The 72,089-nt window shown below is 41.8% G+C and overlaps 1 protein-coding gene across 1 annotated transcript; it reads right to left on the bottom strand.

The window, feature by feature from the left end:
* Window positions 1–40,549: 40,549 nt before the first annotated feature.
* On the bottom strand, window positions 40,550–47,291 carry LOC309492916 (paraneoplastic antigen Ma3 homolog; the record flags this gene model as incomplete). The annotated part of the gene is made up of 3 exons (XM_082161956.1): window positions 46,971–47,291; window positions 44,233–46,929; window positions 40,550–40,599 (listed from the first exon to the last, which is right to left on the bottom strand). Exons 2-3 carry the CDS (start codon window positions 45,914–45,916, stop codon window positions 40,550–40,552), a joined length of 1,734 nt encoding a protein of 577 aa, XP_082018082.1. The 5' UTR covers window positions 45,917–46,929; window positions 46,971–47,291.
* Between the last annotated feature and the right edge of the window lie 24,798 nt (window positions 47,292–72,089).

Below are 72,089 nucleotides of genomic sequence, written 5' to 3'. Positions count from 1 at the left end.
TTGTGTTCATTCTTCACATGTGTTTATTTGTCTGTTTCCCACCACCGATCAGTCACCATGGACACTAATCACATTCATCCCAGCTGTTCGTCATTTGTGTTAATCGTCTGAGTATTTAAGTTCTTGCTTTTCATCAGTTCAGTGTCCGGTATTGTTTTTGTCAAGTGCACACTGCCTCGCATGTTGGCTTGTTATCACGTTTGGAATAAATACTCTTATTATTGAATCTTCATCATCGTCTTCATTTGGCAACTTAGCGTTACACTGGGGAGGTGGGGTAATCTGAGCATGAGCAACAGACTTGAAGATTGTCAACAAATACTAAAAAAAAATCAGCATTCCTAGGCCCGGAGTGCTAATACTCAAATCAAGGTCTCAGTTTTTTTCTTTATAGATCTGGTGATAATGTATACTGACATTTGGAGGCTCAGCTCCGGGCATTAATACGCCTAGGATCATGGGCATGTGGTGTGATCCATCTGATTCTGAGACACTTCAGCACCGGGGAGAGAGGGAGAGAGGGAGATGGATGTGAGTTATATTTTTAGTGTTTCATTCATAAAATGCTGTGGGTATTTTTAGATTTTCATTCAGATTATAAATTGAGAAAGCAGCAGCCATGTCTGCCTGTGGGGAGCAAGCAGGGTGTCATCCTGGAACTAACAAGGCAAGAAAATTGAATATGCAGCATTCAATGTTTTCTAAAAAATGTTCTACTTTCCTGTTAGTTTGCAAATGAATGCACCACTATAGCAGCTCATTAGTAGAAAACTGATCAGTATCAGTTTTTTTAACGATTTTTAAAATCACAATTTTGTGACATAATTATTCACATATTCATTGCTCACATGATAATAGAAAAAAAAAGTGTTGACCTGGCACATACATACAGTAGACATGCCTTAGATGGATGCCTGCATGCATTTTTCTGGTGTCTCACAGGTGTGTGGCATGTTTTTAAGACGTCATGCCAGGTTAAACGGTTGACTCAGAAAAAAAAAAAAAAGGACCTGATCAGTTATTTCCATTTTCCATCTTTAGGATGTTTGGAAACAAATATAATAAAGCATTTTTGATTGATATTCATTCATCAAAAATGAATAGGCTTTTGTGGCAATTCATAATATTCCTTTAATAACATTGCAGGTATGATAAACTTTGCAGCTTCTTCTCAGAGACTGATTTAATATGATGTCATAATCACAGGGATCAGACTGGGCTAATGCTGTTACATTGGAATAAATGTCAGGGGAAAGATTGCATTAGAAGTTAATTTTGACTTTATAATCTCCTGATACAGATGATGTAGTGTCCGCACTCACATGTGAACTGCTCTTGCTCAGTGTCTCAAGGTGGAAGGTTTGGAATCCATCTGTTCACTCACTCAGCTGCTTGTGATTGAACTTGTTTTGGTAAACACATAGCTGGTTTCGCTCCAGGCCTCGCACAATGTAAAGCTATTAAAATTTGTGCGAAATCTGTATACCTCATTAATGTTTATTTTAAGAAGTATATGTTGCAGTGCTATAAATGTATGTAATTATTTTATTTGATTTACTTTGTGAAGACCTGATTGTTATCCTACTTAACTGATATGTGGGTGGTCTGTTCCACCTTGCCTCTCAGTTTAACTGACCGGTGAATCATCTCAGCCTTTAATCATATTTCAAGCATGGATTAAATTTTATCACTGCGATTAGGTTGGGAATTTCCTGTGATTCTAAATTTGTCTAATGGTAGCCGTGTTACACACTTCCATTAATCCGTGCATTAAACACTCAGAAAATGTGTGTGGTGAAAATCATGACTGAATGGATGGGTGAAAAGATTATCCATTACAAAACAGGACAGAAATAGGATGTTAAAACACACAGATGGGATGTCAGTACGAACACCAGCTACACCTTTGTTTACCTTAGGAAACAATGCAAGTTATGTTCGGTAAACTGAAAACTTCCAAACTGATTTGATCATAAAACATAACGCATACTGTATATGTCTGGTACGATGATATTTCCTCCACACTTGTTTTGACACCACCTCTTCCTTCTTTTCTTGCACTCATACCTACATATCACTCCAGAACACAGGCTATGTGCCAAACCGTGCCACATTTTTTTTTTTTAAATAATGAGATTTATGAAAAACTGACCCTCAGGCCATGAGTTTTGCTAAGAGCGCAGTGAGTGCGTTATATAATAAGAGAATTTTTGGAGTGGTATTCTTGCCTTCATATTCTGTGTATTGCTTCTGGAGTTCCTGAAATACTTCATACACCTTTAGGGAGGAGTGGTGATCTGAAAGAGAGCATCTTGTTTCTATCTCATTGTGTCTAATGTGAGAACACACTTTATGGTATGTCTATTTCTGTCGTTTAGGGGCTGCGCTTGACTTCAACACATCACGCCTAGCTTTAGAATCATGTCGAGGCTTGTTCTCATTATAATGATTACGATACATCTTAATTAACAAGCCCAAATCAAACCTGTTCAGTGGGTCAGAGAAGCAAATTTCCTGCGCTGTGTTTGGCTAAATGCTGACAGCAATGACATGTAAAAGTGTTGCAAGTACAAATGAAAATGTGTTGTGAAATAATGATTTTGCTTTTTTTTTCTCCTTATTCTTATATATTTGAATGGAATAATTATCACGTTTAAAAATAAATATAACATTAAGAGTGTTCAATACAAATTGGTGCCACAATGTAACAAACTGAAATAAAAAAGAATCACTTAGAATAATTTATATGAACCCAGTCTGTAGACACAATCAATAACACTATAATTAACAATCTAAACAAGTGGTTCTCAACCTTTTTGACTCCGGCCCCCCACTGTCCAGTATCCAACACAATATTTGAAGGCCCTCCTTATTAAGATATTTCTTCTGTAATTATGACAATATGTTTTGTTTTCTAATGTGGGAACAGAGAAACTGGGAGTGGTGATTTATATTAAATTAACCATGATTTATTTTTTGATTCTGGAATAAGAAATATGTCCTGTGGACCCCTTGGAAGTTTGCTGAGGCCACCTAGTGAGCCCTGGCCCACTGGTTTCACTGGTTTCATTCATCCAGACTACAAAGGCTGTTGTGTGGATCATGGATAATACACCTACACTGTCTCCAACACAGAAAGGTTGGAATAATGTCATGTCTGCTGAAGCAAAATCAAACAGGACTTTTGATCTTCAGTGCTACCTGAACACTTTGAATGTGTAAACAGAGAACTTTGTGGTGACTCAGTTGTGACACCTAGTGGTAGAAATACACAAATAGGGATGCTCCAGGGCTGGCCTTACAGTATGCTATTATTAATGGCAAATCAATGGAAACAAATGAATGTCAGTTCTGTAAAATTGACAATCCAAACTGAGGGCAGGAGGTACTGATAGACTGAATAAGACACATGCATCACTTTGTGAAGATTCACACTATTTGTGTTACCAGAGTTCCCATGTGGCAAATTTTCCCCTTTTTCTTCTATGAAAAAAACAAACAAACACACCATTAGAACCTAATGCATACCAGACAGGGGTTAAATATAATACATTTAAGGACCATAGGTTTAATAGGACTGCCAGGACATTAAGGCTTGTTTGAATTTGTGTTTTGATTCGGGTACATATAGCTTTAAGTGTCAGTGTAACATTCGTGTCACCCTCAGTTTGAGGTATGCTGGACCCAGTATTAAGGATCAGAGGAGCAATAATAAAACTCACACAGACTACTAAATGTGTTTGAACTGCCGGCTTATATTGACAAAAAGTGAGCAATCTTACATCTTAAAACTTAATTTTACACACAATAAAAAGAAAATTAATTAATTACAATCCACGATATAAAAGAACAAAAAAATTAAAAATAAAGTAATATATCAAATGAATGTTTCCCCTCTTTTTTCCTATACGCTGATTTCACGCAGCCGCCATTTTGAAATCGAAAGTGAGGCTCCGGTGGGAAGAACCCCGGAAGTAAATATAAACAACAATGCCTTGGATTACCAACCTGAAGCTGCTGCCGCGATTTACACTATTGGATGTTAATATTCAATATAGGATATGTATATAGTTCATTCCTGCTTCTTTTTTACATTCTGAATTATATATAAAAAAAATATTTTATTTCTAAATGAATCAGATCTAATAAAGTATTTAATGTTCGCTTTTAGGCCTAATCAATTGAGTTTAGTTCTTTCTTATTTATTCAGTGGTTTCTACAGTATTACTTAGACTACTTCAAAGTCACCTTTTTGTTTTAACACAAATTAATAGATAACCAAACTCGACATTCAAGGAAAAAAATAAAATAAGAAAATGCGCAAAAGGTGCAATATTCTCAAGGCTGGTTACCGTCAGTCCTCTGTAATCAACTCAGTCCAACTGTTGTCTGCAGGAAGTAAATGTAACAGTCTTTACAGTCATACCAGCATGGAGATTACCCAGGTAAAGTGGCTTTCCTTTGCAGGTGGCTGATAACAAACAGTCTCTGTTCTCCTCAATGGTTTGTTGGGTGGCCCGCCATCTTGTTGAAATCAACTTTTATAAACACACAAAGAGAGCAAAACACTATTAACAATACAACACAATTTACAAAGATTAAATATTTGCTTGAAACAATAACACTCTTCCTAGTCTCAAGCAACCATGAGATTTTCTCAAAATGGTGGCTGCACGTTTGTTAACGCAGCACATGTGGATATATATTTCCATATAATCCACATCTCATTCTGACATAAATTAAACAAAACATTTACTTCTCATTAATAACAGTTACAAATACATTTTGGAACCATACATATTTTAAACAATTTAGAGAACTCACCAAATCCGTTTTGTCTCAAATTCACAAAAAAATAAATATACTCCAAGTCAATCCCAGAGATGTAAATGGAAAATATTTCACCAATGTAGCACCTCAGACAGAGGTAATACTTATCGGTTCAAAAAACCGCCCACAAAACCTCGCACAATACAACTTTAACATCATAGGATGTCCTGTTACTTTATCCTCTACAGTAAAAGACCTGGGTGTTATACTCGATTGCAACCTGTCTTTTGAAAATCATATTTCATATGTTACAAAAACAGCCTTTTTCCACCTTAGAAACATTGCTAAGCTACGTAATATGCTATCAGTTTCTGATGCAGAAAAGTTAGTTCATGCATTCATGACCTCGAGACTGGATTACTGTAATGCTTTATTAGCTGGTTGTCCTGCATCCTCAATAAACAAGCTACAGTTAGTCCAAAATGCCGCCGCTAGAGTTCTTACGAGATCAAGAAAATATGATCATATAACACCGATTTTATCATCACTGCATTGGTTACCTATAAAGTTCCGTATTAATTACAAGGTATTGCTACTGACTTATAAAGCCCTAAACGGCTTAGCTCCAGTCTATTTAACGGATCTTCTATGGCCCTATAATCCATCGCGCTCTTTAAGATCACTAAATTCAAGGCTTTTGGTCATACCTAGGATATCCAGAACCACCAAAGGAGGGAGAGCATTTTCACATTTGGCTCCAAAACTCTGGAATAGTCTGTTCGTTGCTCAGACTCGCTCTCCCAGTTTAAAACTAGATTAACAATCCGGCCTCCCCCGACCGGTTCTCCCAAGTTTTTTTTTTCTCCATTAGGTCACCTGATGGATTTTTAGGACACCATTAGGTCACTTGATGGAGTTTTTCGGTTCCTTGCCACTGTTGCCTTTGGCTTGCTCAGTTGGGGATATTTTGGGGATATTTAATTTAATTTTATCAATCAATAAATTCCTCTTGAAAAAAACTTTGTTGTATTATTTTAATTTAATACTGTGAAGCTGCTTTGATACAATCTGTATTGTGAAAAGCGCTATACAAATAAACTTGACTTAAACACTTGAGTTATTTTTCTTTACTCAACCGATCACTCTCAGCGTCACCTCTCATCTAGCGCATTCTCTCTCTTCCCTAATCAGCACGTGCGTTATTCTTAATGGGGTCGTGTTCTTTTTTTCTCTCCTCACATTAAAACAGTGTTTTAAACATTTAAATTGGTTAGTTAAGTAACAGAAGGTAATTTTAAGATTTCCTCTTTTTTTTCTTTTGAGGTTGTGTATTTATATTTCTAACCTGGGTTACACCAGTCTATAAAAGTAATACAAATATGAACTTGTACTGTAAAGGGGAGTCTAACTGCACAGACTATGCTAAACTACTTTATATCATTTAATGTACAGTGTTATTAGCTTGTTTATGGAATTCACACTTAATTTCTATTTATTTTCATGCCTGCCACTATTTCTTCTGAACCTTGAACTAAGGGCTTATTACCAGAAGTGCAGGCTTTTTCTCTGTGTATCTGAAAAGTCTAATGTTGTCATCTTTTGTGACCCTCAGCGCTAATTACGGTCTACACCACCTCCTGATTTAAAAGGGGCAGGAGACACACTCGATTAGATAACTTCCTTGTTAAGAAATAGGTGCTGTGTTTTTTCCTCCCAGAAACAAGTTTTTATTCAGCCACTGAAATATTTTGACCTCTTAGGTCTTCATCAGTCAAAGTATATATCTTTCCATAAGTTTGTTGCATTTTGTGCTGCAACTGTACCAAACAGGGGCTTAATGTGCAAACTTTTTTTCTTTAATTTCTCCAATTACAACCTGTGTCCTTAGTTTTATCAAACAAACTTTATGATTGGCAGTTCAGAACTCATCTTCTGTACCTATGTACAGTTCAAGAGTCAAGTCTCAGCACTAAATGTGCATGGTATACCTGCTGAAACTGATTTCGAACAGACTTCTGAATATTTAATTGCTACAATAGTAATTTCTCACTAGAAATTATATCAAAAGTGGAAAACGTTGGTCAAAAACATACATTTACACACAAACTGACCACCAACCACAACTTTCAGATGGCATTTTTATTTTTATTTAGATAAATTGTCACAGAATGGAACAGGATTGTGGGATATCAAAGGCAGAGAGGGATACATGCTGCCTTCAAAAATCAATCAGATAAAGGTAGGACAGGAAGTTAAGCTAGCATTGGACTGAACGTGCCTTGATGCCTTCCTACCTTGGAATGAATCCTCCAAAGGCAGCGTTTTTAAGCTTTCGGATGCAGCCCTATACTGCATGTATCATGTGACTGAATTGTCCATATCTGAAGATTGAAGATTTAGGCTTGAATGAAAGCATCACTTCTGGTAAAACTAGAGTGGTAACCATGGGAAACAATGTGACATCAATTTCCCAAGTCATGAAGCATGCTGAGTCACATTCACAAAGGATTCTCTTTCATCATTCAACCGAAGAAATACGCTTCTGGTGTTAATCACAATGTCGAGGACAGCGCAAAAACCCAAACCAATATCACAGGCTTAAAATGGTATCTGATTACTTCCAATGAGCATGAGACCTGAACTTCTCTGAGACAATTATTAACTGGTAGTGTGCTGCTGACTGAATCTGTAGTATCATTGCAGATAAAGGTTAGAGGGATTAACTCTGTTAATAAGCAGTTCTCTCTGGGCAGCAGAGATGTAGCAGAGGACATTCTGAAAATGTCATGACAGTAGAAGCTGCTATCATGAAATATAGGTAATTCTTACATATGAATGGGAAAAATTGCAACAGTAAATATACTTTCTTCACAGTGCGATGGAATAAAGATTAGACACCTCTCAGGTACAAAAATGTTTCATTATTTTTCAGGTACAAAAACTGTTAAATGTTAACAGTTTCAAATTAAAATGTTTTTTTGCATTGAACATACAAACTTGGTGTGAACAGACCTTGGCAGTTAAAAACCAATGGCCTGTATGTTTATTCTACCAAGAGCATGCACATTAGATATATTTGAGTCCAAAAAAGCACAATTGATGATTCCACTGTTATCAGATTTTATTCTCAATGTGAAATATGTTACTGGAACATAATCTTGATGAACTGTCTTGGGTATTTTAGACTTTCCCAAGTACGTGTACTTGCATGATTTGAAATTGCTGGGGCAATTATGAATATGGCTGCCAAGTGAAAAGAACAGCATTTATTTGAAATCAAAATTTGTAACATTGAAATATCTTTAGTGTCACTTTTGATCAATTTAATGTGTCCTTGCAGAATAAAGGCCTGTTCACACCAAGTTCCTTTTTTTTTTAGAAAGAAATGATATCTGTGAGGATTTTCAGTCAGGATTTAGACCATACCATAGTACTGAGACTGCTCTCATCAGAGTTACAAATTATTTGCTCTTATCATCCGATCGTGGTTGTATCTCTCTATTAGTGTTACTCGATCTTAGTGCTGCATTTGATACTATTGACCACAACATTCTTTTAAACAGACTCGAAAATTATGTTGGCATTAGTGGAATTGCGTTAGCATGGTTTAAATCATACTTATCTGACCGTTATCAGTTTGTATCAGTAAATGAAGAGATGTCTTATCGATCACAAGTTCAGGTGGTATGGCGTACCACAAGGCTCAGTACTAGAACCCATGCTTTTCAATCTGTACATGCAACCCTTAGGAGATATCATTAGGAAGCATGGAATTAGTTTTCACTGTTATGCTGATGATACTCAGCTCTTCACGCCCTGACGAAACTTTCCAATTAACAAAATTAACGGAATGCATAGGTGATATAAAAAATGGGATGACTAGTAATTTCATACTACTTAATTCAAAAAAAACCCCTGAGATTCTAATTATTGGACAAAAAACTTCCTCACGTAATAATCTAGAATACTGTCTAACACTTGATGGCTGCTCTGTCAAGTCTTCATCGTCGGTTAGGAACCTGGGTGTGCTCTTTGACACCAATCTTTCATTTGAAAGTCACGTGTCTAGTATCTGTAAAACCGCATTTTTCCATCTTAAAAATATATATAAATTACGTCATATGCTCTCATTGACAAATGTGGAACAATTAGTCCATGCGTTCATGACATCAAGGCTAGATTATTGTAATGCTATTATGGTTGGTTACCCTGCACGCTTAATAAACAAATTACAGCTGGTCCAAAACACAGCAGCTTGAGTTCTTACTAGAACCAGGAAGTATGACCATATTAGCCCAGTTCTGTCAACACTGCATTGGCTCCCTATTAAACATTGTATACATTTTAAAATATTTCTGATTACTTACAAAGCACTAAATGGTTTAGCTCTGCAGGACTTGATCGAGCTCCTAACGCATTATAGTCCTTCACGTCTATTGTGATCTCAAAATTCCGGCCAGTTGATAATACCTAGAATATAAAAATCGACTGCTTTGGAACAGTCTTCCTAACATTGTACGGGAAGCAGACACACTCTGTCAGTTCAAAGCTAGACTAAAAACACATCTCTTTGACCTAGCATACACATAACACATTATAGACTTCTATAAATCAATTTTAGGCTGCATAGATTAGGTCAGCCGGAACCGGGAACACTTCCCATAAATCCTGATGTACTCGTTACATCATAAGAAGAATGGCATCTACGCTAATATTAGTCTCTCTGTTTATCCCGAGGTTTACCGCAGTCCGCCGGATCCAGGGCGTATCCAGATCTGATGAAGGACCTGCACCTGGACATGACGACAGACAGCGCAGTCCTGAAGTGTCAACTAGTCTCTCCCCTGTGAAGGCCTCCCTCCCCTTCCTTTACCTCTCTACAGATAAAGCGTTAACGGGATGATTCTGGTTCGCGTGGCTATGCGGAAGCGATAAAAATTCTGTATTATAAATTTTAAGACCAGACAAGTAGTTTGTTGAGGGTTGATTTGTAGGGAAGGACTACACGCCTGCGCACATATATTCAAATGCACATACCTATAGACTGAACTTGTAATACGCATGTGCATGCCATCAGCGTTCTCACTGGTTCGCGTTTTTGAAGTTTGCGCAGAAAGATCTTATGGGCCCTATCTTGCACCCAGCGCAATTGAGTTTGTACACCGACGCATGTATCATTCCTATTCTGCACCCGCGCACAGCGGACTTTTCCCTCCACAGACGCACGTCGGTAAACTGGCAAAAGGAGTCCAACCGGGAAGGGAGGGCGGGCACCCTGGAGTAGTGGTATGTCACAGCAGGTGACCAGGGTAATACAGAGAGCCAGGGAGGCGGCGGTAGCTCAGGGAGAAAGGCAGGTGCCAGCAATGCAGGGAGGCGCCAGTTGTGCAAGGAGCCAGGGAGGTGCCGGCAGTGCAAGGAGTCAGGGAGGCGCCGGTAGTGCAGGGAGCCAAGGAGGATCAGCCTCCTTGGCCTTGACAAGGGAGCTTGTCTTGGTCACTATAGAGCATACTCTGGAGCAGGCTCATGGGCTGCAGCATACTCTGGACTGTGCTCAGCGGCTAGATTGAATGTGTGTGTGGCCCAGACACACATAGCAGCAGCGATATATAAGGAAATCACCACCTCTTTGATCATGTCACAACAGACAGGAAGAGGCGGGTCTGAAACAGCCTCCTCTGGAGCGTGCTCTGGAATTTCAGTCTCTGGAACGGACTCAGGAATTTCAGTATCTTTTACTTAATTTAATTTAAGTTCATTATTTATTTATAAAGCACATTTAAGCGTGCTGTACAGATCATTATACTCAAATAAAAACAGAACAGATTATAATCTATAAAATAACAAACACAAAACTAAATAATTAATTGAAAACCTACATTAAGAAAATATGTTTTAAGCTTTGATTTAAAAATGGAGAGTGATGGCACCGATCGGATCGATACTGGTAGGCTATTCCAGAGTTTAGGGTCTGCTATCGCAAAAGCTCGGTCTCCTCGATGTTTTAGCCTAGATCTACGGACAGAGAGCAATCCAAGGTTGCCAGACCTAAGTGACCTAAATGGGTTATCAGAACGTAGTATGTCAGATAGATAGGCTGGTGCTAAGCCGTGTAATGATTTAAAAACAAAAACTAAAATTCAATTCTCGATTTGACCGGTAGCCAGTGCAGAGAATTTAAAATGGGAGTAATGGAATAGTCGACTACTAGTCAACAGCCTGGCCGCAGCATTTTGAACCATTTGTAGACGCTTGATTGATGAATGGTTAACTCAATAATAAAGTGAATTGCAGTAATCAAGGCGTGAAGTAATGAACGCATGGATAACTATCTCAAAGTTCTTTAGAGAAAGAAAGGTTTTAACTTTTGCGAGACGTTGTAGATGAAAGAAACATGATTTAAGAACAGAATTAATTTGTTTATCAAATTTAAGAGATTTTTGCACATGGAGTAACATGGGAACTTAAGTCTCCAAGGTCCAATCACCGAAGTCATAAAAATCACTTGGTCCAAACAATACTACTTCGGTTTTATTCTCATTTAAGGCCCAAAAAATTGTCTGTAAGCCATGATTTCACTTCCTGTAAACACGCTAACAGGACCTCTATAGAATTTAAATCATTGTGTTTAAATGGGCTGTACAATTGGGTGTCATCAGCATATAAGTGAAATGATACTCCATATTTAGAAAAGATGAAACCCAATGGCAGTAAGTATTAAAAAAAAAACAGGTGTTGGAGCAAGAATAGATCACTGCGGATCAACGCAGGAAAGATGTTCTGCTGAGGAAGTATGTTTTCCAATACATACAGAAAACTTCCTATTTGTTAAGAATATTGAAACCAATTCAAGACAGTGCCCTGAATGCCTACATAATTTTCCAATCGAGAGATAAGAATTTTATGATCAACCATATCAAATGCTGAGCTGAGATCTAAGAGGACCAAAGCAACGACACTTCCATTATCCGTAGCCACCATAATGTCATTGGTGACTTTCAGTAAAGCGGATTCAGTACTGTGTAGTTTTCTAAATCCTGACTGGAAAGTATCATATAAAGAATTTGTAGTATCAGTGTGTCACGTGTGTCACATCACGTGTAGAATCAGTCCAATGGTGTGACGAGACGTCATAGGCGGGTGACATCACAGACCAGGAAACTATAAAGCATACCCAGAAACAGACCCCGCTAGCATCTGATAGGCTGAACCAAGTCGTTCACAGGGCTTGACGCAGCGTCTCGTTCCCTCTTCAGGGAACTAGGGTTACATCTGTAACCTGAGACGTTCCCTTTCAAGGGAACTAGAGCTGCTGTGGGAATACTATACCCACGACCAGTGGTTAAAGTGGGATTTGGCAGGTGGCGGAAACCTCAAATTTTGTGTAGGTGCAACAGGGAAAAATGACTCACCGTGGGACAACATATTGAGTATCGTGGAATAACAATAGTTTTTGGGACAAGAGTGTCACTGTGGCACCAAGTATCACAATACTTATTTACTTCATATTTTAATGGTTTTATTTTGGTCCATCTACACTGATATGATGACGATACTATGTTAAAATTTCAATATGGAACACAACCTTGTTTTTCATATTGTAAATTCAAACATAAAAATGGGAAGTCCAAAACTACAAATTTAACACACCAAAATGGCTGAAGACAACTATAACAGAAATAAATTACAACCACAATAATGGAAATTTGACATTAGCCTACTTCACCTTCGACTTTTAACTCCACTGCAACATCCACTTGCTCTGGCTAGAACAGCAACTGTCAGGGGCGGTCTGGGACAAAAATTCACCCCTGGCACTGTAGCCATGTGTAGCCCCCCCTTATTTTCTTAGATAAGTTAATTTACTCCAGGCTACCAGGTCAGTATTGCCAATAGGAACCTTCTACAAGCTTTGGAATTTGAAAACATTTGTTTTTAAATGTTAAAAGTAATTTTAAATAATACAAATTATAGGCTATATTTAACATAGTTGGTGGAATTGGCAGACGTTCCATTAGGCATCATGCACTGTGGAAACGCGTCAAAGCATTCTCAGGTATAAATATGCAGCATTAACGCAAGTAGGTGATTTTAAACTAATATTTCATGTCGATATACAATGGTTACATAATGTTAAAACTAATCCTGCTATTAATATATTTGTAAGACTGCCGACCCTATAGAACAGTGGCAAGGGAAAACAAATGTCCGGTGAATATCGAACCTAAAACTAACTTTACCGCGTTCAACCACAGTGAGTGCATTTCACGCATTTGTAATCCCTCGCGTTCAGTGGGGAGGGGAGAAATGGAGGTTGGTTGGTTGGTCGGCCCATCTCGGGACCAGTGAGATTCGTTGAGATTAATTCATCAATTTATTTATTAATTTATCTGAGGTGCCGGAACACAGTTCCGGACCGTTCCGACCCACTTTAACCCCTGCCCACGACGCCATAATAACCAATGCCTGTCTGTGTGAAATCATTCCACACACTAAGAGACAAGCACCCTAGATCCTGGAGTGGAGCCTAGATCCAAGTTAGAAAACCTCACAAATGTGTGTGGTGAGGACTAGCCTTTTGCATCACAAATGTCATGAAGGGAGACACCCGACAATAAAGCTTTTGAGGCAGCAATACTCCTGGTAGAACAGGGCAGCTCTGTGGACATAGGCACCCAAAGCCCGAACAGTGCATAGCAGATTAAGTTTTTCCTGATCTGATGATAAGAAAGGTGGAGGGCAGAAGGACTGCGGCATAATGGGACCCGCAACATTAGTAGGGACCTTAGCGACATAACCCGGCCTAGGGTGAAGGAAGGCTTTCACATACCAGGTGCAAATTCTAGGCACGAAGGAGCAACTGACAAGGCTTGCAAGTCTCCAATTCTCTTGACAGAAGAAATAGCAAGGAGAAATAAAGTTTTTAGTGTGAGGAACTTTTCTGAAACCACCTCAATAGGCTCGAAGTGAGCCAGAGTCAGGCCTTCAAGTACAATGGCCAAATCCCAAGCCTGTGCTCTAGTGCACAGTGCAGGCCTCAGCCTCAGAGTGCCACGAAGAAAACGAGTAATGAGAGGATCTCTCCCCAATGATGCACCACCAAAAGGAGTGTGAAAAACAGATATAGCTGCCACATACACCTTTAAGGTGGAAGGAGATAATCCAGCAGAGAAGCGTTCTTGCAAATAATCATGTAACAAACAGGGCAGTTGACAGGATCCAAATGATGTTCTCTACACCAAGAAGAGAATAGTCTCCACTTCAGTGGATACAGTCTTCTCGTGGAGGGAGCTCAGGACTGTAGGATGGTATCCATGACCTCAGTCAGGAGACCCGATTCTATGAGCTGGGCCCCCTCAGGGGCCAAGCCCACAGTTTCACATCTCCGGGGCGAGGGTGATAAATTGTGCCCCCTGCTTGGGACAATAGGTCCCCCCTGATCGGAATCTCCATCGGAGGGCCGTCTAGAAGGGACACCAGGTCCGGGAACCACACTCGGGACGGCCATTATGGGGCTACCAATAACAGATGGGCCCCTTCCCGGCGAACCCTCTCTAGAACTCCCGGGAGCAAAGATATCGGAGGAAAGGCATACTTATAGCCTTGGCCATACCTGAACCACCGCATCCAGTGATTTTATGCAACAATCTCTGAAAGAAATTTTGATTTAACAGACTTTACAGCTTTCTGAAAAACAGAAAGGGACTCCCTTAAAATATCATAGGACACCTGCAGCCCGTCCTTATGTCATTTGCAGTCCGTCTACAAATCCGCCTGAGTGAACGAATAGAGTCATTAAACCGGGGAGCAGATTTTTTGATAGAACGCTTAATCTTTAAGGGAGCAATGTTGTTAACAATGTTCAAGTAGACATTACTAAAATGACTGAGATACCCATCAGCATCAGAACTTTCTGAAATTCTATTCGTGTCTGACAATTCATCAACTGCCTTGTAAGCAGTAGCAAAGTTCTCGAAGGCTGTAGGAGAAAAATAACGAACCCATCGGGCCTGAGCAGATGTTTTACTCGATCGACGAGGAAGGGCAGTTGTGAATGTCACAGACTTGTGATCAGAGAAACCAATACCAATGTCTCCCATCTCCATGTCCGTAATAGAAAACCCATGAGAAAAAAAAACAAATCCAAAACATGACCATGAATATGCATTGGACTTTGCACCCATTGAAGAAAGCTAAAAGAGTCCATGAGATTACAAAAATCCTTAGACAGCGGCTTACCAGGACAGCAAATGTGAAAGTTAAAATCACCAAGCAGTAAAATTTTATCACACATTGTTACAGCATTCCCCATAAAGTCTGCAAATTCACTACTCAGCTGTGGGGGGCGGTAAACAACTGCACATAGTGCTGGATTTGCCACGTCCATTAATGACATTTGAACCTTAAAACTCTCGTAAACATTTTTGGGGATAAATCGGCTGTGAAAACAGTTTTTAAAAACAGCGGCTAATCCTCCCCATGTCCAGAGGGTCACGGAGAGTTAAGAAATTAGCAGTTTGGAGGAAGAAGTTCGGAAAAAAGGACTTAAATCTTCCACTTTAGTCCAAGTTTCCGTCATAAACAGAAAATCCAGTTTCCGTGAGGTAAAAGGTTACCAGAGACCGCACATTGAGCAATGTCATCTTAAGCGGCGGTGGATCACTCTCTGTTTGAATATCCCTGTTAAGTAGGAGCAAAAACTGAAGATACCCCGGCAAATCCTGGAAAGCGGACACACCATAGGCAGATCGAGAGAGCCAGGGATGATGTGTCGAATCCAACTGCGGTGGTAAGGTACATCCCACGTATGCCATGCAGAGCAACAATCAGAAATACCCACTCCAGCTTTTAGTCTGAGAGCAGCACTTCGTTGTTTACCACGTCTTCTGCTGCGTTTTATGCGTGGAATAGCATTAGGCCGCTGGCACAGGTACTCCGGAACATTCATCCGGAACGATGAGGAGTATGAAAGAAAACCACTCCGTATATTGTTGTCCATGTTGGTAAGTGAAGTCTTAATATCTAGCAACAATTACCGATCATAGACGAAGGTTGTTGGCCACATCTTGATCACAGAGAAACAGAAAACAGTGAACAAAGTCCATAGTAAGAAGAGTGACAGACGGCTAGCCAAACACAGTGGCGCCATCTTGTCCCATCTTATCTAGAACGGACTCTGGTATTTCAGTCTTTGGAACAGACTCAGGAATTTGCTCAATAAATAAATCTGAACCATTTAGCCAGAGGACACAACTAATATGTTCAACCAAAGAAGAGCTGCATTTACCGGGAGATAGGAATTGATACAGTCCGTCATCAAGTAGTCCATTGCAAAAAACGGGGTTGGAGTCGATGGTCCATCAAGCAAACAACTAGAGAACCCGGGACCCAAACTGAGACCTGTACGGGTTCAGGTCTGTATTTTAAATGGTCAACTGGGACCGGGTCAGGTCCCAATCTATTACTTTGGGTCCCGAGTTTGTTTAACATTGTGTGTAATACCCGAATCGATCGTAGAACACCCGGCCGTGATCAGATTCAGTCAGCGCTGTGCGTGTGTTTTGTAACTTGCAACTTGTGAAATTGTGAGCCAGTTTTTATCAGCAACTTTTATAAAAAAAGTTTTATCAGCATTGCGATTCTTTTTGTACACAGTACATTTAGAGCCTACACTCTTTCATAGACATATTCATGTTAAAACACAATAAATTTAAACAATGTATTATTCAATGCATTACTTCTTTATAGATTTATATATTAAGATGCTCAAGCAAGTGGCAAAACATTTACTTATGTTAAAATCGCAAACATTTTAAATGAAAACTTACTAAGAGTGAGAACTAAAACAAGTGAGTGTTTGACAATCGCACAGTAGAACTGTTTTGATTTTGGAGAGATTGATTTTTTGCCCCCTTTGCTACTGCCTGAATCAGCCTGTTATGTCCCTAACTCACTGGCCCCACCCAGCCTCCCTCTCCCACTACCTCTCCAGGATGCTGTTGAGACTACTTTATTTTTTGTTGGATTTTGTACTACCCTTTAAGCTCCTCTCCTGTCCCGAGCTACTTCTTCCACACAGTCATCACTACCTCCCATCAGTCCCTCTGTGCCTCCTCTCAGTAGTGATTCAACACCTTGGGCCTGCTGGGAGCCATCTCTTCCTAGATGTGGGAAGCCCGTGGCTCTGCCCTCCGTGTGGTCCACTCCTCCTCGACCCATCACCTGGGCTCCTGCACCCCTTCCTCCCTCAATGCCGACAGTGACCATCGGGCATTCGGCCTCGCCGGACTCCCTCAGTACGTTGGCTCCACCTGGGTGACCATTGCTATCTTACACAGCGGACTTGCGGGCCGATTGTTGCTCTCCCGCCCTCCACGCCTTCAGCTTTGGTCAGCTCCTCCCTCCCTCAGGCTCCGCTGCCACCCTCGATCGCTCCAGCTCAACCTCAGCCCTCCGGATCCCTACCACCATCTCAGGGGGTTGTCACTTTGGCTATGTTGCGGCCGCCTGGAACATTCGCTGCATCGGCTCTCCGGCTGCTCTCCTCCCTCCACGTCATCGTTGCCTCTGGTCATCCCCATGGTGGTGTCAGTGACAACATCTCCACGGCTCCTCCCCACGGCGGTGTCGTAGTCTCAGCTGTGGCCTGGATCAACGGCCATCTTCCTCTGCTCAAGGCCTCTTCATGGACTTCACCACCATCAGCACCACCCTGGACTTTTTTGGATGTCCTTCCTCCCCCAGAACTTCCTAAATTTTCTGTCCTCCAGTGCAAGGTCGTACCTTCCGGGATGGGGCGTACTGTCACAGTTATGTTCAGTTGGACTAGGTTTTCTATTTGCACTTTTTTTCCCTGCCTGAGTTTGTTGCCATAGTGACCTAGTTAAGTTAATCATTCCATTCAGCTGTGCACCTTATTATCTCTTGTATTTAGTTCTCTCTATTTCACTCTGAGTTTGTCTGGCCTTGTTAATACGACAACTCTGTATGAGTAAGCTTATTCTGTGTTCCTGAATATTATATTGAGATTAAAGACTCTGGTAACACTTTACAATAAGGTTAATTAGTTTACATTAGTTATTGTATTAACTAACATGAACTAACCATACTGTATTTATTAATCTTTGTTAATGTTAGTTAATAAAAAATGAAGCTGTTCATTGTTTATTCATGTTAGTTCACAGTGCATTAACTAATGTTAACAAGATTTTAATAAATTATTAGTAAATGTTGAAATTAACAATAACAAAAATTGGTAACACTTTAGAATAATGGTCCGTTATTAATAAGTAACTATGCAGGAGGTAATGCAGGACTAATGAGTGGTTCTACATTAACACTTCAGCTACTACTATTAACTAATATGGAAACAAGCTTAACTAATCAGTAAGTAATGTTGAATTTAGGACTAAGATAGTTCCTTATTAGGTAATCAGTAATTGCTTAATGAGAGCATTCTCATGAAGAACTAATAGGTAATTATGACAAATTATAAAGAATTACTAATTAATTACTAATCACAACATTAACGTGTTTGAGACATTAGCATCTTTTTTTTTTTACTCTCAACGTGGTCATAAAATGCATCAGTACTCAAGGGTTACCAAGTCACTATGCAGGAACTACTAGTAGTGGAGCGGCTAAGTGATATAATCGTTCAGTTTATGACAGGGGTTCTTAACCTTTTTGATGTCGGGGCCCAAATTTTACAGTACAAAGTGGCCCAGGGCCCATTCAAATATTAGCACTATTGGTTTATTGATCTCACCCTTGGTTTGATTTGTATTCAATAACTAAATGAAATCCACTTGCAGTTTAACAGTTTATTATTCATGTGTATGTAAACCTGCACATACAACAAGATGCCAAACACACAACAATTCATGGAACAAATCAATCTGCATCAAGAACAAAGTTAGAGGCTCAAGTCAGGCATATTAACACAAAAATCAGTTAGATTTGTCAAATTTTACTTACAAAAAAAATTGAAAATGTATATAAATAAAAATAAATAAAATAAAAACAATAAAATGTGTTGCTAAAATAAATAAATTAAAAATAATATTTTTCAAATTAAATAAATAAGTTGTGAATGAAAATTGAAATAAAGTGCAAATGAAAAAATATAGCTTTAAAATCTGCAAAATAATTTGATAATTGTTTCAGCAGTCTACATTTTTGCATGGCAGAACCTGAAGTTGCTCTTCATATCTGTTATAAATGAACAATAACAGTCCCAACAGTCCAATTTAAACAAGCTACAACTCCCAATGCTCCGCACATATCCGCAGCGGCAGGTAAAACCAACTCCTCCACTATCGTGAATGCTTTCTTTCTTTCCGATCACACCTGACGCGTTTTTTTTTTTTTGCAGTGAGATCGAGGCGCCTATTTCCAATTGGTTTCCTATGGAGCGTTCTGCGCGCTGTTTATGTGCCTGCTGGGCCTCGCGTTTTACCGCCCGCTGCGCCTCGCGTTTTTTAAGTTGAAAAAAACAACAACTCCGAGCGGAAAAAGCGCCAGACGTCATCACGTTTTTTCCACTGTCCAATCGAATGAATGGAGAGGCGGGCCTTCCGTTTTAGTGATGAAAGCTACAGTTGCTTGAACGCGCGGAGAGTGCGATGATGGAGGACAAACTGGTGGTGCTCTCGCGGGTTACCAGGAGCTTAACGACTTCACGAACCGTAACTATCACAATGTTAACATAAAGTAAATGAAGTTAATAAAAGCCAGATTTGACGTTTACTTGACTGACAGGACAGCTGTTTCAGTGGTTGCCTAGCAACATAAAAAACGCAGCGCACGGCTCGTTCTGTGTGATGGTACACGCTGTGCACCTCGCGTTTTCGAACCTGAAAAACGCGTTAGGTGTGATCGGCCCCTAACTGAGGCATTACTGCCACTAGTGGTGGGATGGTGTATTGTAACTGTCTCATGGATAACAGTGGTCATTCTGGTGTCTTCAATTGATAACTTGTTTGGTCCCACGGCCCTCGCGGCCCACAGGTGAAAAACTTAAAGTTTTTTGCGGCCCTCCAGGTGGCGCTCGCGGCCCAAGTGTGGCTCGCGGCCCTATGGTTAAGAATAGGTGGTTTATGATACAAGCGTGAAAATTGGCATGAGCAGTCTCCATGGGTCACTTGACAAGAAAATTGTCCGAGCCACTTTAAATTTCAAGATGGCGGCCATTTTTCAAGATGGCCGACACCTTAGTGGAGCAGTTAAGTGATATAGTAGTTTATTTGGTGATACAAGCATGAAAATTGGCATGAACAGTCTCTTATGGTCACTAGACAATAAGCCACCCACAGCTACTTGAAATTTCAAGATGGCAGCCATTTTTCAAGATGGCCACCACCTTAGTGGAGCAATTAGGCTTAAGAAATAATTTAGTTGGTGATACAAGCATGAAAATTGCCATGAGCTGTCTCAAAGGGTCATTTGACAAGAAACCGCCCACAGCAACATAAAATTTCAAGATGGCGGCAATTTTTCAGGATTACTGCCGCCCGCCATGTGGATCTTTAAATGATACATTTTCTCATAGAAATGCATTGGGTTCCTCAAAAGACTCTGTCAAGAGAGGTAGTTTGACTGTGTTTTGTCTGACTCCTCACCCATGACCTGTCCAGTTTGGTAAAGCCTGTCAGGAGTTGCCTCCCACCGGCATAGCTCTCAGGGTTCATTGAGGTACACAAGCTCCCTTACCACGACAAGGTAACAGTCACAAGGGAGTTTTTTTTTTTTTTTTTACTAACAGTTCTTAAACATGTCAAATTAATACTGAGAGGTGGGGAAACAAAAATAAGATTAATAAATTAGCACAGTTGTGGTGCTGAACGGACAGTGCACCAAACAAAAAAATGAGCAATGACTAATACTGAATGTCAATAAGAACAGATCCAGAGGCAACAGCGACTCTGGCTGACACAGCCATGGAACCATTACAAACAGAAAGTATCTCAAACAATACTAAGGAACTAAACTGAAAATGTCACAGTGATAGTCTGGTGACAAAATAAAACATGATGCGCCGATGTGGCGAGGGGAAGCCGAGCCATAGGCCTACACCGGAAAACATAGAGGACTAACACTGGCAAAAGAAACATGCAAATAGGTTCTAGCAGGGGCAACTACATAGGCATGTGCAACTGAGTCCATATCTGAAGCACTTACACCTTCCAGTACATGCCTTGTTGCACCCACATTTGGTCAACTCCCAACAACTCTCTGCAATAGGTGGAAGTGGAGTCCAGAAGACTTTCCACTCTTCGTCCTTTTTAACCCATCCCCAGTCGGATGGGCTCGGCATTTGTGGATGTCGCTTCAATGCCTGTCCCCACACGTATCCAGCCTCATAAGAAGCACGTTTGGCATGCTCTTTGAGTGCTGCTTGAGTTGGTGGGATCAAGTCATATTGTCTTTGCTTTCTGGCAAAGAGATCAAGCCTGGCCTCGTTCACAGTGGTGACATCGCTGGACCTGTCATACATTAGCACAACAAATCTCTCCAAAAGCTTGCAGGTCACTATCCTCCACTGCAGAGGGACATTTGCTGAGTCTTGCAAATGTGTTTGAGACCTCATCACACACGTCCCATGTTTTCCAGGCAGACTTCTTTGATTTGCCATGGAAGGATGACACAATGTCACAACCACTGAAGGCATGGAAGAAGAGGATACCACGTGTTTTCTCTGGTCCTATGGCTGAAACCACCTCCTGTGTAGGGATCCATCTTGTCTTCTCTCCTTTGCCAAATGTCACCCACATTTAACTTTACAATTAGCTGACATTGAACCCCACTCTGAGTTTAACAGCAGTGATATATCACCAGTGTGCCCTGGTAGTGCAGATATTCACTCTTGTCTAATCTATCTATAATCAACAAATCAACACAACTGTATTTTGATGCGTTAAAAGTTGTTCTTTAGAATAATCTAAAACATATAAAATAAAATGACACCAAATCGTCCTTAATGAAAAAAACCCCAATACATTTCTAGCGGAAAATTGATCTTTTGAGGATCCAGGGGTCGGCCATCTTGAAAATAGAAATTTCAAGTGGCTGAGAGTGTTTTCTTGTCAAGCAACCCTTAGAGACTGCTCATACCAATTTGCATGCTTATGTCACTAACTAAACAATTATATCGTTTTATATCGTCATTATATCCTCGTGCGTTTATTATACCACAAGTGTTGACATCAGCAACACAATCTGAGATGAACTGTCACATTAATGTTTTCTATGATGCTCAAATTACGTTAAAGCTTTATTTCTCCCATTTTTATCACAATATTATTAATGAACCGTCTTGTTATATCTAACATTTTTGGTCAGACTTGGCTCAGAGAGCACATAGATGATCTCAAATATGTAATGGTAACATCAGTGGCCATGGCACTGAATGAGCAATCGTTATTATTGATCAAAAGGGCAAACAGTAAAAGTGATCTTATTATATGAGTTGACTTGAGATAAAAATGGCAAAACTGCAAAGTCGCATTTATCATTTGTCACCCTTCACCATGACTTGCCAACATGGTTGCCAGCAGCCATGTCACCCTGTAGCCCAAGACCGGTTGCCCACTGAAGCTAAGCAGGGCTGAGCCTGGTTAGTACCTGGATGGGAGACCTCCTGAGAAAACCAGGTTGCTGCTGGAAGAGGTGTTAGTGAGGCCAGCAGGGGGTGCTCACCCTGTGGTCTGTGTGGGTCCTAACGCCCCAGTATAGTGATGGGACACTATACTGTCAAAGAGCACCGTCCTTCGGATGAGACGTAAAACCGAGGTCCTGACTCTCTGTGGTAATTAAAAATCCCAGGATGTCTTTCGAAAGAGTAGGGGTGTAACCCCTGCATCCTGGCCAAATTTGCCCAGTGGCCTCTGTCCATCATGGCCTCCTAATCATCCCCATATACTGATTGGCTTCATCACTGTCTCCTCTCCACCAGTAAGCTGGTGTGTGGTGGGCGTTCTGGCGCAATATGGCTGCCGTCGCATCATCCAAGTGGATGCTGCACATTGGTGGTGGTTGAGGAGATTCCCCCCTTCTATGTAAAGCGCTTTGAGTGCAGAGAAAAGCGCTATATAAATGTAATGAATTATGACAGTTAGTGGACTTTTGAAGCTGGAATAATGAGTGGATTAAGCATGCTCTTTCAATCGGCAAGAGAGGAATAATATGGTTGGAACTTTCTTGGCAAAGATTGTATGCATCACAGTCAGGTACAAGAGAGAAGGCTACTAACTAGAGGTAAGACCAAAAGTTTTATTTTCGCAACTTGTTCATAGCAATTTGCTGTGGAATATGTACCGTTCGGGTCCAGTCGGGTCTCAGGCCAACAATACATATTTCACCTACTATATTGCTAAATGTACCCGATTTTTCATATCAACAGAAAAATATACCAGGATAACCTGGCTTGATAAAGGCCGTCCCCCTCGTGATGTGATTGGTTACAAGGCAGTTTGTGATGTAAGAAAAATCTCTTTTTTCTCTTTTTTTACTGCAGTTTAAGGAGAAAATACTCAGAAATGGTGTTGACATGAATTTGCACATGGTTTGTCTTAAAAACATTTTTAAAACACCACATAGACATATAAACAACATTAAAAACTTGATTTTCATCACAGGGGGTCTTTTAAGCACAAAGGGCAAACAAGGGAGCTAATGAGTTAATTAACGAGGTAACAGGTTAATGGGATGAAACAATGAAACACACAGGAAAACTTGATCAAAGGAAATCAACTTGATAAAGTGATGTTTCAGACTTTCAATATCAAAGGCCTGTAGGGCAATTTTCATTGTTGGTATGAAAAAGATAGGAGAAGTGCTATTTTTCCATGGATAGCAGTAAAGTATCCATTACTTTGAATGACCAGTTATAATTAAGTATTCCAGAAAGCAGTGTGATAAAATAAGACAAATACAAAGTTCTGGCATGACACTCTATGGGCCCTATTTAACGATCTGAAACGCAAGTGTCAAGCGCAAAGCGCAAGTAACTTTGTGGGCGGATCTCCGGCGCTGTTGCTATTTTCCAGGCGGGATAAATGCCTCTTGCGCCCGGCGCAAATCTAAAAGGGGTTGGTCTGAAGTAGCTTCATTATTCATAGGTGTGGTTTGGGCGTAACGTGAAATAAACCAATCAGAGCGTCATCTCACATTCCCTTTAAGAGCAGGCGCGCTTGTTCTAAAGCGGATTCCTATTATAACGGCGGATTTGCCAGACGCGCGCCAGCAGCGGTTCACAGCCGAGGAGACCGACGTTCTCGTCAGGGACATTGGGGATGGAGAAACCCACCCAAATTAACTTCGGTTAAACAAGCGTATGATAATTTGGGTAAATGTGTAAGTTAGATGTATGCTTTTATAATAAATTGTCTATCTATCTATCTATCTATCTATCTATCTATCTATCTATCTATCTATCTATCTATCTATCTATCTATCTATCTATCGTAATAATGTATGATTTGCAAAAATGAAAACTGCTGCTTCTGTGTAGATGAGAGAATCAAAGTGCGCGTTGTGCACACGCTACATTGATTATGGCCAAGCATGCGCCCTTAAAATAGCATATGAATAACATGCGCAACGCGCCACTGACTTTAAACTATTTTTTCCTGGTTAGTGGCGCAATTGTTTTCTAAACCTGTAAAATAGCATGAAGGAACGTTTGCACCGGAACACGCCTCCTCTTTGCGCTGAACCGCCCCCGGGAGCGCAAGTGTATTTCTTAGTTAACCGACGTGCTTCTGTGGAGGGAAAAGTCCGCTTTGCGCGGGTGCAAATACGAATGATACATGCGTCGGTGTACAAAGTCAATTGCGCTGGGTGCAAGATAGGGCCCTAGATGGTGCAGGCTAATAGGTCCTTTTACTCACCTGTTCATAATCACATCATTATCTATAGGGCACAGCTAATTGGTTCCTGCCGTATCAGTAGCCAATGAGCTCGCTGCTCAACCTTCAAATACTTGGGTAGCATTTGCCTTAGCAGTGCAGCGCGCTTCAGAAACCCTCCACCTTCCCTAGCTCCACCTGTATAGATCTGCAATTCATGTACGCTATATTGTACAGCAGCAGCATGTCTTACTTGCTCACAGCAGCGTGTCGTGTATGTATTGGCAGTAGCAAGTCCAATACCTGCATGCTCTACAGCAGCAGCAGCGTAGCAGATCTATTCCGCCAAGACCAAACATACAACATTGTCATTCCCATTACCATGCCAATCACTCTGAGAGTTGTCATGACAGAAATGTGTTTAAATTGTCATTTTAACATTGAAATGAAGTTATTGCACATTCTGTTTTATTTCAGTAACTTTTGGAAAAACATTGTTTACCACACTAGTCAGACATCAGCCTTTTAACGTTGCAAAGGGGTTTTTAGGCATATTTTTTTCAACATGTTATGATGAAAGCAGAAGTTGTGCTCTATAAATAGACAATTAGACAATTTACAATTAGTAAAAGTTTATTTCGCATCTACAAATACTAGTAAATATAAATTTTTTCTGAGATTGTTCTTGTAAAGCATAGAAAACAATGTCTAGGTAAATCATGGTTTTCACAAAGCTATACCCACCTAGCATCAAATCCTTTAAAATGTTTGTCCAGTATCTAGCCTGATAGATATGGCCAAAAGAACAAGATGATGTTCAATGGAACTCATTTGCATTGTATCGGTCAATTATATTAAGACCCTGCCCACTCACCCTCCCGCAGATGCAGACTAGTTGGCCCCTCGGGAAAGATCATCATGTAGTGTTTTTGTAATGATTGCAGTGCTGCTGTATCACAAAGCTAAGATTTGAGCGTAATTAGTTGGAGACTTACATTCATTCCACAAAACCCATTTCTTAACGCTGATGTTGAGCATTTTATAAATGAAGATGAGTCATACTCCGATTCAAAGGCTCAGGGGACCATCATAGTCCAAAGGTAAAGTTAAAATAAATTAATAATTTCTCTCTCTCTCTTTCTCTGTTTTCCCCCTCACTGTCTCATTAAAAGCAGGGTTATAACAAATAATAAAATATTCACCATACTTGATTAAATGATCATAGATAAAAGTTTCCAATTTCACTGTGTTGTTTGTATGTTTAACCAGTGGGTATGAAATGTCAGCTTTGAATGCAAATTCCAGCATCTACAGAGCTCAAGTTGTTTTTCCTCATATAAATCAATAGGAGATCCTTGATCATGCACCACTCAGCTCCGTGTGTGTGTGTGTGTGTGTGTGTTAGAGAGAGAGAGAGAGAGAGAGAGAGATGTTTGTTTGGCCAAATGGCCTTTATCACAGTGCAGCACTTGTTATATTCTTCTAGTTATTAATTTCAAATGTGAGAATGTGATATCAAACATGACATATATCATGACATATAGAATGTGATATCAAACATGACTGTATGTTGTATCACTATACCAATATCCAAATTTTACACTCTGTAACTAATCCTCATCAACGTAATATACCTGCCGCTAATACATTACAATATGCATAGGGTTTCATACTACCATGCCATAGAAACAGGCTGTAAAAATGTGTCTGTGTTTCTATCAAAACCTGTTATAATGCAGCAGCACTTCAGTGTTTTTCAAACTAATAATTGTTATCTCACTGTTGAAAGTCAGCTGACAAGTCAAACAAATCCATTCAATTAGCATTGTGGTGACTATAAGATTTGGGATCCTCTCAAGGGCCAATTTTTTGGGGCTAAATCAGATATATGTACAATAAAAAAATTTCAGAAATATTAACATCAGGATGTCCAGAAATAAATTTCAATTTATAGATTCATAGATCCGCAAAGATTGCTTGTGTAATTTAAAGGGATAGTTCACCCCAAAATGAAAATTAGCCCATGATTTATTCACCCTCAAGTCATCCAAGGTGCATATGACATTCTTCTTTCAGACGAATACAATCGGAGTTATATTAAAACATGCCCTGGCTCTTCCAAGCTTTATAATGGCAGTGAATGGCTTTATATTTTTTGAAGTTCATCAAAGTGCATCCATCCATGATAAAAGTGCTCCACATGGCTCTGGCGGGGTTAATAAAGGCTTTCTGAAGTGAAGCGATGCGTTCAAGTAAGAAAAAAAAAATCCTTATTTAAAACTTTATAGACTAAAATAACTAGCTTCTGGCAGACGGCCTATGCCAGTCGACTTACGCCAAAACAGTTGACGCGAGTTAACACTTGACGCGATGTATGACGTAGGATGTAGGAGTAGCGTAAGCTTTGACGCCTCTCGCGGTTCAAACAAACAGGGCTGGGCAACAAACTCAAGCTCCTCCGACATTTCTCTGTAAAAATTGTCGTTTCAGACTTCTAATTCATGAATGGAAGCTTACGCGTTCGTCATTACGTTGTGCGTCAAGGTTAAGGGTTACTCTTTCGCCGCAAATCGATGCGTACGGCCGTCTGCCGGAAGCTAGTTATTTTAGTCGCTAAAGTTTTAAATAGGGATATTTTTCTTACACAAACGCATTGCTTCACTTCAGTCGGCCTTTATTAACCCCGCTAGAGCAACGTGGAGCACTTTTATGATGGTTGGATGCACTTTGATGGACTTCAAAAAATATAAAGCCATTCACTGCCATTATAAAGCTTGGAAGAGCCAGAACATCTTTTAATATAACTCCGATTGTATTTGTCTGATAGAAGAATGTCATATACACCTAGGATGACTTGAGTGTGAGTAAATCAAGGGCTAATTTAAATTTTTGGGTGAACTATCCCTTTTATGGTCTTGGGGTAGAATTTTTGCCAAGCATGTCAGAGGTTCTGGGTTCTAATCCGCACTCGTATAGTTTTTTTTTCTCATCAAAACCGAATATGTTCATCAGTGGTTGTATATCAAGCAGGGACACGTTTGTGTGCAGTTTGTTTTGTGATTTCACCGGAACGAATAGAGAGTCTCCTCAACGGCATTAAGCGATAGATTGAAGCGCGCTTCCAAGTGAAGACTGTGCGCGAGCCACAAGAGAACGCTGTATCCACAAAGCTGATAGCAGCAGCAACAAGCGCTCAGCTTCATTTAAAAAACAACACATTTCAGCGCTAGATCGCCTCTTATTTAACAAACAAACTAAATGAATGCTCTGCTGCTAGTTAACTGGAGATATATTATTTTTTTGTATTAGGTACACCAATGCCGTGAGATGTTTCAAAAAGTGGTGGGGACAATATCGACCATGGCAAAAAGTGGTGGGGACATGGTGAAATCCTAGTACACACTCAAACGGGGTCACACCCATGGAGGGTTTGTGGAGAGAGTTTTGCGCATACTCTACCCAGGGTAAGGAACGATTCCAATCATACTGTGAAGTACTGTATTTGGCTACAGTAGGTTCATAGGAACCAGTCAATTTCCTGGTTGAGATGCTCTACCTGCTTGCTGGACTGTGGGTGATACCTGGAGGTGAGGCTGATGTTGATGTTGAGAAGTTGACAGAAAGCTTTCCAGGCTCAATAAATGAAGTGGGGTCCTCGATCTGAGATCTTTGGCGGTTTCCAGTGCTGAAGGTAGCTTGCGGTGGGGAATGAGGCGACAAGCTTTAGAGAAAGGGCAAATAACTACCAGTATGGTGGTGTTCTTTGAGAGGGAGGAGGTCAGTGACAAAGTCACCGCCTAGGTGAGATCACGGCCGGCAGGGTATGGACAAGAGATGAAGTAGACCAGCAGGGGGAGTTTGAGGGATTTCCCTTGAGCACATGTATTGAATGCTGAACTCACCAATGTGTGTGTGTGGAAGCTGGAGATGCAGGATGGCTCAGGCAGGCAGAAAGGAAGTGGCCATGTTCCCCACAGTAGATGCAGAGGCCCATGCGAATGTGACACTGACATCCCGTGGGAGTCAGTGTGTAGTGTGGGCAAGAGGCTGTGCCGATAGTGTTTTGGGCAGAGTGTTCGCCATGGCTGCTGAGTGAAATAAAGTGAATCCAGGAGAAGGAATCTTCAGAAGCATCTGGGAGAATGATGCAAGGATTAACCTTTTCACACGTACGTTTAAAATATTCTGGCTGACTCCCAAGCGTGAGGTTTTTCAAGGCGACCGTTATTTAGAACGTATCATTTTATTGTTTCCATGGTGACGCGTCATTGCTTGTCACGTGACACACCGCAGCCACAATAGCGCTGAATGACTGATGATCTGCTTTTATTAAAATTTTCCTTTTTTATTCAAAATATTCACAAATTTGTTAGCTATAGCATTAAATATCTGATATTCCGATTGTCAGATATGTGCAAGTGGATGTGTTTTGTTGTTTAAACACCTTTAAAACGATCGTGTTAGTTGAGCTGTATGCGCGATGGGCGCCGCCATGTTAGTTTGTTGCGCAGTTCAGAGAATCGGATCTGTTGGATTTAGAAGCACCTGAATTCAGCCACTTCTCCCAATATACTGTACATGAAAGTAAGTGGCCGGTGAACTGGGAGAAGAATAGAGTAAACTTTAAAGTTACTTACACAATGTGTATCTGATATGAATTAAACGTGTCGTCTAATTATAATGAAAAGGATTATTATTGCCGCTTCCATAGACAACGATCTAAGCGCATGATCTAAAGCGCACAGCGCAAGTGCTGTTAGGGTGTGTCCAAATCCACTTTTGCTAGTTTAACGACATTTCTTATTATTATCAATGTTTAAAACAGTTGCTTAATATTTTGGTGGAAGCAATGATACATTTCTTTCAGGAGTCTTTGATGAATAGAAAGTTCAAAAGAACAGCTTATTTGAAATATAAATATTTGTAACTGTAAAAGTCTTTACTGTCACCTTTGATCAATTTAATGTGTCCTTGCTGAATGAAGGTATTCATTTCTTCTAAAGAAAAAAAGAACATATTACTGATCCCAAACTTTTGAACAGTGGTGAATGTAAATTTTGATCTTTTTTAATAAAATACTAAATCAAATTTTCTATGTAATTTCCTACTGAATGAAAATAAAACTGAAGTGCTTCTGCTAGGTCCTGTTGCTACTAACAACTCCATTAAAAGACAGTTAGGCTCCTTAAGTAACAACCTACACAGTCATGCAATAAATCATTTCTATTTTGATCCTCTGCTCCAATTTGACAAGCATGCAAATGCAGACGTTAAGTGTAGATTTTTCCAACTTAGATCTGTGGCAAAAGTAAAACACTTCCTTTCTAGTAAGGACCTTGAAATCGGTGGGAATTTATACACTATGGATGTGTACATTTGTGCTCTATAAATAAGGTTTGACTTGACTCTTGTCTTTTGACTTTTGTCTGTCATTCACATGAATTCAGATTAACTGATTCCACTCAAGTGACCTATAAGTTATTATGAATAATACAAATCTTTGGGTTTCACTTTATTTTGATGGTCCCTGTAACATTCTGTTGACTATTAGTGTTGCACCTACTATACTAACTCTCATTAGAGTATAAGTAGAGTATTAGGGTTAGGGTTTGAATAAGTTGACATGTAGTTGCAAAGTTACTAGTCAGTAGTATGTCTTTTGGGGGACCATCACAATAAAGAGTTAGCAGATATTAAGCAGACAGTCTACTAATACTGTAATGAAAGTTAGTTGACATGTAGTTGCAAAGTTACTTAAGGTCAACAGAATGAAATATACATCACAGTTATGGAATTATGAAATAATAACATGAATAATAAAAATAATAAAAAAACTGTAACAATGTCATCTGTGGTTAAGAGCTAAATGAAAGGTTTCCCTAGAGAAATGACAGCTGTACAGCATCAAAGGGAATGAATGGAACCACATGAGGAAACCTCAATATATTTTATAATCAATCTGACAATCCTCTTTGCGAACACAGGCACATCTGTGTCAGAAGTAATCCAATAGCTATTTCCACATGCTGCAATAGGACAGAGGCAGAAAGGTGGGCCCATTGCCCTTTATGACCCATAAGCAGACTGATTACAGTGCGTGGATGAGACTGTGTGAGCCCGCTGTGATAACCTCCACCTGATGTGCCCCACTTATCCCATGTAGACACCAGACATACACTGCTGGGTAATTTTCTAAAACACACTATAAACTACTGAATCATCTCAGTATGGAAGCGCCACTGTTTAAGCTAGGCATCTCATGCAAACTGTTGTGAAAAATGCCATCAAGGACTGTGAGCGTGCCAAAATGAATTAATGCTTTTACTGTAAGTGTTACCAGACATGCTGTTAGCAAAGGCTGTGATGAGGTGAAGGCTGAGTGGATTGAGCTGTCAAAAGATATTTAGTGTCACAAGACTAAATTTGATCAGCCATGTACATTATCCATTCATTCACTCACACATCCACTGTGATTGATAATCAACTATTATAGAGGATTACAGTGAATGGAGCTTTCATTGTACTGCAGGGCTATTGATAATAAAAAAAAGTGACAGGGATTTTTATGTAAAATATTATTTAGATTTTTTTCCGTCCATGTATTGAAAGTTAGTAATGTTGGTTTTCAAGGTATCTTCAGAAGAAAGTCATACAGGTTTAGAGTGACATGAGGTTGAGTATATGATGGTGAACTATCCCTTACAGTTGTATTCCTGGCAACAAAATGTTTCCTGAACTCTATTTTTGTTTATGATTATTAAATTGTCTCTTGATGTTAAAGATGTTTTCATAGCTAGATAACTTCACCTATGTGAGTTTATATTTAAATAGACTATACTGACATCCATTACAAAGCTCCAGCGCTCAACTGAATTCTCTCTATGAGTTCTGTGCCCTGATTTGGTTCCCTTATTTGAGACATTAATTCTAATCTGAATCTTAATTACTGTGTGAATTATTAATTAACTGTGGCCTGGGTGCTGACAGCAAAACTAATTTAAGTCAAAAGTCAGTTTCTAAATGTGCTGGAATAATTTCCTGAGGAAAGTTAAACGAGGAGCTGTGTAATCCATTAAAATCCTTTCAATGTTACAATTGAAAGCTTACTGTATACGTAATACTTGGTTCCATTTCACTAACGGAGTAACAGCTGCGCAGTCATGGAAGAATGAATCATATACCCCTTAATAATGTAGATGTGTGATATACCTCTGTCACAACTAATCCAACAAAATACGGAAACACTTTGTAATAAACGTCACACACAATAGTGTAACCTCAATTTCTCTTACTTTTTCAGTTACTCTTTTACTTTTTTTCTCTTTCTTTAACACTTTCACAGTCATTATTCCATCAAATACAATTTCTTGCTCATCTTTACTATTCCAATTATTTTTCTTATTCAGTTTCTTTTGTCTGCTCTCCCTCTTTTCTCCTTCCTTCATGCTTCTCCTACTGCGGCATGCCTTGTTTGCCATGATGAGAATCCCAGCATAGATAAGTTTAGATGGTGAACAGAACTAGTGTTGGATGTTTATAGTTGATGTGCTGTAGATGTTTTTTTTTACCTTGATGCTGCTAAAATAGACATATGGCCAGGAGGCCTTTCTGTGTGGAGTTTGCATGCTCTCCCTGTGCTAAATTGTCCATAGATGTGAAAATGAGAAAAAATAAAAAATTGAGCTATACTCTTCCATCATTATTTATTCTTGCTTCAAATCTCAGTCCTTGTGCCACTCATGGCTCACATGTAGATGAATGTGCAGATGGCAAAGAATCAGAAAATGCACAGTATGGACTCATCCTGAGTCATTTCTTCACATCACAACAAACAACCCGAGACAAACTGTGCAGGAAGTAAATAAAGCATCAGTGGCAGATTTTGTTTAGCATTTTTATGTTAGGCCTCAAAGCCCTGCTGCTCAGTAAATCAAATGCAGGAAAGTGCCAAAAGCTGTAAGGAGGCTGGGTGACTGATAAGGATAAGGAGATGAGCATGGAGCTAAGGAAGGGCTTGCTACTGAAAGCAGGAGAAAGAGCGAATTGATCAAATGGTTGGTAATAGTTTTCACTCCTAAAAGTGAGATGCTAAGCCAGAAATATGGAAGTAGAATAATGTCAAATGTTTTTGAAATAAAAAGCCTGTTGAATTGCACTACTTGAAAAAAAAAATAGGCATTGCATTAACCATGCTTGCATTTTAACGCATTGTATTTTTAGGGCTTGCATTTTTATGGGCTGAAATTCAACATGGTTGAATATTTAAGCTGTGAATATTTCAATTAAACACATTTCAAACACCTTTTCATTATTAAAAATTCAATAATCCATATTCACCTTTCATATTTCACTTCCAAAATATTCAAACTGTTTAAAAATACAACCAATAATATTCAACAGGCAATTTTCGGTCCATTTTATTTCGCTTTGGAAATTCGCTTCCACAAATTCAGTGGTTCAAATTCGACAGTAAATTCAACATTGACGTCCAGGAACTGCAGGGAAAGCAGTAGATTGCCGAGCATACTCTCCATCTGCTGTTAGTAGACCTCACCATCAGATGGTGCAAAAGCGCTTGTGTAGCACACGTGTCAAATAATATTGCACTTGTTACTAATATTATCCTTAGGCCAGTAGGTTCGACTATGGAGGTGTAATAAAGACAACACTGGTTAAATAATAAAGGAAATCTTTGTATTTAAATGAACTATTAATGTAATTGTTGATTTTCAAAAGAAACAAATAAAAATAAAATAAAGATCAACAAATTGTCACAGTGATAGAGTCTCAATTCAATTCACAATAAATGAACAATTTCACTACTCTCTGTTGTTCGTTAAATCAATTGGGTGCACCCTCTAGGCCACATGTGTCAAACTCAAGGCCCGCGGGCCAAATCCGGCCCGCCACATTATTTTATGTGGCCCGCGAGAGCATATGGGTGTCTTAAAATTAGGAATGCAATAAAATTTAGGCTGCCGAAAATTTTCGGCCGAAAATAACATTTTCGTTTTTTGGCCGAAATATACTAAAAAGCCGCCGCGCCCCTCCGTGTTCGGCGATGGTTTGACTCTGGCTCAGCGTGTTTTATGACTTTGCGTGCGAGTCCGCTTCCGAAGATGCATAACTTCGTTCCGTTCCCCTCGGTTCCGCTGTGTGTGTGCGCTCACTGCGCTGTGCTCTCTGCTCCGTGTCCACAGCGCGTTCTGCTCAATGTTCCGCAAGCAACCTCCGTGTGTGTGTGTGTGTGTGTGTGTGTGTGTGAGAGTGAGTGTTGCGAGTTCTGCTCACGCTCATTGGAAAGGCAAAGTCCGCTTAAAAAACGTGCCGACATGAAATTTCTCTGGACTTGTTTCTTTTTGCAATAGTAGGCCTACTACTCTGCTGTAACATGGTGTATAGCCGTGCTGGGCAACACTGGTAAAATTACACGAATCACGATCCTCTCGTTCACTGGCCCTCTCCCTGATCTGCTCCTGCTCTGACAAAAATAGCTTTGTAGTTCTATAGGCCTACTTTATTTCGACAATTGGTAAAAAAAAAATCTGTTAAATCTGATTCTGCTGCATAGAACTGATTAAAGAATAATATATTGATATTTTATATTATTTTAAAATAGGTACCAGTATTAGCCTTTTCACCATTTGTATCACCCCGCTTGTCTGTGTTTGCACCACTTGCATCATTAAGCCAGTAGGTGGCGACAAGTGACTGTCTTTAGGAGTGAACAATTGAACTTTAAACTGATTAGTTTTAAAAAGATTGCACTGGTTTTTGATTGAAATGTAACATCTATGCAAAATAATCCTTGAAAGATTTCTCATTTAAGGCCATTCCCGTTTGGAATATGTGTATTGTCAACAATAAGCAGAAACATTCTGCAGTCCATTTTGTAGTGTGGATCATTCATTGCAACATTTATCCTCATTCTCATTTTTAAGAATCTGTTATCTTGACAAATAATTTATGCTACTGCCCACTGACATGCTTTTAAACAAGCTATTGTTATCCCAAAAAAAATTTGGCCTTTAAACGCCTTAAAATGCACATATGTAGGTCAGAGAAATCCAAATTTTAGCAGGGGAGCATGCCCCCGAACCCCCCTAACTACCTCACATTTGAATACGCATGACTGTGTGGTAATGTGTGCTGGTGTGGCTAGTACGGTGCCAGAGCTGAATTTTGAGCCAGTTTGCCCTTGCATATATACAATAATACAATATTATCTGTATCAAATCATTATTACCCAGCTCCTGATGTTTCGGGCTCATCCCCTGATGTTTTTAAAACCTAGAAACACCCCTGCAAATGCATATACAATATTTGTAACTTAAATAAGTAATAATCAAATAAAGAGACAATATATTAACATTTTAAAAGTCTTACAGTTACAACCGGCCCTTTGAGGGCAGCCATAATGCTGAAGTGGCCCTCAGTGAAAATGAGTTTGACACCCCTGCTCTAGGCTATAAGGATTCCTAGAATACTACACCTTCAATATCAATAGCAAATACAACCCCATAAACATTTACTAATGTTTACAATTGTAAAATTGGACAGTTCACTGAATCACATTCAAAAATAACATCAGAATTGAATAAAATGTGTAAACAAACAGTTTAGAAGAAGACAGTTCAATTAAATTAGTTCAAAAAGACTCGTTTGAACTGTTCAATCCAAAAGGATGAGTTCAAAAAAAGTTCAGTTCAAGCTTGTTTGGAAGATTTGATTCAAAAGATTCAGTTCAAAAGATTCAGTTCAAAATATTCAATTCAAAAGATTCGATCCAAAAGATTCAGTTCGGAGAATCCACAGTTCCTTAGAATTGTGGAAAAATGATTCTATAGTTCCAAAAAAAAAATCAGTTTGTGCAGGAAAACAAAATACTCTGAGCAGTCTTTCAAAAACAAAACTCAGTCCCGTTGAAAAAGCTAACAGGCACTCAGAACTTTCCTACCCAAATCCAGATGTTGATGTGAACTCAAATCTTGCATCAATCAATGTTCATCTCGCTGGGAAGGCTCGCCATCTTAGATCGTAACGCTGAAATGAACACAGTTCCAGCGTAGGACAAAAAACCTGACCAAATCCAAAGAAAATCGACCATATAAATGTTTCTTTTTCAATCCTTTCTGACGATCTTAACTTTTACATAAAGTTATGCTGCTGCTCGTCTCACAGTCACGCAGAGAAAAGAAAATGGTTCCCTCCATACAGCAACTAACGTGGTGGGGCGGGACTTTGACATAAACATCACGTAATTGGACAATAAAATGTCAATCATCACACTGATGCATTTCTTTTTGGTTTTATAATTTTTCTTACACTCTTTACTAATTTCTGGTTATTTTATTATTTTACCAACTCTTTAATTAATTCTTTTTTTTGTAATACATTTTTATTTTACAGGGTTACATTCTCCCCTCTTAAAGGTAAGCAAGTCTCTTTGCGTATTGTCCTTTACTTGACTCTTCAGTTAACTCTTGGGCAGTATTAAGTCAGCTTTTGGTAAATCAGCAAGACTCATTGAATAAACCACTGCTTCACTCAAGGACTGGAACAAGTTTTGGACAACTGAGGTAAGGGGATTACCCAACTCTGGGTAATGGAATTTTTTGGGAGGTTTTGGTACCCTGTTTGATCGCCTTAGGTCATGATGTGCACTTGATCTTGCATATGCATTAACTTTTTCTGTTTCTTCTTCCAGATCCTGAGCATCCGTGGGCACATCCATTTCCTCCTCATCACCAGCTGGATCGGATGATGGTAAATATTCTCCTTCAATTTCGTTTCCTGCTGACATAGGTTCTTGTACTTCAGGATCTTTGGGCTCAGAAGTTTCTGTCTCCTCTCTTAAACTTTCATCCAGCGGAAGAATGTTAGCTGGACTGTTTACAGTCTGAGGTATTTCCGTTTCACGAGGTAAGTCTGGTTCCTGAGGTAAGTCGGATCTCTGAGGTAAGTCTTTTTCTTTTCCATCACCCACTTTTGACTTTGCGGTGTCATATGCATAGGTTATCTTTGTTTCTCCAGCAGGAATTCTACGGAATATGCTAATTTCATCCTCTGAATCTGATTGTTCCTCATTTATCAGTTCTCTCTTTCTTTGGCTTCGTGTCTTAGGCTTGGAGATGTTTTCTGCATCTGGAACGCTTTCTTCCGAAGTAAGGAAACCACAAGGTAATAGTAAATCCCTGTGCAACACTCGTAGAGGAACATCCTTATCTTGTGGACGAACTTTATAAACGGGCAGATTTCCAACCCGTTCTGCTACTACATGGATAGTAGGCTCCCATTTGTCTGCGAGTTTATGTTTTCCCCTGATTCGGACATTTCTCACAAGGACTTTATCTCCCACGTCAAGAGTTGACTCTTTCACTCGTTTGTCGAATCTGTCTTTATTCCTCATTGCAGACTTTGAAGCGTTTTGAGTAGCAATTCGGTAACTCTCCTCAAGTCGGGCTTTGAGACTTTGGACATATTTGGAATGAGACTCATGGACAGGTTTTTCTACGGGTAGCCCAAAGGCTAGATCTACCGGCAGTCTGGGTCGCCTCCCAAACATGAGCTCATAAGGCGTGAATCCAGTGGTCTCATTTTTTGTGCAATTGTAGGCATGCACTAACGGTTTCACAAAGTCGTGCCAATGCGACTTATCCTGTTCCTTCAAGGTACCCAACATGTTTAGAAGCGTCCTATTGAAGCGCTCTACTGGATTACCGCAAGGATGATAAGGAGTTGTGCGTACTTTGTGAATTTTTGCCATCTCACAAAGCTCTTTGATGAGTTTAGACTCAAAGTCGGCTCCTTGATCGCTTAGTATCCTCTCCGGGAAACCATAGTGGACAATGAATCCTTCCCAGAGGCACTTAGCCACAGTCCTGGCTTTCTGGTTGTTGGTGGGTATGGCAACTGCATACTTGGTGTAATTATCCGTCATGACAAGTACATTCTGGACATTACTTCGGTCTGGCTCAATGGAAAGAAAGTCTATACAGAGCAACTCAAGGGCACGTGTAACTTGGATGTTGACCAAGGGGGCAGATTTCTCTGGCAAAGCTTTTCGCTTAATGCACCGTTCACAGGTCTTAATCTTCCTCTCAACATCAGTACTCATCTTTGGCCAATAAAAGCGAGAACGGACAAGGTCGAGGGTGCGATCTACTCCCATGTGGCCCATCTGATCATGCAGGCTCTCCAGCACCATAGCACGGAACTTGACAGGTAACACCAATTGGTAAGTTGTTTGATCATCCAACTGTCGTCGTCTGTACAGAACTCCATCCCTCAATTCCAAGCGGTTCCACTCCCTCAACAAAAAGGGAAAGTCTGGACATTCATACCCCACCGTCCGGCATGGCATCTGACCTTCTTCTAAGTGGCTGATGACTTGGTTCAGGACAACATCTTCCCTTTGTTCACGTTGCAGGTCTATACCAGTTACACCGGGTACTGCAGACTCATCTTCCGTCAGGTCTTGAGCAAAACAATCAGGAATAACCTCCTGTTCCATTGCCAAGGACTCCACTAGAGCAACAGAAGTTCCACATCCTTGCTGAATCAGATGCTTGTCCCACACAGCTTGTACAACAGCACAGTCCATGACAACACCTTTGTCTCCACCCAGATGTTTGGCGGTGAATTGCTGTATCCGTTCCAGTTCCTTTTGTGATACCATATCATTGATCAGCTCGCCATGAGGGCGTCTTGATAGCCCATCGGCATCTTGGTTTTGCTTTCCGGATCTATAGGTCAGGTCGAAAGAGAATGTGGCTAGTGCTGATAGCCAACGATAACCTATGGCATCAAGCTTCGCGGAAGTTAGAATGTAAGTAAGAGGATTACTGTCAGTTATGACAGAGAAGTGATTTCCATACAAGTAGTCAGAGAATTTCTCGGTTACTGCCCACTTTAAAGCAAGAAACTCCAACTTATGGGCGGGGTATCGAGACTCACTTCTAGAAAGACCTCTACTGGCGAAAGCTATGGCTTTTTTCTCTCCATCTTGCTCCTGATATAATGCGGCGCCAAGACCGGTGGTGCTTGCATCCGTGTGGAGGATGTAAGGCAAAGTCGGGTCTGCAAAACCTAGCACAGGAGCACTGGTTAGTTTGGAGACAATGGTGTCGAATGCTTCGTCACAAACCGTTGTCCATCGGCTCCCAAATGACTCTTTTGGGTTGTAATAACTTCCTTTCAACTCACTGTTCATGGTCTTACGATTCAGCGGGGCATAATCAGCAGTTAAGTCATTTAAGGGTTTCACTATCTTGGAATAATCGCGGATGAACCGTCGATAGTATCCCGAAAATCCCAAGAATGATCCTAGCTCTTTTAGGTTCTTTGGTTTTGGCCAGGTCTTAAGAGCACTGATCTTTTCAGGATCCGTCCAGACTCCTGTCTCAGATATTATGTGGCCTAGGTACCGAACTGAAGTTTGGAAGAACTTGCATTTTTCTGGGGATAATTTCAACCCATACTCTCTTAGTCTTCTCAATACTTTTAGAAGCCGTTCTTCATGCTGTTCAGGGGTCTGGGAAAACACTATTAAATCATCAAGGAACACCAAGACCTCGGTGAGATGTAGATCCTCCATACACTTTTCCATTAAGCGTTGGAATGTACTCGGTGCATTGGTAAGTCCTTGCGGCATCCGATTGAATTCCCAAAATCCTAAGGGACAAGAGAAGGCGGTTTTGTACTTGTCAGACTCCTCCATTTCTATCTGGTAATAACCAGACTTCAAGTCCAGGACAGAGAACCATCGAGAACCCGTTAAAGCAGAAAAAGACTCTTCGAGGTTCGGCAAAGCATAGGAATCTTTCACAGTTTGTGAATTAAGCTTTCTGTAATCCACACATAGTCTTACGTCGCCATTCTTCTTACGTACGACTACGATTGGGGATGCAAAAGGAGACTCAGATTCCCGGATGACTCCTGACTCTTTTAACTCTTGCAAATGCCGTCTGACAGCAGCCAGATCATGAGGGTGGATCGGACGGGCTCTTTGTTTAAAAGGGGTTTCGTCAAAAAGCTTTATGTGATGCTTGACTTGGGATGTTCGACCAAAATCAAGGTCATGTTGAGCAAACACATCAGACATATCACTGAGCTCCTTACTGATCCTATCCCTCCACTCTTTAGGCAACGGCGAGTCCCCAAAGTCAAAAGTAATCACTGCTTCGGAACAGCTCCGACCAGCAGGTACAGATCCCACCTCGCGTTCTTGAGGGATGATACTCTCGATGGCATGCACCTCAGCAACCACAGCATTTGGCTGCAGTACTACAGCCCGATGGGACTCATTCCGTAACTGGACAGTCAACTTTTGCGTTGAAAATGATGGCACCTGAACTACACCTCTTGAGAAAAGAACACCTCCAGGAAGGGAGGAGTTTGATGGGGGCTCCAGAAGAACACATTCTTTAGTTATTATGGATAAGCAATTCACATTTGCCTTTCCGCAGAGAGCAACTGTCTGCTGTGCTGGAATCAATACGGGCTCCTTGCTTTGTAGTCTCACCAGTCCAATGCATCCATTGGCATTCTGTTTATGCCGTAATTCCAGAGTTTTAAGCACAGCACTGTACCCGTATCGTGGAGAATGGTGTTCAAGGATATTCAAGTTAGAACATTCCTCATACAAAGAATCAAGCGTATTCATCCCGATTAAGACTTGAGATTGTTTTTCTGGTTTGAAGTCAGGAACGACTAGTGCCAGTGTGGAAATTTCAACCTCAGATCCAACCATGTCTTCTGGAAAAGTTATTGGAATTTCAACATATCCTTTGTATGGAACTGGCTGACCATTTGCTCCACTGACCTCAAGCAGAAGATTCAGGGGCTTGATAGGATGATTAATCAAGCAAGCCTGGTAAAAGGACCAAGGAACTGTGGTCACCTGATACCCTGTGTCAAGTAAGCAATGACATTCAGTCCCTGAGATTCTGACTTGTGCTGTACACTTGGATCCGACCAGATGCTGAATACGGAATTTGTGGTGTGAAGGAGATTTGTTGCGTGGGCCTGAGTTTATTCTGGGGGGACTACCTTTAGGTTCCCTAGTTCCAGTTTGTCCCGCAACTGGAACTGTTAGGCGTTTAACCCCCTGAGGTCTACGGTATCGCCGGCGATACCAGCTCGCTTTTTTTTTATTAGTGTAAAAGAAACTCATAAATACTCTGTTGACTTTGATTTTCCATAGGAGTTTCATACATCAATCGATTCTGTTAAATGTGTATTATTTTTGTGTATACTCACAATAAAAACAAAGTGTTGTGCTTTTTGCCAAATAAAGAAAAATAAACACGAAGCGAGTTCTGCCTTCTCTCTGCCAGTGAAGTCCATTCTGAAACGCGTCCGAAAATTAACAATAACTCAGCGAATACTCAGTCAAACAGACATACAGACAGACAGGCATGAAGCTTGAATTCTCTTCTTTTAAATGAAGTCATTTATATAAAAAAACAATTATTCTCATCTTGTGAAATCTGTATTAAAAGAGAGCGATTCCAGTCGAGCTCATCTCATCTCATTACGTTATAATCGGCCCCGCCCACGGAGAGCGCGCGCTATTCAAACGCAAATGGCTGAGGCAATCCTGTGAACGCCCCCATCAGCTCGAGAAAACACACACGTTTATTTAGATCATTGTTTACACCGTCTTGCAGCGCTGTGAGGAATAATACTAATCGAAAATGTCCCTCAGAAGTGCGGGTATATCGAGGAGCGAGCTGAGGAATACAAGTAAGTTTTTTCCTTCTCACGTGAATTTCTTCACGTGGGTTTCTGTTTATGAATGAATAAACGGCATGAATGCGCGCTGTTTACCACAGCTGGCAAAGACAGTTTAAATTTAAATCGCGTGTGTGAATGAATGATGATGTTTTAGCAAACTGTATTGCTATACTGAGATAAGTAAACATCGACTGAATGTTGAAATAAAATGTAGGCTATTTGTATAAGCAACGTATTAAACTGCAAATTAACAATATGCCCTAATATTTCATGAAAACAACGTTACAGTCAGACGAAATATGAAAGACAACATTTTGTTGACCAGATTTGGGTACAGTTTTTACTGTAGAATATACTGCCACATCAAATAAGCTTTTGTTTAGCCATTTCTATATATAAAATACTATTTTTGTCAAAAATAAAGTCATCAACTAAGATGTTGCTTGACCCCATCCCCTCACACCTTCTACAAGCCATCTCTCCCACACTTCTACCATCACTCACACACATCATCAACTCATCCCTCCATACTGGCACCTTCCCTACAGCATTCAAGCAGGCTCGGGTTACTCCACTGCTCAAAAAACCAACGCTAAACACATCATTTGTAGACAATTACAGACCTATCTCTCTCCTACCATTCATTGCGAAGACACTTGAAAGAGCTGTCTTCAACCAACTAACATCCTTCTTGTCTCTAAACAACCAGCTGGACGTCAACCAATCTGGCTTCAAGAAAGGACACTCAACTGAGACTGCATTACTGTCAGTCACAGAAGCCCTACGGATCGCAAAAGCTGCTTCCAAATCTTCAGTCCTCATTCTCCTGGATCTGTCTGCTGCCTTCGACACGGTGAATCATCAGATCCTTATGTCCACCCTCTCATCACTGGGCATCACAGGAACTTCACTCCACTGGTTTGAGTCCTATCTCACAGGTAGGTCCTTCAAGGTCGCATGGAGAGGTGAGGTATCCAGAGCACATCAGCTGACCACAGGGGTTCCCCAGGGTTCAGTTCTTGGTCCCCTCCTCTTCTCCATCTACACCACATCACTGGGACACATCATACAGGCACACGGTTTTTCCTACCACTGCTATGCTGATGACACGCAGCTCTTCCTCTCCTTTCAACCAGATGATCCCACAGTAGCTGCACGGGTCTCAAGCTGTCTGGCGGACATCTCCACATGGATGAAGGAACATCACCTGCAGCTCAACCTGGCAAAGACTGAGCTTCTCGTCCTCCCTGCCAATCCGTCTCTACAGCACGACTTCACCATCCAGCTAGAGTCATCATTAATCACCCCATCAAGATCGGTCAGAAATCTTGGAGTAACGTTTGATGACCAGCTGACCTTCACAGATCACATTTCAAAGACAGCTCGATCATGCAGGTTTGCACTGCACAACATCAGGAAAATCAGGCCTTTCCTAACTGAGCATGCAACACAACTCATCGTCCAGGCCCTGGTCATCTCTAGGCTTGACTACTGCAATGCTCTTCTGGCTGGACTTCCAGCATGTGCAACCAAAACCCTACAGATGATTCAGAATGCTGCAGCTCGTCTTATCTTCAACGAGCCCAAGAGGGCCCACGTCACTCCTCTGTTCATCTCTCTGCACTGGCTACCTCTCGCTGCTCGCATCAAGTTCAAGGCACTGACGCTTGCTTACAGAACTATCACAGGCTCAGCTCCCTCCTACTTTCACTCACTCCTACGAGTCTACATCCCTACCAGACACCTACGATCGGTCAACGAGCGACGTCTCGTGGTTCCATCACAGAAAGCCACAAAATCACTTTCCAGAACATTCTCATTCACAGTTCCATGCTGGTGGAACGCTCTCCCCACCCTCATCCGGAATGCAGAATCCCTGACAACATTCAAAAGACAGCTGAAAACCAATCTCTTCCGTGAGCACTTAACCTTATAGAAAAAAAAAAAAAAAAAAAAAAAATTTTTCCTTTCCCTTTGTAACATCACTTATCAGGCTTATGCTACTCTGAATAATACCTGAACTTCGTACTTTGAGCACTTCTTGCGTTGTTGTTGCTTTTGCCTCTTTATGATGACTCGCTGAATTTTGTCCTAATTTGTAAGTCGCTTTGGAGAAAGGCGTCTGCTAAATGACTAAATGTAAATGTAAATGTAAAATGTTAGCTGTTCCAATGTTGGTTATATTCAAACTAATGAATACATAGATAAAATGTAGGGCCTATAATCATTTTTTTTTACAAAGAAAGAGTACACTTGAAATATTGTTGAAATTGTAATTATTGTTGTAATTGTAACCATTTTAATAAAATAGCAAAACATATTTACAAGATAGATGTAAGCAAAATCTTAAATGGTCAATATAAGTCTTCTTCTAAATATATCTTTTGTCAGTCAGTGTCACACCTGAGTGAATGGCTCATCATTATGCAGAGTGGGTGTATTCTAAGGTGTAAACCACTCCTCGTTCACGCCCCCTCGCATATTGGCTTTCCAAGCAAAACCTGTTTTACATCAATTTAAATCAATGTATGGTTTTATGTGAACGATAAAGCAAGACTATTTTCACATAATTTTGAAGAAAAAACTATAGGCGACGACATCCATAAGTCAAAAGTCTTATTGCCACATATTTAGTATGTGTTTTGTGGTCTTATTTCAAAAATTTTAATTTTTAGTTTTTTCGATAACCACGCATAAACATTATTCTCTCAAAAATGAAAACATGTACATACATGTGGCTCACATATTATTGTAGTCCTGTTTGTGCTATATAGAGTGAATTTACACCTTTGCCATTAATATGTTTATAAGCAACTGAAAAAAGCACAAATGTCAGGGCATGTCAGAACACCCCCAGGGCCCAAAAAAACGCTCAGACTCCAGAGGGTTAAAGAAACGGCACCAACATGACTGTTCTCTCTATCCCACTCCTGTTGCTTCAACCGCAGTTCGTTTCTTTTCTTTTCAACTAGCCTGGGGTTCGGAGAATTTTCGCAGGTTACAGATATGTGGCCATCTTCACCGCATCTGAAGCAGTAACCAGGGCGTGGTCTGGATTTCATGACAGGATCACTGTTTGACTTGGACGGTTGCTTAGCAACAAACTCAGGAGTAGTGGAAGAGGGCAATGTCTTATGCTTGGGTTTGACAGTCTTTCTGGACGTTGGAAGAGTCAATGAAGTTAACTGTTCTTTTAACTCAGCAATTTGCTTCTTCAACTCAGCAGTCTCAGACAACAATTTTGACTCATGAGGGGATTTGCTTGAAATGGTAGTATCTTGGCTATAAGCATGAGCAGATCTAGGTGATGCTTGTGGTTTCTGCTTAAAAGCACTGGTGTGGCTTCTCATGCACAACCATTTCTGTGCACTCTTGTCTTCTCTAGTTCTAAGGGAACGCAGCAAGTCTTGGAACTCGATAGGGTCGTCTCTACGAGTTTCGAGACGAAGCTCAGAAATAAGGATGTCATCCCAGCAGCCTCTGCAAAACTGCCGTAGAAGATGATGATTGGCCTCAGACGATTTAATTCCACTTCCCCTGACTGCCTTGCTCAGAGCAACTTGAAGCCTTTGAAGATAGCTAGATGCTTTCTCTCCATCATTCTGAAATGTGTTCATGAATTTTGAGAACAACTCATCACCATCATCAATTGCGCCATAAGCTGCGTCAAGCACATTAAGGTAAGCTCTGGGAGAGGCACGCGGCCCTAAAGACTTGACGATATCAGTGGCAGGAGGTAAGAGACTCTCCATAATTCTCCTTACTCTTTGTAAGTCAGACACAGAGGGGTCATCAAAGAGTAATTCAACATTACAACGCCAAGTGTCATAATCAGATTCATTGTTAGGCTGGGGAATTCTCCCCGAGAAAGGGCGGAGCCTAACTACAGCAGTAGATGGAATTGCTGCAGCGACTTCGCTCTTAACTATATGCTCCACAATAACTTTCTGCACCTCAGCAGGATTGAGCTGAACGTGACTCATGGTGTCTGACAACCATTTTTCATATCTTGGTAAGTCATCTTGACTGAGTGTTGGCTCATTGAGAATGGAACAAGGACTCTGGACATTCCTCTTGGATGCATTCTGCTCTTTAATGGAATTGAGCTCATCAAGTGCAGGCTCATTTGCATCCACCTCATCTGGAATTAGAAAGCTTGATATCTGAGAGAGTTCCTCTCGTAGCAGAGCACTGAAGGATTTTCCACTTTGCTTAGCAATGGTTTTCAAGGTGGATAAGTAAGAGGTTGTGGCACCAAAACTCTCCTCACAAGAGTAGACACTGCTCAGGGATCTTATCTGGTAAGTTAAGCTTGGGTCGTCTTTATCGGTGTAGCTAAGGGGTAGCAAGGGACTTATTGATTCAATAGCTGATCCAAAGTTGTACTCTACAATGGTGTGGTCATGATACTTGGACTCAGGATCTTTAATGGGAAGGACTCTTGAGATGGATCCATGACGTTTTAGAAGATCAAGGACCTCTTCATCCTCAAGAGTGTTAATTGGTCCACTGACTAGAAGAGCATTTACAACTTTGACACTTTCCTTCTGTACTATCTCCATGTCCTCAATGTAAATTTACTTGGCACACTAATAAACTGATTTGAATGTCTCTTTCGTCGATTTTTTCTCTTTTTCTTTTGGATGTAAAGTATAGATAAAGCTATTAATTACACCTCCTGGCTGGCTCACCACTTTTATGTAGCACACGTGTCAAATAATATTGCACTTGTTACTAATATTATCCTTAGGCCAGTAGGTTCGACTATGGAGGTGTAATAAAGACAACACTGGTTAAATAATAAAGGAAATCTTTGTATTTAAATGAACTATTAATGTAATTGTTGATTTTCAAAAGAAACAAATAAAAATAAAATAAATATCAACAAATTGTCACAGTGATAGAGTCTCAATTCAATTCACAATAAATGAACAATTTCACTACTCTCTGTTGTTCGTTAAATCAATTGGGTGCACCCTCTAGGCTATAAGGATTCCTAGAATACTACACCTTCAATATCAATAGCAAATACAACCCCATAAACATTTACTAATGTTTACAATTGTAAAATTGGACAGTTCACTGAATCACATTCAAAAATAACATCAGAATTTAATAAAATGTGTAAACAAACAGTTTAGAAGAAGACAGTTCAATTAAATTAGTTCAAAAATACTCGTTTGAACTGTTCAATCCAAAAGGATGAGTTCAAAAAAAGTTCAGTTCAAGCTTGTTTGGAAGATTTGATTCAAAAGATTCAGTTCAAACGATTCAGTTCAAAAGATTCAATTCAAAATATTCAATTCAAAAGATTCGATCCAAAAGATTCAGTTCGGAGAATCCACAGTTCCTTAGAATTGTGGAAAAATGATTCTATAGTTCCAAAAAAAAAATCAGTTTGTGCAGGAAAACAAAATACTCTGAGCAGTCTTTCAAAAACAAAACTCAGTCCCGTTGAAAAAGCTAACAGGCACTCAGAACTTTCCTACCCAAATCCAGATGTTGATGTGAACTCAAATCTTGCATCAATCAATGTTCATCTCGCTGGGAAGGCTCGCCATCTTAGATCGTAACGCTGAAATGAACACAGTTCCAGCGTAGGACAAAAAACCTGACCAAATCCAAAGAAAATCGACCATATAAATGTTTCTTTTTCAATCCTTTCTGACGATCTTAACTTTTACATAAAGTTATGCTGCTGCTCGTCTCACAGTCACGCAGAGAAAAGAAAATGGTTCCCTCCATACAGCAACTAACGTGGTGGGGCGGGACTTTGACATAAACATCACGTAATTGGACAATAAAATGTCAATCATCACACTGATGCATTTCTTTTTGGTTTTATAATTTTTCTTACACTCTTTACTAATTTCTGGTTATTTTATTATTTTACCAACTCTTTAATTAATTCTTTTTTTTGTAATACATTTTTATTTTACAGGGTTACACTTGTTGTTGACGAAGACATTCATTCATAAAATGAAAATGATTATGTGTCAGTATATGCGGAAAAGATGATAAACACACAAAAGCTGTGTTTATGTTTCATTCAATAACTTCATTGTTACTTTCCCTGTGTATTCTACATGTCATCAGCTTTCTCTACCATGAACAGGATTATAATCGGTTTCCCTCAATACCTCATACTCAAGGATTTCCCTTCCGTTGATAGTGATATGAAAGACCAATCTTGCACCTTATTAGGGAAGTAGGCTGTAGGCTATTATATAGGCTACAGGCAAGCAGATGGACTCAGAATATGAACTTAACGTGCAAAGTTTCATGCTGAGCGTTTCGTGATATACTGGCACACAATCAACACATACATATAGTATGCATACGTGTATTGCATTAGCTTAAACTGTCACAGCACTTGCATACTGTCCTCCTATTGTTAGTTTAAAGCTAACATTTTTTTGATCATATTCAGTGTAATCGACACTATAATCCGACAGAACAACATAAATAAGGTGGTTTTAGAAAAAAACCCGAGCTTCTAACTCCACCTGGAGCGTGTTATTTGTTTTGCAAAAATCCAGCGCTCCCGCTTCATCAGGTCCAATCAGCGCAGGGGGGTGTGAGATCTGACTGTCAATCACAGGTCGTGCACACGCCACAGATCCCCCCTCACTCGCGCACGTTAATATCACATGCACACGCCACGCCTGAAGTTCGCCTGGAGATTGCATGAAGCATGATGGCGGAGAGAAAATCTACTAACAAGCTTCCAATTCCTCGGTTATTGCTATCTATGGATAGATTAGCCAGGGCAGCCTACCTCCGAGTCCATGGTGTTGATAGATGCTGAAGAGACGGACGCGTTCACAGAAAATCAGGTACACACGCACAGTGACGCACTGACGAGCACGACCTCGATGGGAGGGTGCTCTCTGGTAGTGGGGAGGGGCATGAGAGTTGTAAACATTCAACATTTTGGCTAATCGACCCAATCTGCCAGACTTGCCGACGGCAGCTTTAACTGTAAATCGCTTTGGATAAAAGCGTCTGCTAAATGACTAAATGTAAAAATTGGCTTGACATTGGACATTCGCACATTTAGGGACCGTCTCTAAAGTTGCATACAACATTGGCATACACGTTTCTAACTTCAATTTACTTCAAACTTCAATTTATTTGAATAAATATCAAAAATCCAAAGGGTGCGCATTATGCCTGACACTAAATGAACACTTTACAGTAGGTTTTATGACTGTAAGTTGTTCTATTCAAAGAGCAATCGGAGTCAGAAACGTGTATACCAAAGTCGTATACACTTTAGAGACGGTCCCTAAATGTGTGAATGTCCAACATCAAGCCATCTGTATGCCAGTCTATCACTGGGAAACGCTCAGCATTAAGCTTTGCGCGTTATTCGGTTGTTAAGTCGTGACGTAACCACTCTCCGATAATACTCTTTCCGGGTCCAAAGTCCAGGTCCTCTCTACCTACCTGCCGCTTTCGCTAGTGTTTTGGTTATTATTGAGTGTTTTTACAATGCCGCAGTGCTGTGTCCCGTGTCCCGAGCTAACTCACTTCAACCTCGTAAATCTTATTTTTCATTGATGCCTGGACTCTACCCTTAATTATGCCACCTGAGTGATGAGCTACACTAACCACTCTGTTGGTGTTAAAGGAATTTAAACCCCTTTTGACCGCCAAGGGTGCCTCACTAAGAAGGACGTGATCGTAAATAAATTTACAGGTTCCACCATTGTTATTTCTGGACGAGAGGAGCGCTTGGACCCGGAAAAGGCTAAACGTCACGCGTGACGTCAGACTTAACAATCGGATTCTGAGTCCATCTGCTTGCCTGCGAGTTTGGTCTTTTACATCACTGTAGTCCATTAAGCTAGCCTACGTTAAGCGTTGTATTTGTCCAGCAGGGGAATCCTGAAGTATTGAGGGAAACCCTAATAGCCTGCATGCAGCACATCCACAATATAAAGTTAAGGCAACTAAACAACCAAGAGAAATATATGTCAACCTCAAAAATGTAACATTGGATCTGTATATCCGCATCGGGGAATAACATTATAATCTCATTCACGGTAGAGAAAGATGCATGTAGGCTACACAGGAAAAGTAACCGTGAAGACACTGAATTTATCATAAAACAGCCGTCATAATAATCACAAATACACTTACATTGCTGTAAATGCGTTTTATGAATGAATGACTTGTTCTAACTGTTGCTGGTCTTCAACACGCGCTTTTGCACCATCTGCTGGTGAGGTCGACTAACAGCAGATGGAGAGTATGCTCTGCAATCTACTGCTTTTCCTGCAGTTCCTGGACGTCAATGTTGAATTTACTGTCGAATTTGAACCACTGAATTTGTGGAAGCGAATTTGCAAAGCGAAATAAAATGGACCGAAAATTGCCTGTTGAATATTATTGGTTGTATTTTTAAACAATTTGAATATTTTAGAAGTGAAATATGAAAGGTGAATATGGATTATTGAATTTTTAATAATGAAAAGGTGTTTGAAATGTTTTTAATTGAAATATTCACAGCTTAAATATTCAACCATGTTGAATTTCAGCCCATAAAAATGTAAGCACTAAAAATACAATGCATTAAAATGCAAGCATGGTTAATGCAATGCCTATTTTTTTTCAAGTAGTGCAATTCAACAGGCTTTTTATTTAAAAAACATTTGACATTATTTTACTTCCATACAGAAATGAATAAAGGTAAAGTGTTTAAATGCTTCAAAAGCTTGGTCGGCCATGTGTAGCCATTGTCACTTCTCAAAGTTTCTTTGTCAAACAAGAGAATGGTCCATTTATTTTGTATATTTAAGAAGTCAGTACTTGAGACTCCTCACATTGCTGTGATATTCCATTTATTGAGATCCAACCGCAACTGTTTGACTGTATTTGTCTGTTGAACAGATAAACAGAAATCGTCTCGGTTATGACTGTAACCTCAGTTCCCTGAAGAGGGAACGAGACGCTGCGTTGTAAGTTTACGACACAATGGGAATGCCTCTGCGTGATTACGTCTTGAAACATGTGTGAAATCAGTCCAAGGCACGCTGGAATTATGGCAGGGCAACACAGTGTCTTGTTCCCTCTTCAGGGAGGCGAGGTTACAGTCGTAACCGAGATGTTCCCTTTCAAGGGAACTCGCGCTGTGTCGTAATTTTGTGTCACTATGGGAATGTAAATACCTATAATGATGTGTGCCTGTCTTGTGTGAAATCAAGCAAGCACAACTTAGACAATAGCACCTGGGACCCCAGGGTGGAGCCCAGGTCAAGTTCGCAGAACCTGACGAATGTATACGGAGAGGACCAGACCGCCGCATCACATACGTCCTGAAGAGAAGTCCTAGAAAGTAAGGCATTAGAAGCCGCCATTCTCCTAGTTGAATGGGCCTGGACAGTCAAAGGTGAAGGCCATCCAGCCGACTCTTATGCAAGAGAGATACCCACTCGACCTCCCACTGGGTACCCCTTCCTGGGTGACCCGAAACATACAAAAAGTTGATCAGACATACGCCACAGGGCAGCTCTGTGGACGTAAGTATCTGGTGCCCTGACGGCAAAACAGATTCAATTTCTCCTGGTCTGATATGTGAAAGGCAGGAAGACAGAAGGTCTGCAATACGATAGATCTTGCCACGCTTGTGGGGACCTTGGGAACCTTCATCATGCCAGGTGCAAATTATTAAGGCATAAAGTTTCCTCATGGAGGGAGCTCTGTAGTGAAGAATGGTCTCAACAACCTCAATTGAGAGACGAGCCTCTATGAGTTGGGCCCCCTCAAGGGCCACACCTACAGCTTCCATAACTCTGAGTGGGGGTGAAAGATTGAGCCCCCCACCTGAGACAGAAGTTCCCTCCTGACCGGAATCTCCCAAGGAAAGCTGTCGAAGAGGGATATTAGATCAGAGAACCAGACTCAGGTTGGCCAGAATGGGGCTATTAGCAAAAGACGGGCCCCGTCCCTGAGAACTCTCTCCAGAACTCCCGGAGGCAGAGCAATTGGGGGATAAACGTACAGACAGAGCCTCGGCCACATCTGCACCATGGCATCCAGCCCCATTGTAGCTGGATGTATCAAGCTGGATGCACCATACACTGCATGAAAAGAGGTGTATCCGGACTAGTAAATTCCTGTAAACACCACTGATTTCTGGAAGTATGCACAAGTATTTCTGACCGTATATATAAAATTCCACTAGTCCAGATACTTCCGTAATGATACCATTTCGTTGCCATGGCAAGAAATCCCATCAAGGATTTTTTTCTGGGGACATTTTCACACCTAAACCAGACAGCTATTGGGCCAAAGACTTTCCACAAAAGTCACTTTATTGGTCAACTTGAAATTCATCCCACCCAAAACCCTTACAGCAAAATGACTTTATTGGTTACATTTAAAATATACCCCTCCCAAAACCCTAAAGGTGAATGTTTTGATTGTTTACTGGCCAGGTGAGCAGACAGAAATATGGTTTAACCAATAATTGATTGTTTGTCTTTATTGGGGAAAATAGTAAATAGTATCTAAAACGTAAAAACAGTCAGAAATCAACTATTTCAACAGAAAACAATATTTAAAAATACAACATCTACTTTGAATTAAATATTTCAAACAAAGGCAGTAAACAACACATGAGATGATGTGTCCCAGCAGACACCAGTCCTCACTGTAGCTCCTGCATGAATCCACATCAACAACATCTTCCTCATCTTACATTGAGCTTCACCATTTCTGTCCTCCACAATACTCTTTCTGTGTTTGTCTCTATTAACCTCGTCTCCAGCAACTGCAAAATAACAGTAATGTAATCACTGAAAATACTAACTACAGCCTATTTAAAGAGAGTTATATCACTCCCTCCAGGAAATAAACGACACCATGGTTCTGGTTACTGATGGATTTATTGCTCTTGTCGTCCTTTTCTCCGCCATCGCATTCACCATCAATGAAATCCACCGTCAAACTACAGTATGACAATGTAAAAGATAAACACGTTCACATACACTATAAAGAGGTAAATACAAATACACACGGGAAATACAAACGTAATACACATACCTCGCTGGCTGCATATAACCAAGAGGGAATCAGTTCACTTGAAAATACCCGGTTCAAAAAACAAAAATGAAAAACATCTTTACTTCTTCACTCAAAACACGAGTAACTCTTGTAATCCACACACGGAGAATAACTTCTCACCAAATATGAGAGTACGAGAGTACTCTCGTGTTGCGTAAGTTTAGCTTACGTTACGAGAGTACTCTCGTGTTGCGTAAGTTTAGCTTACACTACGGGAAAACTCCTTTTCTAGAGAATACTGAAGCAAAAAATTATCCTTAATTTTAGAATGTAAAACGCATTTGCTGCAGCAGGCAGACATAGGTGAGACAGCTTGCGCACCTTTTGGCTGCTCTGCGGCAACTGCTGCAACCTATCAGTGCGTCTTGGCATGACTCCAGCGCCAATGGGAAGCCTTCCCGCGCTGTCGTCATGGCCCGCCAAAAGGGGTCTGGCTTCAGCCTATAAAAAACCCTCGCCCAGGTTGCACAAGTGATTTCGTCTCCTTTCAGCGAAGGACTTCGCTGGATCTACGAGAGAGAAGCAAAGCCGTTGAACAGCATCTCAGCGGGACGAGCTCGAGTCAAGGACGCCGTCTGGATATTCGCCGCCTTCGCTCGCCGTACCTGCTGCGCTATCCGGCGCTCATATCCTTTTCACTGCTCCGTGTGTGTTCGCCGCTGCAACTCACACGTTTTCTCTCTAAAAGAGCAAAGGCATTTTTCAATGCCCATCATGTCCTGCGGCTCGTGCCGAGCCGTTCTCAGCGACGGGGACCGCCACGAGTTGTGCGCTTCCTGCCTGGGAAAGGAATATGCAGACCACGTGCTCGCCGACGGCGGCTGCCGTGAGTGCGAAGCTTTGCTTCTTTCGACCCTGCGGGCTCAACATGCTTTGTTCGCCATCAAGTCCGCTGTACCCACGCCTTCTGCTGGGCCGCGCCGTAAAAAGCGCCGCTCACAAAGGCCACCAGAAGCCTCTGTGAAAGAGCACTCGCCGGCGGTGTCCCTGCGAGCATCTTTCTCCGAGTCCCCAGTCTCATTCCTCGACGGCCAACGCCCCGCTGCCGTGGCGGCCGAAGAGATGGAGCGGGATGTCGCGGAGGATGACAGCTGCTCGATCCTGGCGTCCGGGAGCGTGGACTGGTCAGGATCCGTCCCTGACCCCGCCCCGTCGACTCAGAAATCCAGCGTGAGGGCTTCCGTCAAAGCTGAGCTTCTCCGCCTCCTTATACGAAGGGAGACCTTCAATGGGCCTGTGGTCAGACGCGGAGAAGCGTCTACACATAAACTGTCCAGAGATGAAAGCGGTCGAAAACGCCCTTCAGTTCTTCCTCCTCACATTAAGGAACCACCATGTTCTAATCAGAACGGACAATACGTCGGTGGTGTCCAACATAAATCGCCAGGGCGGCCTCAGGTCCCGGAACCTTCTTGCAATAGCAAAATGCCTCCTCATATGGGGTCAGCACAATCTGCGCTCGCTGAGAGCGGCGCATGTGCTGGGCGTCCTGAACGTGGGCACAGACATGCTATCCAGGGCAAAACTCTCCCCAGGGGAGTGGTCCCTGCACCCCCTGACGGTGCGAAACATCTGGGATGTTTTCGGCAGAGCAGAGGTAGACCTGTTTGCGTCGCAAACCAACGCTCACTGCCCAATGTTCTTTTCAAAAGAAAGAGACGCGCTGGCCCTAAACTGGCCCAGGTGTCCTCTCTATGCGTTTCCTCCGGTCGCCTTGTTACCACAGGTAATCAAGCGAGTCAGGGAGAGCAAATGCTCGATACTCCTGGTAGCTCCGCTATGGGAGAATCAAGTCTGGTTCCCAGAACTGATGGAACTGGGGAACATAGCTCCATGGCCGATTCCGCTGAGGAAGGACCTCCTGTCCCAGGCCCAGGGCACAATTTGGCACCCATACCCCGAGCTATGGGCCCTACATGTGTGGGCGATCAACTATCACCATTTCACCTCCCGGAGGAAGTGCTGAACACTATCACAGAGGCTAGAGCTCCGTCTACTAGACGGCTTTATGCGTCCAAATGGTAAGTGTTCGTTGAATGGTCCTCAGCTCATGACTTAAACCCTCTAGATGGTGAGGTAACGGTGGTACTTTCTTTCCTACAAGAGCTGTTGGACAGCGGGAGAACCCCATCCACGCTCAAAGTGTACGTGGCGGCCATAGCAGCATTTACGAAACCTCTAAATGGCCAGTCGCTGGGGAAAAAACGACCTCATAATCCGTTTTCTCAGGGGTGCTAGGAGGCTGAATCCTCCTCGGCCACCCTCGGTTCCAGTTTGGGATCTTTCCATGGTCCTAGAGGCCATGAAAGGTGGACCATTCGAACCATTACACGCGGTGGAGCTAAAGTACCTATCATTCAAAACCGCTTTTCTGCTGGCACTAGCCTCAGTTAAACGGGTGGGCGACATGCACGCGCTCTCTGTGAGCGCTAAGTGCCTGGAATTTGGGCCTAATGACTCTAAGGTCATCCTCAAACCAAGGCACGGTTACGTCCCAAAAGTGCTTGCAACTCCTTTTAGAGCGCAAGTTATTTCCCTCTCGGCCCTCCCTGCGTCTGACAGTGAGGCTGGGGTTAACCTCCTTTGCCCAGTAAGGGCTTTAAGGTGTTATGTGGAGCGCTCTGCTGCCTTTAGGCAAACGGAGCAGCTTTTCGATTCATTCGGTGGCCGCGTCAAAGGGCTAGCCGTTTCGAAACCGACCCCGTCCAGATGGATAGTAGACGCTATTGCGTCAGCTTACGCGTCCAAGGGCCTGGATTGCCCCTTGGGGGTTAGGGCCCACTCGACTAGAGGTATGGCCTCGTCGTGGGCATGGACAAGTGGGGTCTCACTTCATGACATTTGTATGGCAGCAGGCTGGGCCTCGATGTCTACATTTGTGAGGTTTTATAACCTGGAAGTACCAGCCTTACAGGCCAGACTGTTCTCAGTCTGATTCTGTTACATTAACATTGTCTACCCAACTCAGTTTGATTAGACTGTTGATATTCTGCAACGTCCTGTGGGCTTATGCAGTTAAGGTGGTAATACTGCCTTAACTGTGTATATATGTGTATGCACCTATCTCATAACATCGAGTCGTCCCGCCCTGTCCTGCCGTTGCGATTACTTCACTTATACATGAGCCCCGGGCTACTGCCCTTGGGACATAAGTGTTGGAAACTCAGCACGCACGGCGCTTTACATAGGGTTCCCGTAGCGTAAGCTAAACTTACGCAACACAAGAGTACTCTCGTAAGAGAACGACACTCGGTCACTAACGTAACCTCGGTTCTCTCTAGAGAGGAAACGAGTGTTGCGTAGCCTGCCGTGCTTGTGCTGTACTTTGGTTTCGCTTCTAGTAGACTGAAATCACTTGTGCAACCTGGGCGAGGTTTTTTTTTGGCTGAAGCCACACCGTGGGCCATGATGACAGCGCGGGAAAAGGCTTCCCATTGGCGCTGGAGTCATGCCAAGACACACTGATAGGTTGCAGCAGTTGCCGCAGAGCAGCCAATAGGCGCGCGAGCTGTCTCGCCTATGTCTGCCTGCTGCAGCAAATGCGTTTTTCATTCTAAAATTAAGGATAATTTTTTGCTTCAGTATTCTCGAGAAAAGGAGTTTTCCCGTAGCGTAAGCTAAACTTACGCAACACTCGTTTCCTCTCTAGAGAGAACCGAGGTTACGTTAGTAACCGAGTGTCGTTTTTCCTGTTGCACCTTTTAAAAGTGTCCGAGTGCAACGCAAAATGTACTTTAATTCCTAGTTAACATCGACACTCAATATTCATGAATGGATTAAACAAATATAACAAAACATGTTAAATAACAGAAATAATATGTATGGCAGTTATAAGTTATATATTGTCAATTTCATTTCCGGAATGAAACTATGAATACTTCTTCCTCATAGCCTCATTACAAATCTGGTAGGATACTTGAAAGGCATAACATAATGGTTAGTAACAGAAAATATTTAATTGGATAGGTAAAACAATGCAAAAATGGATATTAAAGATTGCAATAACCTTCTGAACTTCTGTTACTTTTTTATAATCTCAGAAGACGAATTGTCTTGTGTGTGGGATACTGTTGAAAGGAGGAAACATCTGAGAAAAAATACAGTATAAATATAGTTTGCTTTAAAAATATAAATTTTACACAATATAGATAATCAGTTTTACCTGATTTGAGAGACGATTTATAAATCGAGGGAACGAATTAGTAAATTGTGCGCACGATTTAGCCTACTATTTTTTTCCTGCATGTCATGTGCAGGGCTCCGTAGATAGATTAAAGGGGATGAAATATATATATATATAAACAAACTTTAAATTTCACTTCAGCATATGCTATGATGTACAACACTTTAAGAACCAAGAAATAGTTGGTTGGTTGACACCCTCAACACCCAAGTATTGATCATATTACTGAATATTTATGATTTATTTTTATTTTATTGTAACATATTTGAATTGCATTCCCATGCTGTTTACTTTGGACATAGTACTGCATTGAAATCAAACATCAAAACACTTTCAAATGTCTGCCTCTAGAGAGAAATTTTGCCTTGTAGCATTTGTTTTCTAAGCACATTCTAAGTTATATATCATTGTAAACTTCAACAAAGACTACAACAGCTAAAAGAACTGAAGCATTTCAAGACTATCCTTCTTATTTGATGTGTCAGTGACCTGATGTCTAGGGCTCCTGTTCTGTCAGAGGGACTGATAATATCAAGAGCTCAGCCAAAGTAAAAATGCTGTCTAATAGCCTGCTCTTTCAAGCCACTCTCCAGGCTGAACACTTTATCCAGTGTCTGTTTTAAAAGGCAGCAGAGAGAAAGAGAGTGGCAGAAAGTTGTGTTTGCAGAAAGGAGCAGCATGACTCTTCCTTTGTTGTTGTTTTTTTCCACCCGATTTTTCTGCATGAGCAGGATTACAAGTACAACTTCCGTGCGTCATCATCTCAGGTTCATGCCCCTCTGAGCTTTTTCTTGGATGAGATGACGGGCTTCAGAGAGGAGAGGCTGCACATGTCTCTTTCCCCTCATCTCTTCCCTTCTTCTTTTTAACACTCTGGTTTGACTGACACCTGCTGACTGGACAGAGAAAAAGCTTCTCTCTCTAGTCACTCTGGAAGTCTTGAGAGGAGTAATGGCTCTAAATTTGTTGCTGAATGTCAGAGATACTCAAGCCACATCTGTTCAAAATAAGCAGCGCATTTATAATTAACCTTTGGATTCTGTCATTCAGTAATAGGTATGAATCGGCATGTGTGCTGCATTGTACGGCACACAGGCAGTGCAGCATACACATGGAGCTGTTGGTGGCGCTGAGTCTGATCTTTATGGAGAAGTGCTAATTTATGCTCTCAGGATATGTGGCAGACCTAATTGGCACTTTGATCTGACACTTGCCTTGGATGTTTTAACACTTCACTTTACACTCCACTCATTCATTCATTAGGCAAACAACAACTGCATGGGAGTGCCGAGCGAGGGTAGCGGGGAAGGGAGTGAGCAAATGAGCTGCTCTTGACCTTGGATCAGTGGACCATACCTGTCAACATTTGGGTACCAAAATACAGGAGACCTGGGGGGGGGGGTTCAGTTCAACCACATGCGGTTTCATGTCATCTATACATTACACACCCCATCGCCAAATCATAGAAAAATTCAGTTGAGACAATTGTATTCATCTTAACAATACACAACAAATCAATATACAGAAAAACTGATTTCTAAAATAAGGTATAGGCCACAAATCTGTGAGTAGGCTACAGTTTGCAAGACTGAACAGGTGATGTTGTGTAATATTCATTAACTGTAAGAAACTGTTCCAGTGGGTGGAGTTTATTGGTACTGAATATTACTCATCACCTGTGTATAGCCTACACAATTAACTGGAACAGATTTTCACTGGAACTGAATATTACATCCAAATATTGTTATGTAGTCAATCAGCATATTGTTGTGTAACTTCACCTATTAGAACAGTATTTCACAATTTTTCACAGGAACTGAATATTGCGAAAGAACAATTTACAAAACAACGATTGCGAAAGCGTGCACGGATTATGAATTTGTTCACTGTTACCTTGTACGTTTTTTTTTATTTATTTTTTTTATGGTTCTATTTTGTTAATAAATTTTGCATTCTATTTTGGCTTTCTCGTGTGTCCCTATTTTTGTTGTGTCCCTTTTGAGCCACGGGGCGAAACGGGTACGGATTGAAAAACCAAAGCAACTGTACGGTTTACAAATCTGAGCACAGCTGAGACTTTTTCTCTGGTACTTTTGGCGTAGGATATTTATTTCCGTCAAGGTCAGGCTGCGATGTCAAATGTATTCCCAGGAATGAGTGATGCGCTTTCCGCTTTTAAAGTTTTATAAAATAAGTAAGACATGGCTTGAATGGTTTAAAAGCATTCGCAAGAATAAAAGCGCATAATTTAATGTAACGCCATGCAGCCAAAGGATGACAGACAAAAACGGATGCTGCGTTAATTGCGTTAAATATTTACTTGCCACTGAGTCTTTTCCCATTTCTACCAGTAACGCTTATTCAACTTCCCACGTCTACTACCTGCGCAGATCAAATATCGACGGCACAACTGGCTTGTAGGTTGCCAGGTTGAGCTCACAAATGGGTTGAAATTTGTATGATGTGTTGATTGCGTGAGTAGGATGGGTTTCAAACAAGATCTGGCAACTGGACACCTTAGAATAATATTGATGTGATTATTCATATAACAATGTTTAGGCCATACAAATTACGGGAGAAATAAGAAAACGGGAGGGGGACGGGAGGTGGGTGTGAAATACGGGAGACTCCCGGGGAAAACGGGAGCGTTGACAGGTATGCAGTGGACTAAGACTAAGATCAGTGAGCAGAAAGGCCTTATTCACATAAGATTCTGCAGGAAGTGAGCCGATATTACTGCTCTTAATGGGAGTAAGGTTGAGTCATTTGTTGTGTGCTGTGTTACAGCTAAAATACAAAGGCTTTAATTTGCAGACGATGTTTAGGAGATGGTTCTGTTTTGCAGTTGCAATAGATCTTTAACCCTCTGGGGACCAAGCTGTTTTTGGGGCCCTTGAGATGTTCTGACATGCTCTGACATTTGTGCTTTTTTCAGTTATTTATAAACATGTTAATGGCAAAGGTGTAAATTCACTCTATATAGCACAAACAGGCCTACCATAATATGCGAGCAACATGTATGTAGATGTTTGTATTTTTAAGAGAATAATGTTTATGCGTGGTTATTTAAAAAAATAAAAATGAAAGTTGCTGAAATAAGACCACAAAACTCATACAAAATATGTGCCCACAAGACTTTTGACTAATGGATGTTTTCTCTTGGAGTTCTAGCTTCAAAATTATGTGAAAATAGTCTTGCTTTATCGTTCACAAAAAAAAAATACATTGATTTAAATGGTGTAAAACAGGTTTTGCTTGGAAAGCCAATATGCGAGGGGGAGGAGTAGTTTACACCTTAGATTACCCAGTCCCACCCACTCTGCATAATGACTCTGCATAATTAGCCATTCATTCAGGTGTGACACTGACTGAGCCACAATGCAAGGACAAAATAGCCTATATATTTAGAAGAAGACTTATATTGACCATTTAAGATTTTGCTTACATCTATCTTGTAAATATGTTTTGCTATTTTATTAAAAAGGTTACAATTACAACAATAATTACAATTTCAGCAATATTTCTGCAAAAAAAGTACTCTTTCTTTGTAAAAAAAAAAAAAAAAAAAAGATTATAGGCCTACATTTTATCATATGTATTCATTAGTTTGAATATAGCCAACATTGGAACATCTTAGTCTATGACTTTATTTTTGACAAAATAGTATTTTATATATATGAGCAGAAAAGCTTATTTGATGTGACAGTATATTCTACAGTAAAAACTGTACCCAAATCTAGTCAACAAAATGTTGTCTTTCATACTTCGCCTGACTGTAACGCAGTAACTGTAACTGTAAAAGCAGTTTATTCTTTCACACACAGACGCGCGATTCATATTTAGGCTAAACAGTCTTTACAAATATGTACCCTTCATTCATCTCACAGAAACGCTATTCATATTATAGAAACGCGATTCATCTTTTTGTTTACATAAGCCTACAACGTTATTCCATAACGTTATTCCACATTAACACTTGAGAAAGGATAACTTAGCCTACCTCACTCCTCAGCGGGATCTGCTCCTCATATCAGCACGGAAAATTTTCTCCATAAGGTAGGCTATATTATGCCTCTTTGTTTACAGCTGATGTGGGGGCGTTTCACAGACTGAAATGGTTCTCAGAATTTGCGTTTGAATAGCACGCGCTCTCCGGGGCGTGGTCAAATTACTTTTGAAAGGCTCCTAATGAGCTCGACTGGAGTCGCTCTCTTTTTATACAGATTACAGAAGCTGATAATATTTGTTTTTTATATAAATTACTTCATTTAAAAGCTGCGATCTCAAGCTTTATGCCCGTGGGTCTGTTTGCCTGTTTGACTGAATTTTCGCGGAGTTATAGATAATTTTCGAACGCGTTTCAAATGGGAGTTTACTGACAGAGAGAAGGCAGAAATAGCATCATGTTAGTTTTTCTTTATTTGTCAAAAAGCAAAACACTTTATTTGTATTGTGAGTATACAGAAAAAAAATAGAAACTGAACAGGATCGATTGATGTATTACACGAAAATGAAAGATCAAAATTAACAGAGCATTTTGTGTTTATTTTTCATTGCTAAAAAAAAAAACGAGCAAAACGCGCGGGCGCGTTTTTGGTCCCCAGAGGGTTAAACCATGTTGTGAAATTATGTTTGTTTGCGCTTACATTTTTAACATTTAAGTTTGAAGCCATTAAAACCCTCAATATGCAAAACACTTAATTTGTGTCACTTTACAACAAGACTAATTTGAAAATATAGCTGCAAGCAGCAATCCGGGGCCAAGCCCCGAAGGCATCGCAAGCACAGCAAGTACAGCAAAAAGTACAGCAAGCACAGCAGCACAGTAGCACATCAGCACATCAAGCACAGCAGCACAGCAAGTACAGCAAACAACAAGCACTGTAAGCACAGCAAATACATCAAGCAAAAAGTACAGCAAGTACTGTAAGCACAGCAGTACAGCAAGCATTAAGCACATATGAGAACAAACATAGTGACAGTTGACTTCAGAAAGTTATTTCTTGGGAACAGTAGCAAATGTCAAAAAAATATGTTCAGTTATTTCTGTGTGGCTCGGTCCAAAGATCATCTGAGCCAATTTCTTTAAGAATTGGGCAAAATTTGAATGAGAAGTAGTGAAAAAAATGAATTCTGTACTTTTCAAAATGGCCACTACTGTAATGGGCAGAGTCTTAATGTAAGATGTTGAATGTGCTCAGCATGAAGAGAGGAATCAGGTGTACTAAGTTAAATTTTTCTAGATCAAATGGTTTAAAAGTTATAACCTTTAGAAAAGTAGATTTTTGAACTGGTGGTGGCGCTATAGAGTTGGTCCTAGAGACTCCAAAATTGGTCCGATTACTGGTCATTACCATCACTACAATTGTACCAAATGTCATCATTTTCCTACTTACGGTTCATAGGGCTGCCATTGACTCCCATTTGGGAAAAATAATAATAAACTAACAGAGACAATATGGTCTATCCCCTTCGGGGCTTGGCCCCTAACTAACAGATGCAATAGGGGCTATCCCCTTCGGTGGATAAAAATGACTCCAGTTTGATATGCAGAGACAACTATAAGTAATCAATCAGTAGGTTGACTTGCCCAAAGAGTGTAAACACTGCTGACATTTGACCCTCCGGCTTACCCAATAGCTTGAGCTTGGGGCTGGACTGCTAAAAAAACATTGGAATTGAAAAGTTAGACTGAGTTAGGCTCCAATCATTTCGACCACTTAAACACTGCCCATTTCTTACAATCAACTGCATGCTCATTCATACCTGCTTCCATTCATTCAACAACTGATGGATAGAACCAATCTACTGACTGCAAGCATTATGTTATTAAACAATTGTGTTGTGACAAACAATAATAAATAAATAATAATAATAATGAACTACTAAATTCTATTACCTTTTTGTTTTAGGAGGGGCAGTATCAGGTTCATCTTCCCACGTAGTGTCAAAGTGAATATAGTTGGCATTTGGTAAAGGTATATTTGTGCAGTTGCTTCTGTAAGTATAGTACTACATGGATAAGCAAATCATTATTGATTGGTTGTAGAAATAACAGTAACATGTCTCTAAAGGTAGGCCATACTGTCAACAGGAACCCGCTTAGAGTTATGATACATCACTGTTCAATAAAGACAGCGTTTGTGCATAATGTTTAGATTCCCTGGCATGTTCGGACAGCAACATTAAAATGATTTGAAAGTCTGCAAATGTGGCTGCATGCTTTCAGCCATGGTACAATAATTTTAATTTGCACCATTCACTTATGAGCAACTGTCTGCTCTCTATTGTGTCTCTTGTCATAATTAAGCTGTGCTGAAGTGTGCGAGCATACCACGCAGCTGCAGTAAATCTGTACCTGATCATTGTATGCCATATATGCAACAGCATCCCTCTCCCCATCTCTCCCTCCTTCAGGCCCTGCTGATGACTCATCGGCCAGCCTTATTAAAGACCCGGAGAGACTATGAGCACGTGCTCAGCTCTGGACTATGCCATGCTAATTATTTTACTGCACATGCCTTCAAAAAGAGGGGGAAAGAGTGAACAAGAAAAATTATATTTATAATTATCAAAGGTAAACTACTGGACACGGGGACAAACTGCTTTTCAAATTCTTCAAACCCAGAAATTAATTTAATATAAGAAGGTAAATATATTATTTTCCATTTGAATCTGAAATGTTTCTGTGCTGACAAACTGCCTGGGAGCTCCTCAGTGGTGAAACTCCTCCTTCTTTAATTAGTGGTGAACCAGGTGGAACAAATCTTCCAGGCAATCTGAGTGTGCCAGTACCTGGCTCTGTTGTTGTCATTAGACCACAGTGAAAGGAGCATTTATAGCACCACAAGACCAAGGAAACTTCATCTTTGTCATCAAGGTGACTGTGCAAGACCAAGCCCTCCACAAAACGCCTCGGTTACGACTGTAACCTCGGTTCCCTGAAGAGGGAACGAGCGTTGCATCGAGAAATGACGCTATGGGAACGCTTTGCGTGATGACGTCTTGAAGCACATGTAAAATCAGTCCAATGGTGTGGCGGAACGTCAGAGGCGGGTGACGTCACGTACCAGGAAACTATAAAAGCCGGCCCAAAACAGAAAACGAAAGCTTCGTAAAAGTCTGAAGTCGAGCTGACAGGCATGAAGGAGATATGGCAGGGCGACGCAACGCTCGTTCCCTCTTCAGGGAACCGAGGTTACAGTCGTAACCGAGGCGTTCCCTTTCAAGGGAACTCCCGTTGCGTCGAGAAATGACGCTATGGGAACGTCTATACCAACGCCTCCATAGCTACAAATGTCTGTCCTGTGTGAAATCCGTAGAGCAGCACTAGGAAGACAAAACATGAGACCCTGGAGCAGAGTCTAGATCCAGAGAGTAAAACCTGACGAAAGTGTGCGGTGAGGACCAGCCTGCCGCATCACAGACGTCCTGTAATGAAACTCCTGAAATAAGGGCCTTAGAGGCCGCCATACTCCTCGTCGAGTGCGACCGGACAGCCAAAGGAGAAGGCTGCCCAGCCGCCTCATAAGCAAGTGAGATAGCCTCGACCACCCACTTGCTCATCCTTTGCTTAGACACCGGGCCCCCTTTGTTAGGGGACCCAAAGCACACAAATAATTGATCACTTTTACGCCACAGGGCAGCTCTGTGGACGTAAGCGTCTAACGCCCGCACAGGGCAAAGCAAATTATTAGCCTCCTGGTCAGCATTTTGAAAGGGAGGAGGACAGAAGGCCTGCAGAACAACAGGTCTGACCACATTAGTGGGGACCTTGGGGATATAACCCGGTCTCGGATGAAGGAACGCTTTAACCATACCCGGAGCAAACTCTAAGCATGACGGAGCAACCGACAATGCTTGAAGATCCCCTATTCTCTTGAGAGAAGAAATAGCCAGAAGGAAAAGAGCTTTCAGAGTAAGAAACTTCTCAGGAACCTCCTCAATGGGCTCAAAGGGGGCCTGGGATAAGCCTTGTAGCACAAAGGACAAATCCCAAGGTGGCACCCTAGAGCGAACTGCAGGCCTCAGCCTCCAAGTGCCACGAAGGAAACGAGATACCAAGGGGTCTTTCCCCACAGACATTCCACCCAAAGGAATGTGGTAAGCACCTATGGCCGCCACATAGACCTTTAAAGTGGACGGGGTCAGACCTGCAGTGAACCGTTCCTGCAGGAACTCCAGCACTGTACCAATTGGGCAGTGGACTGGGTCCAACCGACGGTCACTACACCAAGAAGTGAATACTCTCCACTTCAGGGCATAAAGTTTCCTCGTGGAGGGAGCTCTGGACTGTAGAATGGTCTCAACAACCTCGGTTGAGAGACCTGACTCTATGAGCTGGGCCCCCTCAGAGGCCAAGCCCACAGGTTCCACAGTTCTGGCCGAGGGTGAAATATCGAGCCCTCTGCCTGGGACAGAAGGTCCCTCCTGACGGGTAACTCCAGAGGATGCCCGTCGAGGAGGGACACAAGATCGGGAAACCATACTCTGCCCGGCCAGCGCGGGGCTATAAGAAGTAGATGGACCCGGTCCCTGCGAACTCTTTCCAGAACTCCCGGGAGCAGAGCAACTGGGGGAAAGGCGTACAGACGTAGCCTCGGCCACGTCTGTACCATAGCATCCAGTCCCAGAGGAGCTGGATGCGTGAGGGAGAACCAAAGTGGACAGTGAGACGTCTCTCGAGACGCAAACAGATCCACTTGTGCTTGGCCAAACTCCCTCCATATCAGCTCCACCACCTCGGGGTGGAGCCTCCATTCCCCGGGCCTCGGCCCCTGCCTCGACAGAGTGTCTGCTCCTATATTCTGAACCCCGGGGAGGTAGGCTGCCCTGAGTGACAGTAACTTCCCCTGGGACCACAAGAGGATATGGCGTGCCAAGTTGGATAACGGGCGCGAGCGCAAACCCCCTTGGTGGTTGATATAGGCGACTACCGATGTGTTGTCCGTATGTACTAGCACATGGTGCCCCCTGAGATCTGTGATAAACCTCCTCAGAGCCCGGAAGACAGCTAACATCTCTAGGCGATTGATATGCCAGGAACGATGATGGTCTTCCCACAGACCTTGAGACGAGCGACCCTCCAGGATCGCTCCCCAGCCCGTGAGGGAAGCATCCGTCGTTAGCAGTTTGCGACGACAAGGAGCTCCCAACACTGGGCCCTGGGACAGGAACCAAGGCTTCTTCCACATAACCAAGGCACGTAGGCATCGCCGCGTGACCTTGATTGTGCGAAATGGGTTGCCCCTCGGGGAAAACCCCCTGGTCCTGAGCCACCACTGCAGGGGCCTCATGTGTAGCAGTCCAAAAGGTATCACGTTGGAAGCTGCTGCCATGAGACCCAACAGTCTCTGGAACTGTTTGACAGTGAGTAGCTGGCCTAGCTTTACACTTTTCACAGCTGCAAGGATGGAATCTATCCGTGGCGGTGACAGGCGCGCCTGCATCGACACAGAATCCCAAACCACGCCTAGAAAAGTGGTCCTCTGTAGTGGAGAAAGCACACTCTTCTTGGCGTTCAGCCGTAACCCCAACTCTTTCATGTGGGCGAGAACAACATCTCGATGTTGAACCGCCATCTGATGCGAATGAGCTAAAATCAACCAATCGTCGATGTAGTTTCATAATGCGAATACCCTGGAGGCGCAGTGGCGCCAGAGCTGCATCCATGCATTTGGTGAAAGTGCGGGGTGATAAAGCTAGGCCGAATGGAAGAACTCGATATTGGTATGCTTTGCCCCCGAAAGCAAACCTCAGGAACTTCCAATGACACGGACGGATGGATATATGGAAATATGCATCCTTGAGGTCTATCGTGACAAACCAGTCCTCGGACCTGATCTGTGGCACGATCTGCCTCAATGTTAACATTTTGAACTTGAGCTGCATGACTGACTCGTTCAGAACTCGAAGATCTAAAATGGGACGCAATCCCCCGTCCTTTTTTGGAACTATGAAGTACCGGCTGTAAAACCCGGTTTCCCTGCTGGAGGGAGGTACATATTCTATGGCCCCTTTCTCTAACAGAGTGTTCACTTCCTGTTCCATAACCAGAACCTGCTCGGGGCCCACTACTGTGGGCAGGACCCCCATAAACCGAGGTGGGCGTTTCTTGAATTGTATCTGATACCCTTTTTCCACGGTCTGCAGGACCCAACGAGAAACATTTGACAGTAGCTTCCACGCTGTCAAAGATTCTACTAGAGGTACCAGTCTCTCGAGACTGGTTTCTGGATTTTGTTGCTGTTGAGTAGTCAAAACCCGAGGTTTTTGTGGGGGAGCACGGGAGGAAACGCTCTGTTTCTGAGTGGCACGGTGCTCAGCGCTCTTTTTAGAGGAGTGAGGCTGCTCCCGCTCAGCAGCCTCATAGAAAGAACGGCGGGGGAGAAGTCTTTGGAGAGCAGCTGCTTGTTTGGCAGCTTCTTGTGATTTTGCTACTGCACTATTAACTGCATCGCCAAATAAACCAACCGTGGAGACCGGAGCATCTAAGAGAACATTTTTTTCTTTATCTTTAATGTCGCTCAGATTGAGCCACAGATGCCTCTCAGTGGCCACCAGGGCTGCCATAGACCGCCCAATTGATCTGGCGGTCTCCTTGGTGGCCCTGAGAGACAGATCTGTGGCTCTGCGTAGTTCAGCCACAGTGTCGGGACCAATACCCCCGCCCTCCTCCAAATCACCCAGCAGTTCAGCCTGATAGGCTTGCATAATAGACATCGTATACAGACACGCTGCTGCTTGACCAGCGGCTGCATACGATTTATGAACCAGGGAAGATGTTGTTTTAACTGGTTTAGATGGAAGTGTAGGAGTCTTCAGGGAAGATGCCGTTGCTGGAGAGAGATAGCTCGCAAGCGTCTCTTCCACCTTCGGCATCTCCCCATAACCATGCTCTTTATATTTATAAATGGAAGAGTAGTGGGATGTGTGTGGTGAAAACGGTGTGGAGATCGGGGAAAAACGGAAGACTCCTGCGCTGGGGCTGCGCACGAGATGGCAGGAAGCGTTCGTCAAGCTTGCTTTTTGAGCGAACGTCCTGCCTATCCTCTGGCCACTCAATGGAAAGTCTGTCAACTGCTCTAGTGATAACATCGAGCAGTTCCTCAAACGCGTGAGACTGAGGTGGCGAATCCTCAGACTCAGCTTCAACACTCACAACATCCAACTCCTCAGAGCTGGACAATTGCAGTATTGGTGCCTCTATCAGGGGGGAAGAAACCGCAGCGCGTGCTTCCGCACCCTGATGAGAGGCACTGGATCTGTCAGATTGATGCTGAGATAAGGCAGAGCCCGTCTCAACATCCACTGACAGATCCATTTGCGAACCCCAGGTCTGAGATCGCCGCTGAGCCTCAGCCGCGGCGGGACCCGAGCCCTGGGGAACGTGGTCGGGATTGAACCGAGCCAAACGGGATCGGAGCGTACGCAATGGAAGCGCACAGCAATGCTCACAGTCACCACCCTCGAGTGCTGACTGGGCATGCTCCTCTCCCAAACAAACAACACAAAGAGTGTGTGTGTCACCTCCCGTTAAATAACGCGGGCAGGGATGGACACACACTCGATACTGCTGCTTGCTCGCCATAACTGAATCAATATATATATATATATATATATATAAAGACAGACAACACCAAATAACAAGGACAGATTTCAACACAGAGCGCAACTGAAGACTCAGAAAGCTTTCGTTTTCTGTTTTGGGCCGGCTTTTATAGTTTCCTGGTACGTGACGTCACCCGCCTCTGACGTTCCGCCACACCATTGGACTGATTTTACATGTGCTTCAAGACGTCATCACGCAAAGCGTTCCCATAGCGTCATTTCTCGACGCAACGGGAGTTCCCTTGAAAGGGAACTGTGAAGGACAGCCGGTAAGCGCCATATTGGCCATGTTTTGGCTAGACTGACTTAAGCAGTGCAGTGCTAATGATACTCTGGAAAACACAGACTCTTAACTCTTGTTGACTTTGATAGGACTTTTGCAGTGGTATTTGTAACTTCAAATGTTGTTTGGTTTTATCAAACAAGTGGGGTATAAAGGAAAAGTAAGAAAAGCCAAATTCATTGTTTGACAAAGAATGTGTTTGAAATGGTTAAAAGTAATTTAAACTTTGTAGAAATCTTAATAAACCAAGTTCTTAATTCAGTTAAAAAATGTATAGTTGAAAAATCTTTGGCTAAAAAATTTAAGATCTAGTAACTTGGCTAAAAAGTATGGAAACACAGTTTGGCAAAAAATATGAGATCTATTAATTAACCTAAATATTAAACCAATTGAAGGTAAAAAAGTTATTTGGCTAAAGATACTTGGTTAAAAGATAAGAAAATATACATTTTGAAAATCAGAATACTAACTGATTTGTTTTGGTAAAGCATATCTAGTTGTGTGGCTACAATGATACCTTAGAATAATTCTTTACTATAAAAATACGGCTTAAAACTACTGAGTAGAAAGTAAATTGAATTTTTTACTACTAAAAATATTTTGAATGCATTTGGCTAAAATGTGAATTTAGCTAAAAATATACTGATTCTGATCATTTGATTTAAAATGGTGGGTATTTATTTGGATAACATTTGCTTAAAAGTGGAAACCTTGTATTTTATAATGGCAATAATCTCTTTATCTGAGTTGAATGTGAATAATTTTGTTTATTTAATTTGACTGTCAACTCAAATAATAACTTGTATTTGTCATCTCTCTTTATTGAGTGAAATCCAGTTAAGATCTTCATGTGGAGGGACTGTCCTTTTCAAGTGGGGAATTGCACAAGAAATAGATCAAAACTTGACAAGTTTCAAAAGATAAATGCGCACGTACATTGCCTGTGTTTGAAGCATTATAGAGGGAAAATCATTCCTCGGTTCTTCTAATGGCTTAAAAGTGCTTTCAACTTGTTCTGTGATCATCTGTCTTCATTAATATATCCCAAACAAATCATGCTTAAAAATCCATGTTTCAAATATTGTCATGTGGCAGCTTGAATTACATTATGTTTGTTGTTTAACTCACATCTCACCACAGCGTTCAGTTCTTTTTATTGCCTTGCTGAAAAGTGACCCACAGTTCATTCTGCTGTGTACTGCCTTTTCTTTTAATCCCAGAATGCCTGACGTAAAAGGGTAAAATCATAAAATATGAAAGCAATAAATACTTGACATTTAAAAAAAAATTGTTTGCCAAAAAATAATTTTTTGTCATTGTTTATTAATTCAACCTTTCATTCCAAAAAAAAATTCACATGGAACTAGGCATGTGACGGTATAAAATTTTCATGTTGCGATAATTGCTGAAGCTTCCCCACAAACACGTAATACGCATACTCATGACAAGGTTTTTGTTGTTTACATAGAGAAGGTAAAGAATTTTTTTTCAAAACCTCCCAGCAGGCACAGGATGTAGACTCCTGTTGTGTGATTTTGGTTGAAAATGAAAGTCGGGTTGACGTCTAAATCTAACGTTTGTTTGACGTCAAGCTCCAGCGTTGGGCAGACGTCAAGTTTTGGTTGAAAAAAACTAAACAAAAAAAAACTTTAAAAGAAAATGTGAAATGCATGCCAGTACACTTATTACCAGGTATAAACACGGAAGCGGATGCACGCACCTCTTGTCTTTCGCTTCAGAGCCGATCGATTGATGTCTCTGAAGAGTGTTGTCTAACAACGAGCGAGTGTGTCACTGGCTGAGAGTGTTATTTCCTGAAAGAGCAACACGGGTGTGTCTGAGTCTTTTTCAAGATGCCATTCCACCCGTGCGATTCTGGATGCGGTCGTTCCCTGTCCCCAGCTGACGGTCACAATAGATGCATCACGTGTTTGGGCTTACAGCACGCTGAATAGCTTTTGTGGATAGTTCATGTTCCCATTGCGGGAACATGACTATCTCGGTGTTAAGATCGAGACTCGCTTTCATTGGTGAAAGTGGAGTCCCCACTCCCATGCCCCGCTCTAGCGTCCACTCTGGCCAATCCCAGAGGAGACCTACTGCGCCGTGTGGGATGGGTGATCTGAAGTCAAGTCATTTTCATTTATATAGCGCTTTTAACAATGTAGATTGTTCCAAAGCGGCTTTACAGAGATAAAAGGATAGTTTAAAGTAACATAGATTGTTTTGGCTTTATAGCAGTTCTTGAATAAAGTTATTTTCCAGCTAAAGTTCATTTGATTGATTCACTTCCGTCGCAACGATCATTAGTTATTAACTTAGGGGCCGCTAACACGACACCATTTTAACAGGAAACTACACAGACTTTAAACGCGAAACCTGTGAAGATCACAGTGAGGGCTTCCCCACCCAATAACCAGTCCCCGTGGGCCCCTCACTCCTCTGTGGCACCGCATCCGGTGGAGCTCCCTGTGGAACTTGCTGGTCCCTCTGGAGTGGACCGACCAGCCGTTTCATTCGGGGCTCCTCCTGAGGACAGGATATCGATCGCTGCATCAGGGAGCTTGACTCTGGAGATGATGATTCAGCTGTGCTGCCTCCTTCTGGGAGAGTAACGTTGCCCGAATTGGATCCAGAAATGTCAGCTATGCTGAAAGGGGCCGCCGAGTCGGTCGGGCTCGCATGGATGAGCTCCGCACCGCAACCGACCTTGCCCTTCGGGGTACGAAGGTTGCGGCTCGCGCAGTCAGTCTGGCGATGTCCACCTTAGTGGTCGAGGAGCGCCATCTCTGGCTCAACCTACAAATCTCGGTTCCTGGACTCCCCCATTTCCCAGGTTGGGCTCTTCGGCGACGCAGTGGAGAACTTCGCCCAACAGTTCTCCGCCGCCCAGAAGCGGACGGAGGCGATCCGGCACATCCTGCCCCGGCAGCCCGCTGCTGCCTCCACCCGTCCGCCGTTGGCTGATCCTCCGCCTGCTCATTGCCGAGGGCGTCACCCTGCCGCCACCTCCACTCCCACTAGGCCACAGCAGCAGCCTTCACCCAGGCCTCAGCGTGGAGCCGGCTGCAGGAAGGGCGCCCAGCCCGTCTCAGCCGCTGCCAAGCCAGGTGGCAAGTGCAAGTGTCCCTGAGATGGGCCACCCAAGGATGGAGGAACGAGCTCTTAGGGAGATGGTGACCGAACCACTCCCTCCCCCGGCGGAGGGCCGGGTGGAAAATCTTTGCCAGCGGCACCCACATTTTCAAAGAGAGCAAATTCCTCTGTTCCTGGGTCCCAAGAGAGCCAGACTGGTGGTGTGTGACCTTGTAAAGCCTTGCCACCCTCAGCCCCCTCTTGTATCGCCAGCCGGCAGCCAGGTGCGGTTTGAGGTCCCGATTACACCTTCTCAAGCACCCCCTGCCGACCGGTAAGTGTTGCACCGCACACTCAGACCCCACTTCGGGCCGCCCCCGGGCCTTCAGAGTCGGGTCCCTGTCCCCCCCCCCCGCTGCCCCGGGGCCAATTTCTCCATGAGAGAGCGTGGTGTTCGCATCCTCAACTATCTCAACAACTGTCTGATACTAGCTCAGTCTCGGGAGCAGTTGTG

Source organism: Leuciscus leuciscus (genome assembly GCF_965113295.1).
Source record: "Leuciscus leuciscus genome assembly, chromosome: 2".
Classification (NCBI taxonomy): Eukaryota; Metazoa; Chordata; class Actinopteri; order Cypriniformes; family Leuciscidae; genus Leuciscus; species Leuciscus leuciscus.
The sequence above is the reverse complement of the archived record's forward strand: the minus strand, read 5'-3'. Positions and strand labels throughout refer to the sequence as shown.